The sequence below is a fragment of the Callorhinus ursinus genome, unplaced genomic scaffold, assembly GCF_003265705.2.
Source record: "Callorhinus ursinus isolate GAN/ISIS: 27379988/994484 unplaced genomic scaffold, GSC_fseal_2.0 scaffold201, whole genome shotgun sequence".
Taxonomy (NCBI): Eukaryota; Metazoa; Chordata; class Mammalia; order Carnivora; family Otariidae; genus Callorhinus; species Callorhinus ursinus.
Window position 1 is genome coordinate 9,291 of NW_027397263.1, and position 64,492 is coordinate 73,782.

The window sequence follows — 64,492 nt, forward strand, 5'->3', positions numbered from 1 at the left end:
GAGCTCATCACTGGTCCCCATGGAACAGCTAGGAATCACCTTCTCTCCCCCAACATAGAACCTTACTCTCTGTAGTAATCCTCTGGTCACTAAATGAAGAAGTGAATCCTCCCTGCTGAGATCACAGAATCGTTTGAAAATTAGATGTCATCCTGTACTTGAAAGTATCTGTCACACAGGAGGTGCTTGAAAAGTTCAAAGAATTCCAAGGCAAACTGACCTCAAAAACTCCTCCCCTGGGATGCCTGGGTGGCTCAGTCAGTTAAGCATCTGCCTTTGGCTCAGGTCATGATCCCAGGGTCCTGGGCTCGAGTCCCACATCAGGCTCCGTGCTCAATGGGGAGCCTGCTTCTCCCTCTGCCCGCTGCTCCCCCTGCTTGTGCAATCTCTTTCTCTCTCTCTCTCTCACTGACAAATAAATAAAATCTTAAAAAAAGAAACTCCTCCCACCAATAAAGTCAGTCATAACAAATTATAATAGTTGCATTTGGTTAAGCCCCTACTGTGTAACAATACATGGGAGAAACTTTAATGTTCATCCATAGTGTGTCTTGCTTTCCTTCCAGGATACAGGGGACATCACCTTGCCAGTCCCCTTGTAGTTAGGGAGGGTTGTGTGATGACCCTTTGCCATGGAGATGTGAGCAGAAGCATTGTTTCTCACGTCCAGGCGTTTGCGAACCAGTATGTCCACTCCATGCTGTCTCCCTTGATTCACCAGCAAACATGGTGACCCCGTGTTGAGATAGGGGAGCCACAAGATGAAAGCAACCTGGACCCAGGGTCTAGGAAAAGCAGAGGGCCCCTGCCAAACTGTATCAGAATTTGTGTGCACAAAGATGCACTTCTGTTGTGTTAGCCCTTCAAATGTCACAGTTTGTTGCATCAGTTAGCAGTTACTTTCATGCAGCCACTTTTTTTGTTAGGCTTATCTAGCAATTTTACTTAAGAAGGTAGTAGTGCATATCTTCCTATTGTAAAAAACTTCTAAAAATACAGATGAGTCACAATATCCCCTTTTCAAAGTTCCTCCACAATTCAGCCTCCTCCTCAGAAGTCACCATGACTAACAATCTAGTGTGTGTTATTTTTATTTTTTTAATTTAAAACATTTTCTTTTCTTTGAGAGAGAGAAAGAGTGTGTGAGTGGAGGGAGGGGCAAAGAGAGAAAGAGAGAGAGAGACTCTCAAGCAGGCTCCATGCAGAGCCCGACTCGGAGCTCGGTCTCAGGACCCCGAGATCATGACTTGAACCGAAATCAAGAGTCGGGCGCTTAACCAGCTGAGCCACCCAGGCGCCCCTAGTGTGTGTTATTCTAAAGGTGACTATGGCTTTTTCATAGATATGCTCTACAAATATATTGTTTTTATTCAACCTAACCCGTAATACTGTGTATATTGATCTGCCACTAGCTTTTGTCACTTAATAAAATGGATGCAGGATCTTCCCATAACAGCACATATAGACCTACCTCACTTTTGAAAGTATTCCCTGGAATGTTAAAGTTTGCATATACCATAATTAATCACATAAACAATTTTTTCCTGATGGAAACAAGTTGTTTTCCCTTTATCGTATGACTAATAAAATGAAAACAACATCTTTGACTATGAATCCTTGGGTAGATATGAATGTTTTCTAATAAGATATACATACTAACACAGACATTGGGTTAGAGTGGAGAGGGTGTGAATTATTTAACATTTCATAAATGCGTCTGAAATTTTATTCCACAAGTGCTATACCAGTTTGCATTCTCATAAAAATTAGAAATGATTTAAGATTCTGCAGTATCAACAAGACATTTCCCCCTCTACTTTGAGAAAGAGGGATTTGGCCAGAATGACCAGCAGCCAGGGGAGGAGACCAGCCAGGACACCCTCAGCTAGTGAGGGGCACTGAGAGCATCCTGGGGAAAGTGATGGCCAGAGTCCATGAGAGAAAATGAGTACGAAACCAAGTCTAGAGAGCCCCAGGCAAGCAGGCAGTCAGGGCTCTGAATCTAGAGTTCAGCTTAAGGGGAAAGGGGTCAAAAGGAGAGACGGTGGAGAGGCGGAGGGATTCAGGAGAAGGAACGTGGATGGGCTGGGAAGCCTCTGAATCATTATCACCAGCTGGAAGTTGCGGGGTGGTGTGACAGGGCAGGTCTGTTGGATGAATGGATCGGCAGCATGCCAGACACCCCACTACTGTAGAGTCCCCCTACCTCGGTCAGGAAGAGTACACTTGTCTCCCTGCCCCTGAATTCAGGTGAGCGACATCTCTTGACTACTCTAGTGGTCCAGGGCATCCTTGCCAGGGTCCCAGGGCTGGGAGCTGTCATGATGCCTGCTGGAGGCAGGGGGCTTTCCCCCTGGGTGGAGTGCAACCCCACATAGAGGGTGGGGCTATGTGAGTGAGGGGTGGGTGGCCGAGGAAGGACAGCTGAGGTAGGCCAGGAATACCCAGGAGCAGTGGAAGGGAGCAGTGCTGCTAGCTGCAGGGAGGGTGAAATTGGAAGGAGAAAGCCCTGGGGCCAATCACCTCAGACTCTGCAGATAAAGGGCAGGGCATGGACACGCTTGAAAGCTGTCCAAATGGTGTCCACGGCTCAGACTGCCTTCCCGGGCTCCTGAGGTCGTGGCATAGCAGGGGCGGGGGGTCCTGTCCTGTGGCTAGGACGGCTGGCCTGTGTTGCCACCAGTCTGCAGGGTGGGCGGAAAACCTGTGGAGATGGCTTTTTCTTATCCAACTGATAAGAAAGTGTGGGCGCCAGTGCAGGGCAAGGAGCATAAATGGGCTGGGGAAATCTGATAGACCATGTTTCCTAGGAAGGAAGCACCACGGACCATCCTGTTGAGAGCAACCCCACCTCCAAGATGGTGTTTGGACCTGGGGAGGAGACGTCCATGGTGACACCCTCAATAATAGTTTCCCATAGGAATTCTGCAGTTCCGTGAGCAGTTGGAGAACTGGGTTTCATCCATGGAGGTGGAAGGCCCAGGCAGGGGGCAGGCTCCACACTTTGAATAGGGAATGGCACCCTCCAGCAACTTGATTCATCCAGCAAACATTTATTGAACGTATGCTGAGAAAGAATATCAAGTAAACAAAACAAAATAACATGACAAAGCACTTAATTCAGCCTGAATGGGAGGATGGTGAGAGATGTGATGTACAAGAGTTTTAGGAAGTTAGGAACTTTGAGATGGCAGGTAAAGTCTATAATGACCCTGAATTCCGAGATTTCTCAATTGGCAGAAGCCTTTCCTCTCACCTGAGATTGAGTATCAGGGAGGAAGAAGTGGTAGTAAGTTAAAGAGCAAAGGTGTGGAGGATGCAGTCAGTGTGAGCCATGTAAGCAGTGAGCTTCCGCCAGCTGTCCAGGTGGGGCTGTGCAGTGGGTAGGAGGAAACATGGGTCTAACAGGAGGGGAGCTTGGGCTGGGCATTTTTAGGTTGCATCAGTAGGGGTAATTTGAGACCTTAGGTTTAGGTTTAAAAAAGTGTTGCATGGATAGTGGCCTACATGCTATAGTAGGCCATCTTCTCTCCAGCAAACACAGTTGGAAACTAAAGGCACATATTAAATTTAGGAAAGACTTTAATGGGAGAAAATATTCAACCAGAAAATCAATTACAGAAAATTTTTATAAAATATATATTCTGTGTATTTGTGGCTCCTATGTATAGTTTTACAATAATGACCTTTCAATTTCACATCTGCTGTGTCAGATCACTTTTAAGGAATTTACTCTTGACAGCCTTTGGCAAAACTGAGCTTACTCTCTGCCTCCCCCAATATCCAGACACTACCTTTTCAAGTCTGGTGTGTGAGTTTTAGGCAGTTGGCAGCTCTTCAGTAACAAAAGTTGCTCATAAAAAACAGATCAGCGGTCTGGAAGTACCCTTCGACTCAGATATCTAGAGGCTGGGATTCCATGATGTGTCATTTATCTAGTGGACAGTGGTCATCAAAATTTTAGGTGTAGGACCTCTTATTTCCTTCCACAGAAGAATTGCTTCCACAGAAATCCACTTCATGAACATGAGCAAGGTAGAGCACTCTTGTTGAATGGTTGAAGTGAGGACGATAATCCTAAAGTCCTTCCTAAACCCACAAAGAAGTGGACCCTGCCACCCAGACACAGAATGCTGGGGTCCTCCTGATCACAGATGGGAAATCTGTGTGCCAGAAGACGCTTCTTCAGACATGGACTCCCTCATGCTCCTGTAAAGACACCTATGTGTGTGGACTCCAATGCGCCCAATGCACTGACGGTACTTTTGCTGTCTCGGTTTCCAGCACTGCCAACAGCAAATGGTGCCCTAACCACTATGCTCTCAGCATAATTTATCCCATTTTCCAAACTCCTCATTGGCCACTGCTCTCCTACTCCCACTCCAATCCAGACACACACTGGCACACATTATCTTTCTACCCACTTGACTATTCTCTATTCTCAGCATGGAATTAGCTGCCCTCCCTCTAACTCACCAAACCTTCTTTCCAAAACTGCCTTAAATTCTCATTTGAAAAGAGGCCCTTACTAGTGCTTTACCTGGTAGCTCTCCACTCCAAGAAACACAGTGGGCCTTCTTTACCTTCTTTTTCATGCTTCCTTCTTTTAAACATATCCTCAGATCACACTCAAGCACCCTCAACAAGAGTATGGAACTTGGCTCATTTTATTTACACCTATTGCTTCTGCTTCCCCAGAACACTGCAAAGATGTTTTGTTTATTTCTGTCATTTACCCAGAGAGGACTGTTGAGTCTCCAAATGTAATTGTTGATGTGACTATTTCTTCTTTCAGCTCAATCAGATTCTGTTTCTTATATTTTGAAGCTCTGTTTTTAGGTGTACACACTTAAGATTGTTGTATTTTCTTGGTGAATTGACTTTTTTTTAAGATTTATTTATTTTGAGAGAGTGAGAATGAGAGAGAGAGAGAGTACATGAGAGTGGGGAGGGTTAGAGGGAGAAGCAGACTCCCCGCTGCACAGGGAGCCCAACGCGGGACTCGATCCCGGGACTCCAGGACCATGACCTGAGCTGAAAGCAGTCGCTCAAACAACTGAGCCACCCAGGCGCCCTGAATTGACTCTTTTATCATTATGTGATGTTCCTTTCTATCCATGGTAAATTTCCTTCTTATAAAGTCAACTTTTTCTGATATTTCATTTATACTCCTACTTTTCCCTGATACCTAACCTTGACAACCAGTCATGTGTTTTCTATCACTGTAGTTTTATCTTTTTCAAAAACGCTATAGAAATAGAAGAACAGAGCATGTAATTTATCGAGACTGGTTTCTTTCACTCAGGAAATTGCATTTGAGGCTCATCCAAGTTGTATATATCAATAGTTTATTACTTTTCTGTTGCTGAGTAGTAACCCATTGTACACGTGTACCACAGTTTATCCATTCATCCATAGAAGGACATTTGGGTAAAAACAAACAGATTTTAGCAAATACGAATAGCTGCTATAAACATTCACAGGTATGTTTTTGTGTGAACATAGGTTCTTATTTCTTCCAGGAGTGGCATTGGTGAGTCATATAGTGTCTATATGTTTAGAAGAAATGACCAAATTATTTTCCACAGAGGCTGTACCATTTTACATTCTGACCAGTAATATATGAGAGTTCAAGTTGCTCTTTATCCTTGTTAACATTTAGTAATGCTACCATTCGATCCAGCAATTGCACTACTGAAGGGGAGTAATGCAATTTTAAAAATTTCAGTCACTCTCAAGTGTGTGTTATGTTACCTCATCTTAATTTTAATTTGCATTTCTCTTCATTGATGTAGAATAATTTCCATGTGCATATTTGTCATCCATATGCCCACTTTGGTGATGTGTCTATCAAGATCATTTACCCATTTTTAAAAGCCAAATGTCCATTGACAAATGAATAAATAAAGAAGATGTAGTATATAAATATATAATGGAATATTACTGTCATCAGAAAGGATGAATACCTACCATTTACATCAGTGTGGATGGAACTGGAGGGTATTATGCTAAGTGGAATAAGTCAATCAGAGAAAGATAATTATAATATGGTTTCACTCATATGTGGAATATAAGAAACAGTGCAGAGGATCATAGGGGAAGGGAGGGAAAAACAGAATGGAAAGAAATCAGAGAGAGTGACAAACCATGAGAGACTCTTTACTATGGGAAACAAACTAAGGGTTGCTGGAGGGGAGGTGGGGGGCATGGGGTAATTGGGTGATGGGCATTAAGGAGGGCACACGATGTGATGAGCACTGGGTGTTATATGCAACTGATGAATTATTGAACTCTACATCTGAAACTAATGATGTACTGTGTGTTGGTTAATTGAATTTTTTAAAAAAGACAATTCAAAAGCCATGAAAAAAATTTAAAAATGGGTCATTTGTTTGCTAATACAATTAATTTTTGTTTATTATCTTGTATCCTGCAACCTTGCTGAACTTATCATTTCCTTGTGATATTCCCTAATTGCCTCCCAGGCTAACTGATATGAAAAGATCCACTGAGTGCCAATTCAGCAAATGTGCTCCATGCCTTCCTAAGCTGACTAGAGGTTCTTACTACTCACTACTAGCAGTTCTTCCAGGTGCCACAATGCCAAGTGCCTCACCCTCTGAAAAGACCATGGACTGGGACGTCTGGGTGGCTCAGTTGGTTAAGCGTCTGCCTTTGGCTTAGGTCATGATTCCAGGATCCTGGTATTGAGTCCCACATCGGACTCCCTGCTCCATGGCGATCCTGCTTCTCCCTCTGCCTGCTGCTCCGCCTGCTTGTGCACTCACTCATGCTTTCTCTCTCTCTCTGATAAATAAATTATAAAAAGACCATGGACTGGCCAGAGACCTACCTGCCCACTCAGCCTAAGCCCTTTGACCCCAGGAGGTAGAGGTGAGAGTCATGATACATTGTTTGCACCAGAGAGGTGACTTAGTGCAGCTGTGTCAAGTACCCACTGTGTGCTAAACTCTGGTGCCCAAGAAGGCTGCTAGAAGTTGGGGGGAGGCAGAGTCAAGCTTGCCCTTTCACTGAGGCAAAGTCCTGGGGTATTCCATTCCCACCCATTCTGGACCCACTGCAGCCACAGCCTCCACTTTAGTCAGCTTCCATGCAAAACAGTGGGAAGAGAAAAGTGGTAAAAGAAAAGAGGAAGGAAGAGTAGACCTGATCTCTAGGCTGCAGAAATAGACCAACCATACAGAAGCATTAGGGAAGGAAATGAAAAGCAATCCCTTTGTATGTAAGAGGGGAGCTGATAGTCTCTGCTGTGGTTGTATTTCAAATACAGAAAACTGATTTAATAGCATTCTGAAGGTGCTGCAAAGGTGAAAGTAAGGATCTCTGAAAATCAGAGAGACAGCAGGTAAGCCAGAACTGGACAGTTAGCCCAGACCTGGTTCTCTAAAAAGAACACACGCCCCCAAGTTGGGGAAAACATTACTGTTGGGGTAATATCATCCTTCAGGGCACCCACTTGCCTAAGGCCCCGTTTGCCTTCTTAGGGCTATCTGCAATGCAGCAAGACTTCAGGCATTAATGGATGAGTTTCTCCACACCCCCTACCAACATCACGTGCTCCTGAAGTTTTCTTCTCTCCCTTCATCCAACAGCTAGACACGAGTCACCCTCTAAATAATCAGAAACAAAGACTGCAAATACAAGATAGACTATTAAGGAGAAAAAACCAAACACACAAGCAGTGGTCTTTGATCCAAGCACCAGACAGAATGATTTAAATGCATACTTCCCACTTTGAATGTAAAGACACTCAACTCTGAGGAGAGGAGGAAATAAGATTTAGAAACCAAGACACTCAGTTAGAAGGTGCAGAGCCTCAGACCTGTGTGGAATAGTAATTGCCTAACCCTCTCCTACTCCCATTCTTGCCTTTCTCCTATCTCCTGCCAAGTCTGCAATCCTCACTGCCTATGATGCTTGTAAAGCAAACCCCAGAGGATGAACTTGAGACTTTGAGGAATGATGAGGATTAAAGGGAGAGTCAGGCCTTGATTACAGTAGACTATAAAGAACTGGTTGAAATCACTCCCTGAGAAAAACCTTGTTTTTTAAACAGGAAGGAAGGGAAGGGAGGAAAGAAGAAAGGGAGGTAAGGAGGAAGGAGAAAAGGGAGGAAAGAAGGGAGGGAAGGAAAAGCAATTACTTATAAATTCAAGAAGCAAATAATTGACAGGGCTTATTTGGGGGGGTTGTTGGTGCGCGAAAAGAACGGGAAGCAGAAGAAAGTAAGAAGGTTAATGTAAAACCATCCAGTGACAGAAGCCTTGGACAAGGGGTTAGGAAATTCAGATTCTAGTCACTGCTCTACCACTGACTTACTAAGTTACAAGTGCAATCCCTTCTCTGGGTCTCAGTCTCTTCACCTTTGCACTGGGGGTATGTGGAGACAGTGCTGCCACCAAGGTTCCTGCATGCTTTGCTGTCATGGGAGAAAGGCAGACCTGCTAACAGAGAATGAGGCTATCAGTGGGGATATATAACATTTACTCAAAGTAGTAATGGATTCAGTAAATACAAATGTCAGCTGTTTATGAGAGGTTTCTAATACTCCCAACCACCCACTACTTTACCTGAATCTCTTCATATTGTTCATATTATACTGCAACTTGCCCTTTTAAAAAACAGCTTTATTGAGATACAATTCACATACCATAAAATTCACATATTTAAAGTGTACAGTTCAGTGGTTTTTAGTACATTTACAGTTATGCAACCATCACCACAGTCAACTTTAGAACATTCCCATCAACCCAATAAGAAACCCTGTATCCATTAGTATTCAGTCCCCATTTCCTCCCAATCCCACCCCCCAGCCATAGATACTTACCTAGTCTACTTTCTGTTTCTACAAGTTTGTCTATTACAGACCCTCCAGATAAATGGAATCATACAATATGTGGCCTTTCATGTCTGTCTTCTTTCACTTAGCATGTTTTCAAGAGCTTCATCCATGTTATAGGCTGTATCATCACTTCACTTTGTATGGTCAAGTAATATTCCATTGTATGGATATGCCACACATAGTGTTTACCTATTCATCCACTGATGAGCATTTAGGTTGTTTCCAACTTCTGGGTATTGTAAATAATGCTACTGGAAGTATGCACACTCAACTTTTGTGTGAACATATATTTTCATTTCCCTTGATTATATACCCAGGAGTAGAATTGTTGGGTCAAACAATGACTCAATGTTTACCTTTTTGAACAACTGCCAAACCGTTTTCCACAGTGGATGCATCCTTACACATTCCCATCAGCAGGGCATGAGTGTCCCAATTTCTCCACGCCCTTGCCAACAATTATTATTACCTGCCTTTTAGATTCTAGCTAGCCTAATGGGTGTGAAGTGGTATCTAACTGTAGTTGCAGGCTCTAGACTTTATCTTCATTCCTATGTACTTTCCATCCTATGTACTTCCATCAAGATGGAAGCTCCAGGCTTCCAAGATTTTCCAGAAACCCCAGGGATGAAAGCTGACTTTGAAACTCTCTCACTTCCCAGGATTCCCACTACAATTTCATTTGTGGCTTCTGTCAATTCCATACTTGAATGCCAAAAAGTGATGCATTAAGAAGCTTTGATTTACGGGGGCACCTGGGTGGCTCAGTTGGTTAAGCATCTGACTCTTGATTTTGGCTCAGGTCATGATCTCAGGGTCCTGGGATCAAGCCCCGCATTGGTCTCCATGCTCAGCAGGGAGTCTGCTTGAGAATTATCTCTCTCACTCTCTCTCTGCCCCTTCCACCCCTCTCTCCTCCAAAAATAAATCTTTTTTATTTTATTTTTTATTTATAAAATATTATCCTTTATTTTTATTTTTTTAATTATGTTATGTTAGTCACCATACCATATATCTGTTTTTGATGTAGTGTTCCATGATTCATGGTTTGTGTGTAACACCCAGTGCTCTATGCAATATATGCCCCCCTTAATACCCATCACCAGGCTAACCCATCCCCCCACCTCCCCTCCCCTCAAGGAGAAGCTTTGATTTACTTACTTGACACTTTAGTTATTTTCATGAGGAAGGTATTCAGAATATTAAGAAAATGTATGTTGTAAAAAAATGGAAGTCTGCATTCACTTTTTGTTTTTTGTTTTTTATTTTGAGGTAATTATAGATTGAAGGAAGCTGCAAAGACAGTACAGAGAGGTCCTGTGTACCCTTTACCCAGTTTCACCCAGGGGTTACTACACCAAATCAAAACCAAGAAACTGACACCAATACAATGTATTAGTATAGTTCTATCAATGTAGCACAACTATAGATTTGTGCATCCATCACCACAATCATGATACAGAATTATTCCATCATTACAAAGACTTCCCTTGTGCTACCTCAATCTCTCCATAATCATACTCATCCCTCTCCCCTCACAATTCCTAGCCCATGAAAACCAACTGTCTGTTCTCCATTTCTATAGCTTTATTATTTCAAGAAAGCTTATCATGGAATGATACAGTATGAGACCTTTGGAGATTGGATGTTTTCATTATGAATAATACCCTTTAGATCATACAAATTGTTGCATATATCAAGACTTTGCTCATTTTTATTGCTGAGTAGTAGTCCATGATATGTAAGAAGCACAGTTTCTTTAACCATTTCTTTAGTAAAGGACATCTTGGTTGTTTGCAATTTTTTTACTATTACAAATAAAAGTACAGTGATCTTCTTGTTTACTTTCAATTTACTTATATCAGTATATTTGTAGTGAGTTCCTTATACATACCATATAGTTGGGTCATTTTTTAAATCTACTCTTTCACTATTTGTCATTTAATTGATGTATTTAGACCATTTGGTCTAATGTAATTATGGAAATGTTAGGGCTTAAGTCTGACATTTATTTTTTTAAATAGAATTTGTTTTTCAGAGCAGTTTTAAATTCACAGCAAAACTGAGTGGAAGGTACAGGGATTTCCCAAATACTTCCTGCCCTGACACATGGATAGTCTTCTGCTTTACCAATGTCCCCCACCAGAGTGGTACATTTATTACAATTGATTGACCTACATTGACACATCATTATCATCCAAAATTCATAATTTACATTAGAGTTGACTCCTGGTGTTGTACATTCTATGGGTTTGGACAAATGTATAATCACATGTATCTGCCATTATAATATCATTCAGAGTAGTTTCACTGCCCTAAAAACACTCTGTGCTCTGCTTATTCGTGCTTTCTTCCCACTAACCCCTGACAACAACTGACCCTTTTATGGTCTCCATAGTTTTACCTTTTCAGAACGTCATATAATTAGAATCATACAGTATGTAGCCTTTTCATATTGACTTCTTTGACTTAGCGATATGCATCGAAGTTCTTTTCATGGCTCAATAGCTTATTTATTTTCAGTGTTAAATTTTGGTGTACCATTTTCTGGATGTACCCATTTGTTTATCCGCTCACCTACTGAAGTATATCTTCGTTGCTTCCAAGTTTAATAAAGCTCCTATAAACATTCATGTGCAGGTATTTGTATGGACATGTTTTCAACTCCTTTGGGTAAATGCCAAAGAGTGTGATTGCTGTATTGTATGGTTAAGAGCATAGTTTTGTAAGAAACCTCTAAAGTGCATTCCAAAGCGGATGTACTATCTTGCATTCCCACTAAGAATGAATGAGAGTTCCTGTTGCTTCACATTCTCAACAGCACTTGGTGTGGTCAGTGTTTTCAATTTTGACTATTCTAATAGGTGTGCAGTAGTATCTCATTTTAATTTGCATTTCTCTGAGGACTTACGATGTGGAGTATCTTTTCATATGCTTGTTTGCCCTCCATACATCTTTGTTGCTGAGTGCTCTGTTTAGATCTTTGAAACATTTTTAATCAGGTTCTTTCTTTTCTTATCGTTGAATTTTAAGAGTTCTTTGTATATTTTGGATAACAGTATTTTATCAGGTAATGTCTTTGCAAAGATTTTCTTCCAATCTAAGGCTTGTCTTTCCATTCTCTTGGCAGTATCTTTTGTAGAGCATTTTTTTTTTATTTTAGTGAAGTCCAGCTTATCAATTCTTTCTTTCATGGATGGTGCCCTTGGTGTTGTATCTAAAGAGTCATCTCCAAACTTACGGTCATCTAGATTTTCTCCTGTATTATCTTCTAGAAGTTCTATGTTCTTGTGCTTTACATTTTGGTCTATGATCCACTTTGAGTTAATTATGGTGAAATGTGTAAGGTCTGTGTCTAGATTCATTTTTGTATGTGCATGTCCAATTTCCCATTACCATTTATTGAAAAGATTGCTTTTCTTCATTATATTGATTTTGATCCTGTGTCAAAAATCAGTTGACTATATTTATGTAGGGCTCTTCGTTGTGTGCCATTTATCTGTCTATTTTCTCACTAATACTAAACTGCTTTGATTATTGTACCTCTATAACTTTCCTTAAAAGATTTTATTTATTTGAGAGAGAGAGAGAGAGAGAGAGAGAGAGAGAGAGAGAGAGAGAGAGAGCACAAGGGGGGAGGGGCAGACAGAGAGGGAGAAGCAGACTCCCCTCTGAGCAGGGAGCCTGAGGTGAGAGGTTCCATCCCAGAATCCTGAGATCATGACCTGCGCAGAAGGCAAATACCTAATTGGCTGAGCCACCTAGGTGCCCCTGTAGCTCTATAACTTTGAAGTCCAGTAGTGTCAGGTCTCAGACTTTGCGCTTTTCCTTCAATATTGTGTTGACTATTCTAAGTCTTTTTTCTTTCGATTTAAACTTTTAAAATCAGTTTTTGTCATATCCACAAAATAACATTGTTGGATTTTGATTTGGATTGCACAAATCTATAGATCAAGTTGGGAAGACATCTTGACAATATTGAGTCTTCCTGTCCATGAACATGAAATATTTCTCCATTAATTTAGTTTTTCTTTAATTTTGTTCATCAGAGTTTTGTAGTTTTCCTCATATAAACTTTGTAAGCATTTTTTTTGACGTCTACCTGTTTCATTTTGTGTAGTACTAATGTGAATTGTATTGTTCTAAATTTCTAACTCCATTTTTTCACTGCTGGTATATAGGAAAGCAATTAACTTTTGTATACTAACTTGTATCCTGCAACCTTGCTAAAACTGCTTATTCCAGAATTGTTAATATTTTATACATAGAGATCATGTCATCCGTGAACAAAGACAGTTTTATTTCTTCTTTCCCAATCTGTATCTCTTTTACTTCCCCCTTTTTTGTCTTATTGCATTAACTGGAATTTCCAGTACAGTATTAAAAAGCAATGTTGAGAGGGTACCTCCTTGCCTTGTTCCTGATCTTAGTGGGAAAGCTTTGAGTTTCTCACCATTTTGTATGGCGTGAGCTCCAGGGATTTTGTACATTTTTTTTTATCAAGTTGAGGAAGGAAATTCCCCACTTTACTGAGAGTTTTTTTTTAAATCATGAATGGGTATTGGATTTTGTCAAATGGTTTTTCTGTATTTAGACATGATCATGTGATTATTCTTATTCTATTCTATTCTATATTGCATAGAACTAGATTGAGATGGATTGTTTCTTTCCATGTGACTTCCTTCGAGAGCAGTGCATTCACTAGTGCCAAAGGCCTATTGGACACTAAAGAGATGGAGGGGATCAGTCCCTGAGCTCATGGAGGTAGCATTCTGAAAGAAAGAACACAGCACAGTGAAGCAATGTCAGTGTCTCCTGGGACGAGTGTTTGAGCTCAGGGGATGGAGAGAAGGGCCTGGGCGATGGACTAGTTTGTAGAGGGAGATGTTCTCTGAGGAGTTCCTGCGGCAACCCTAAGTGGCAAGGCTCATGGAGCTTGGGAGCAGCACTCCAGGGGAGAGAGCTAGTGAAAGGGGGTGACATGCAGACGTGGGGAGCTAGACGGTGCGGTAGAACAAGGAACATGTGTCCACGGGAGGTCTCAGCAGGACCAGTGTGGGATACAGGGGATTGCTTAGTTTTCACTCAGTCCTCCACAGGGAGATCAGCTGAATGGGCAGAGAGGAGCAAAGCTGGGCACATGGGTGTTTACTGGAAGGGAGTCCAGGAAGGCATTTGGGTTTGGGCATGAGCGAGTAGGAGAGTGGGGCCATTTGTGAAGCTGAACTGGGCAGATCATCTCTGGATTTGTGTAGCATTGTCCCACAGGGTTTTCTTCATTTTCACAGTGGAAAGCAGAGGCCTGCAGAGGCTTCTACAAGTTGCAGCACCGCTATACAACCTTGAGGCTCATTGCATGTTCTGACACTCTGAGAACCCTGTTTCAGGCGAGTCTCCTTAGGAAATGGCTGCAGCTGCACCTGGAACAGCCCCTCCAGCTCACCACCCTGCAGTCAGGTCCTTCCACTGCTGCCACACTGAGGGGCGCAGTATGAGCAAATTAAAACTGTCTTCAGTTTTCCCCTGTGGAATTGAAATGCCTGAATTTGGGAATGTGGTTTAAGGACCTCACTTCCATTTCAGGAAACCCACACCTTGAAGGAAATGTTCAGGGTAAATTTTGGCAACAGAGTTTCCCAAAGAGATGTGTTAACTTGCCCTGAATGAATGGGCTCCCCCATCTGTGGGGTCAGTCATGATGGACTGTAGAGAGAGCTGTTCTGGAAGAAACAGTTGGTTTGAAATGCCTGATCAGTACTTTGGGGGGTTCAAGGATATTCTCTTCATCCTGTCTTATTGCGGTGGTCTGAAAAGTCACCATATTCCAGCAGTTCTGTGTGATGTGTGTTCCCCAGTGCAAGAGGAGAGGCTCGCTTTGGCTAAACAGAGCGAGAGGTTGCAAGTCAGGAAGCAAGCACCTGGGGACTGCAGCCCAGAGGAGGCTGGACACGGCTGGGAATGGTCCTGGGGCTATGCCTGAAGGGAGAACCCTTCATGAGAACCCTGGCCCTGTGGTCAGTGGTGAGTGGTCTGCCTCGCCTAGGGAGTGCCAGGGTGGATGTGAGAGGACCCACACCTGCCCCAGGCTGATGCAGAGAGAGGGAGAGACTGGCCATTGGGGCTTGCAGGTGAGCTGACTACCAGGCTATGCTCCCTTTGTGACTCCACTGTGACGGTTTGGAAGAGGGTAAAGTTCATTCCCAAGCTGGCATTTGCAAAAATGAGTAGGGAGGGGAACTTGTGTCTAATTTCACACTAGTCAGCCCACCAGCTCGGGACTCACCTTTTCTATGTGGCCTGGGCTCCCTCAGCAGGTCCTGGGAGGATGATATCTAGGGTGAGGACACTAGTAGAAGGGGTCACCTTGACTTGAGTTTTGAGCAAGCCCAACAGCAGTGCCAGCTATCTCAGTAAGCCCACCCTTCTTCCACCAACATAAACAAAAGTTCTCAAATGATGTCCATTTACACAGAACACACTTTTCCTAAAATATTCCCCTCCCAACTAGACTTCTGGCCCTTACAAAGGCCTCATCCATGCACAGAAATAAATTCAGCACACATGTTTTTAGCTGTCATGTGCCCTCATCTCTGGCTTCTGGTAAGAATGACAGGAAGATGTGACATTCCCCACAGGTGCACTGGAACCTCACGGCTGTGTTGGCCAGACTTCAGTTTGCTTCTTCTAGTTTGGGCACATAACTGGGGTTTCTCGTACTAGCCACGCTCTTGTAGACCCACCACCCGCTCATACACCAGAATGACGACGATCCAGAGTCACATTATAAGACCCCAAATAGGCAAGATGGATAATCAAGAACATTCACCATGCCAAAGTCCAGAAAAATGTCATCTTGACCATGCCACACAATCCAAAGATCGCTAAGATCAATGATGACCTAGATGTTGGGATTTCCAATGGGTTTGAAAGGAACCATTATAAAAATGCTTCCACAAGCTATTGCAGTTGTGATGGAATCAAATGAAAGTAAGTCTCAGGACAGAAAGATATAAAAAAGAATGTAATTAACAATTAGAACTGAAAAAATATAACTAAATTTTTTTCAATGCAGTAAATTGGCTCAGTAGGACAATGTAGATAACAGACGAAAGAGTCAGTACCTTGAAGGTAGAACAACAGAAAGTATCTCATATGAACAATGGAGAGAAAGATAATCTAGAAAAACAAAAATCTATTTATGTCACAAGAATCCCAGAATGAGAAAAAAAGGAAAGTAGGGATTAAAACGTATTTGAAAGAAATGTAAAGGAAAAAAAGAAGAATATTTTGAGAAAACATGGCTGATCATCTCCCAAAGTTGACAAAAGACATGGGCCTAAAATTTAAGAAAATGAACAAAACCCAAACAGAGGGAACCCAAGACAATCATCAAGACACATGGTATAGACTAAATTCGGTCCCCCATCCCATTCACATGTTTCAGTTCTAACCCCTATGAAACTGGACCTGGCACCTTGGGAGGAACATAGGTTGAGTTAGGTCACAAGGTTAGGACTCTCATGATGGGGTTAGCATGCTTATGAGAAGAGACACAGAGAGCTTGCACTCTCCATGCACACCTACAAAGAAAGGTTATGTGACCACAAAGCCAGAAGGTGGTTATCAACAAACCTCCAGGAGGATGGGCTTCCTCAGAACCTGACCACATTGGTGTCTTATGTTGGACTTCTACCCAGCAGAATTGTGAGAAAATACATTACGGATGTTTAGCCATTTTCTAAACTTAGCATTTGGTGCATTTTTACACAAGACAAGAAAGGAGGATTCATAAGGTATAACACTGGACTTTATCAAGATTAAAACCTTCTGTTGTTGTAAAGATCTTGTTAGGAGGATGAAAAGAGAAGCTATAGACTAGGTGAATATATTTTCAAACCAATTATCTGACAAAGAACTTCTATCTATAATATATAAAAAATTAAAACACAACCGGGGGAGAGGAAAAAAAACCTATCCAAATAGCAAATGGGCAAAGGTCATGAACAGACATTTCAGCAAAGAAAACATGCAGATGGCAAATAAGCACAAGAAAAACTACACATTAGTTGCCATGAGGGAAATGTAAAGGAAAACCTAATTGAGTAATCACTACTACCTACCTGTTAGGAAAGCTCGTTAATATAAAACAGAGTAAAAACATCAAATGTTGGAAAAGCCAGATCTCCTACATTGCTGGTGGGAATGTAAATGGAACAGTCACTCTGGTAAGACAGTTTGACTGGTTATGCAAAAGCAAAACATAAATGCGACAACCCAGGAATCACTGTCCTGGACCTTTATCCTCGAGAATGAATATTTAAGATCCCACAAAACAATATGCCAAATACTCACTGTGGGATTATTTGTAGTCTCTAAATCCTGGAAACAAAAATATCCCTCAAAAGGGGAGCAGATGAACAAACTGTGGCATTTCCAAACTAGGGAGCCCAAATCAGTGATAAAAAGTCATAAAGTTAGGATAACACAAAACGTGAATGGATTCCAGGCATATTATCCCGAATGAAATCAAACAACATCTCCGGTCACAGCTGTAGGAGTTCCCTCATGTAACAAAATGCCAATATAACCAAAATGTAAAACACAGGGGTGAATGCCATGGGCAGGGATGGGTAGCATGAAGGAGATCTTTGTGCTGACAGAGTAGTTCCATACCTGGATTGTGCTGTTGAATATATAAATGTCCATGACAAAGTGACAGACCTAGACATGTCCATCATACCACACTGTCAGTGTCCTGGTGCGAATAGTGTTCTGCAGTGATGTAGGATGTTACCTTGGGGCAAAATGAGCGAAGAGTGCCTCTGCGATGGGACATTTCTGTACTATCTGAATCTCTAAATGGACCTAAATCCCTCCCTACCTATAGGATCGCTCTACCTGTCAACACACCTCAGCATAGTTCCCTAAAGCTATCAGTCCCACCCTGGCTCCTGGAAGCTCCAAGCTTCCCCAGGACCCTAATGTGTGGGTGTCAAGCAGCAGTGTAGGAGGCCTGAGGAACCTGGTGCTGGTCTGTGACTGGGCAGGTGCTGGGCTGTGATGTGCTGTACCTAAGGGGCAGAGAAGGCCAGGTGTGGGACAGGACAGGGGCAGGACACAGACTGCTCTCCTGAATCTGCTGTTCTGAGTTTGGGAAGGAACTGACGGGGCAAGGACCTGGCTCACAGCCTGCCCTCCCTCCTCTGGACAGCATCCATCCCCTGGCCTTAGAGATCCCCTCCCCAACCCTGCCGTCTCCTGCATCCGGCTCACACAGCCACCCCTCAAAGTTGCCGGCATTTTACAGGTGAAGGAATGGTGGCTCAAGGAGGGAATTGCTCTGCTACACACCCCCAAAGTGGGGTCCCAGCACCTCCAAGATCCTGCTGTGTCCAGAAACATGTGTCTGGTAAGTGGGGTCTGAGCAGGTGGCCACTAGAGGTCAGCAGCTCTGGGATCACACTGTGATCCACTTCCCCCTCAAATCCAAGTGAACTGGACTACACCAGCCTCCCCACTGGCTCCTGAAAGCAGCAGCCCTCCTATAAGTTCAGACACCATCCATCTTAGAGATACTAACCTCTTTCATCCCAAGTCCCCCTCATTTTGACCTTCCCTAAGAGACAGCTTTTTCATGGCTCTAATCAGGTTACGCCCTGGTGCTATGAGCAGAGTGCCTTGAGCTCCCCAAGGAACCATGGCTCTAGGCTCTCTTCCACCTCCACGACAGCCACAGGCAGACCCCAGCTCATTGATATCCACAAGGCACTTGAGCTCCCACATCCTACCTTGAGGTAAGGGGACAATCTCTATGGAGAAGATAAACCTGGAACCTTACTCTCCTCCTTCCTTCTGTCCAATGCATGGCAGAATCTCAGCTCTGCATATTAGAGGTAGACACCTTCATCCATATCTACAGACACCCGAGTATTCCATATGCACCTCTTCCTACCCGTCTCCTTATCTTCTTTACTCTGTCCATCCACCCCTCCACATGGAGCAGCAAGTAGTAATCTCTGTCTCCCCCAACTTCTGCAGTGCTTCTGTCGCTCAGAGCAGAGAGCCCACACTCCAGGCTCCTTACTCTAGTGTATACCTACCTCACCCACAGGAGGAAATCATCCAGAGGCAGGGAATGGTCCCCTGCTTCTGGCCTCCCTCCAGCCTGGTTCCCTCATCTTGTCACATTTACTCTTCAGAGGTCTGCATCACAAAGGAACATGCAGTCAGGAAATAGTAGTTCTGGTGACCAGAGTTTGGAACCTTTATGCCAGTGTCCAAACACAAATCTGCCACAGCATGTGTGATGGGGTTAGGGACAAAAATCATTTTTGCAGAAATACCTACAAATGGACATTACAGCTTATTTTTTCCTTCCTTCAGAATGTGGATGACCTCAGCAGCTGACCTTGATTTCCAGAAACCAGGATGTCTAAAAGTGTTGATGGGGATAGGAAGGATGTGTTCAGGGTCAGCTCTGCATAATTCACTGACACTTTCTCAGAGTTGTGGAGACCACTGCCCACCAACTGGAGAATGTGATGACTTATAAGGCACAGTAGTGAGAGTAACCCAGGCTATACATCACAGTCACCCAGGGGTTGTTTCCTGTACTTATTCTGAAATAATGTTTTTAAGTTATTTAGGCCTCTGAAAAATATTAAAACTCTCACTCCTGGAGATAACCAAACTTTTCCAAGCTCCGCACTTATGGCATCTTGGATGGGAGTGTGCAGGGACATCACCACTTGGATGCCGTTGCCTGGGAGGCAAAGCTTCCAGCAAGTCCTTGATGTACCCAAAAAATGTCTCTACCTCATAGACCTGAGCCTGCTTCTCACCCCACGACTTGATTTGTTTTTCTATGGTCTCCACCACTCCTTCTAGGATGGAGCACCTCTCCTTCATCTGGAGGACCTTTGCCAATGAGTCCTCTGTATTCAGGGCCTGGGGTCTCTTCTAGAATTTCCTCCACTCTCCATCTCGTCTCCTGATATGAGTTCTGTTTCAACCCCCCACCTCATCTCCTGCTATGAGTTCTATTTCAAACTCTCCAAACTTTTGGTTTGACTCCGCTTTTTGGCTTGGTAACCTTTCCTCTTGAGGAATATTCCCAAAAAGACGAGGGCTACCCAGGTGACAAGCCACAATGACCTTAAGCTGAAGTCTATCCTAGGGCACTGGTGACTCACTTGTCCTGGGGTTGCCTTAGTTAAAGGGCTTCCAGTCAGTTTAGTGTTCTAGGGACTTTTTGGCCCAGTGCAGAGCTGAGATGGAGGAGTCATGACCACAGGGCTCCCAGCCAACCTGTGTTCTGGGGACCCAATTGTCCTGTGCTCTATGGGGTGGAGGGTTTTGGGTCAGAGGTCTCCTGCTCAGCCTGATGTCTAAGAGACTCGGCCCAGTGTCAAGCTCAATCAGAAAGCTTGGCGACCCAGATCTCCCAGTTGGCCTGGTGTTCTAGCGACTCAGTTGCCAGCTGTCTCCTCAGCTGAAGGGCCCCCACTTGGAGGGAGTCCAGTCATCCTGTTGTCCAAGTGAGTCCTTTGCCCACTGCCAACCTGAGTTGGAGTATGTGAAGGTTCCTGTTTGGCCCAGTGTTGTGAGGACTCAATTGCCCTCTGCTTTGTTGGGCTGAAGAGCTCCCAGAGAGAGGACTCCCACTCAGCCCAGTGTCCAGGGCACTCCTTTGCCCAGTGTGCAACTAGCTTGGTGGTGTCATAGTCTCAGGGCATCTATTGGGCCTGGTGTTCTGGGGAATTCGTTGCCATTTTCTCAACAGCAGAAGACTCCCCTTCTTTGTCCTAGGTTCCAGGTGGCTCCTTTCTCTGGTGCTGAGTTGGGTAGGGGGGCTTTTGGACTTAAGGCTCCTGCTGGGTCCACTGCCCAGATAATATATTTGTCCACCTCCAGGTCTGGTTGGAGGGGTTTTGGTCAGAGGGCTCACAAAATCCTGTGTTTGAGAACCTGATTGCCTTATGCTTTTCTGGGTTGGAGAACTTTTCTTCTGAGGGCTCCTTTGCAGTCTAGAGTCCAGGTGATTCATTTGCCTGTGCCAGACTGTGTTGGAGAGCTCCTAGCCTAAGTGCTCCTGGTGTTCTGGGGATCTGATAACTCTGTGCTTGGCAAGGATGGTGTCCTCATGATCTCAGGGTGCTCGTGTTCAGCCTGGTGTCCAAGTGATTCTTGTGCCCAGTGCTTGGCTATGTTGGAGGGCTCCTCTTCAGAGGACTCTCCCTCAGCCTGGTGTCAAGGGTCCTCATTTGGGCAGTGCAGAGCTTGGTTGGAGGTTTCATATTCTCGAGACTCCCAGGAGGCCTGATTTTCTGAGGATTCAATTGCTCTGTTCTTTGTTGCATTGGTGGGCATGCACTTGGCCCGGGGTCTTGGTGATTCCTTTGCCTTGTACAAAGTTGAGATGGAGGGCCCATGGTCCTAAGGCTCCTGGTCACCCTTCTGTGCAGATGACTTGATGGCCTTGTGCCAAGCTTGGTTGGAGGGGGTTTGGTCCTGGCAAGTCTGGTTTTCTGGGGACTTGACTGCCCTATGTCTCTCCCACAAGTAGACAACAAAAAGAAATAAAAGACATCCAAATGAGGAAGAAGTAAAATTTTCACTGTTTGCAGATGACATGGTACTCTATACAGAAAACCCTGATGATCCCAGCAAATGACTACTAGAACTGATCAAGGAATTCAGGAAAGTCCCAGGGTACAATATCAAGGTGCAGAAATCTGTTGCATTTGTATACACTACAAATGATGCAGGTGAAAGAAAAAATAACAAAACAATGCTATTTGCGATTGCACTCAAAATAATAAGATACCTAAGAATAAACCTAACCAAAGAAGTGAAAGACTTGTACTCTGAGATTTGATGAGCGCCCACATCCACCCTCTATTAGCTGTTGCCCTTTGGCTTTGTAGTTCAGCCTCTCTGAGCTTCAATCTGCTCATTAACAGGAATAATGCATGGCCCACTTACCTCAGAGCACCATATGGGTTCACGTTAAAGACGCATGTGTAGATGCTTCCTGAAAGGTAACCCAGCTCATCATTCAGTTCAAGGCTCCTACATTGAAGGCTTCTTCTGTCCTGAGAGCTGGTATACCTTTCCAGGTGTTTCTGGGCACCTCAGTTCACACCTGGGCCCAAGTTCTCAGCTTTCAGATACTGTCTGACCTTACAAAATTTTCCCCAACATTGAGAAAATCAGATTGTGCAAAAGCTACTTTGTAGTAAATTTCTTTACATGACCTTAAAACATCTTACGTTTCTAAGACCTGAGACAGGGATTAAATCTAATACCTTCAGCAGTTTGGGACATGAATTAAGTTTAAATTCTGAAGTAGGGTTGTTCAGGTCAGCAGGTATGTGCACTTCCTCCAAAGAAACATCACCTGTGTGCAGCTCCCAGACCCAGAGACCCCCAAAGCTGGTAGGCATCACCCTCGGAAAGCTCCCTTGGTCATCCTGCCTACACCCCCGCCACAGCCATACACCCCCAGCCCCTTTCCTGCTTGGCTTTGCCATAGGAGGGCCTCCATGGGAGAGTCTGAGCTAACATCATCTTGTGCCTGATCTTTATTGACTGCCTGTCTCTGTTATTTCCCTGTTTTCCCATGCATCATAATGCAGGGCATAAAGTAGGTGCTCAACAAATATTTGTCACATGGTGGTCACCCTCCCCTCTCATAAAGCACATTTTTATTCCCCTGCCTAGCCCAGCCTTCTGTGGGCCACACAGATGCAGTACCTGCCCTGTGGGATGCCTGTCTATGGCTTCCCACCTGACCCAAGCTAAGAGCACTGCCTGTGACTTTCAAGAATAAAAACAACATCCTCAGAAGGGAGCAGCTGGATTACAGCTGAGTCTGGGAAACCTTGTTTGTCTCAGTGTGAAATAGTCCAAGCAGGTCCAAGACAGCTCTAGAGAAAGACTTGATAAGACCCTGTGTGAACTAATGAATGTGCTCTGTGTATGTGTTTTGGGGTGGGGACAATGGTGCACAGAGCACAAGAGAAGAAATGCCTGAATTCTAAATGAATGGGAAGGACAGTCAGAAGAAGGGTGACCCGTCCCTTTACTGTCAAATGGAGGAACAGTGGTTTGGTAGACAGCTTTGACCCAGGCCATGCACGGCTGCAGGCCATAAGGTGCGTTCGCCTGCAGAGTGAAGAGTCTCTTCGGCTCTGTCCCTTGCTAGGATGAGACGCAGGGCAGGGTGGCACCGTGTGGTTGGGGATGCATGCTGTGCACCCAGAGTTCTAACCCTGGTTTCCCCACTGAGTGAGTGGGCAGACAAGCCCGTCAAGCTTACCATCTTTAGAATGGGGGTGATCATAGCATTATAATGTGCTTAAACAGTGTCTGGTAGGGGCACATGGGTGGCTCCGTTGGTTAAGCGTCTGCCTTTGGCCCAGGTCATAATCCCAGGATTCTGGGATCGAGTCACACATCGGGCTCGAGTCTGCTTCTCCCTCTGCCTCTGCCCCTCCCCCCACCCCCGCTCATGCACTTGTGCACTCTCTCTCTCAAGTAAATGAAGTCTTAAAAAAAAAAAAGCATCTGGTATATAGTAAGTGCTCAATAAATGTTAGCTATTATTCTGTGATTCTATGACAGAGAGAGAGGGATTTTCCTACAAGTAAGAGATAGAAAGTATTGAGTTTTAATTTTTTTGAAATCATTTAAGGAAAAATATCCAATGAAGTTATCTTCAGGGTACTTTGGCACTCAAAAGATATCACCAGGAAGAAGAATTACAATTATAATTCTGTACTATTTTAACAGTATAATTGTGTATTTTTTTTGAAGAAATGTTTTGTGGAAGTGCCAAGTCAATAGGCCATGAACTCAACTTGAGTTCAAGGGTCCCCTAGCTTTCCTTATGGGTTCCTCAGAAAAACTACAGAAAACGTCATTGGGGTTCAGTCCCCTAGGGCACCATTCTGGGTAATAGAGTGAGCATTTAGTTCTCAAACTGGTATTCGTGTGTCCAGAGACTGCGATCTCCTGAGACCCTGGCCCAGAGGGTCTTGGTGGCCAGCGATGTGGGCAGAATACAACCTCTCCCCAATGCACAATGTTTAAGTAAGCGTTGGTGGGGTGGGGCAACGGCAACGAACAAGGGAAACAGATACTAGCAGAGTTTCTGAAAAGCTCTGGAACTTTTTATTTAAGAGTTATTCTTTTGAGAGAGAGAGAGTGTGTAAGAGCTCAAGCAGAGGGAGGGACAGACAGAGAGAATCTCCAGCAGACCCTCCCTGGGGCACGAGCTCCACGCGGGGCTTGGCTCTATCCCACAACCCCAAGAACGTGACCTAAGCCGAAACCAAGAGTTGGACGCTCAGCCAACTGAGCCACCCAGGAGCCCCTGGAACTAATTTTTTAAAATAATATTTTGAGGCGAAATTCACATACAATAAACCGTTTCAGAGCAAACAATTCAGTGGCATTTAGTACAATTCCCAGTGTTGTGCAACCACCAGCTCTGCGTAGTTCCAGAACCTGTCTGTGCCCCACAGTAAAATCCCACACCCATGTAACAGCTTCTCCCCATTCCACCCCCTCTCAGCCCCTGGAACCGCCAGTCTGCTGTCTTTATGGGTTTATGTGCTCTGAATATTCCACGTAAGTGGAACCACACGGTGTGTGACTGTTTTATTGTGCTGAAATACATACAACACACAGTTTATACGCTCAAACCATTCATCCTTACAGCCCCTTCCCTCCTGTGACTCTGAAACTCTGTCACTATTACACAGTGACTCCGACTCTCCCCGCAGCCCCTGACTGCCAACACTTTATGTCCTGTCCTCATGGGTGTGACTACACCAAGGGCCTCATATAGTTAGAATCACACAGTATTTGTCTTTTTGGGATTGGTTTATTTAACTTACCATAAAGTCCTCAAGATTTTATCCATGTTGTAGTATGTGTCAAAAATTTCTTCCTTTTTAAGGCCAAATATTATTCCATTGCATGGATATACCACCATTTGTGTATCTATTTTCTGTTGATGGACATTTGTACTGTTTCCATCTTTTGGCTTTTGCAAATAGTGCTGCTTTGAGCATGTGTTTGCAAGTTTTTGTGTGTGCAATATTTTCATTTCTTTGAGTATATACCTAAGAGTAGAATTTCAGGTTCATATGGTAATTCTATGTTTAACTTTTTAATGAGCCACCAAACTGTTTTCCACAGTAGCTGAACCATTTCACATTCCCACTGGTAATGTATGAGGGTTCCAATTTTTCCACACCCTTACCAACAGTTGTTATTTTCTTTTTTTAAATTATTATCGTCATTCTAATGAGTATGAAGTGATATTTCATTGTAGTTTTGGTGTGCATTTCCCTAATGACTACTGATGTTGAGAATCGTTTTGCATATTTGTTGAAAAAAAAGTCTATTCAAGTTCTTTGCCCATTTTTAAATTGGGCTGTTTATATTTTTGTTGTTGTGTCCTAAGAGTTCTTTATATATTCTGGATATTAGACTCCTCAGATATATGATTTGCAAATATTTTGTTCCTTTTGCTTTCTTGATAGTGTCCTTTGATGCACAAAATTTTTATTTTTAATGACGTTAAATTTATATATTTTTTGTTGTTCATGCTTTTGGTATCATATCTAAGAAATTGTTGCCATCTGCAAATTCGTGAAGGTTTATCTTTATGTTTTCTTCTATGAGTTTTTTTATTTTAGTACTTATACTCATATCATTGATCCATTGTAGTTAATTTTTGTGTATGATGTGAGATAGGGAGCCAACTTTCTTCTTTTGTATGGGGATATCCACTTTTCCCAGCACCATTTGTTGAAGAAATCATTTTATCCTTATTGAATAGTCTTGGAACCCAGGTTGAAAGCCAATTGGCTGTAGTTGTATAGGTTTATTTCCGGATCTTCAATCCTTTTCTGTTGGTCTGTATGTCTGTCTTTATGCTAGAATCACACGGTTTTAATTACTGTAGTTTTGTAGTGGGTTTTAAAATCAGGAAGTGTGAGTCCTCCAACTTTGTTCTTCTTTAAATTTTTTTATTGTTATGTTAGTCACCACACATTACATCATTAGTTTTTTTACTTTAAATTTTTTTGATACGTTAATCACCATACATCATTAATTGGATGTAGTGTTCCATGATTCATTGTTTGTGCATAACACCCAGTGCTCCACGCAGAACGTGCCCTCTTTAATACCCATCACCAGGCTAACCCATCCCCCCACCCCTCCCCTCTAGAACCCTCAGTTTGTTTTTCAGAGTCCATCGTCTCTCATGGTTTATCTCCCCCTCTGATTTACACCATCGTCTCTCATGGGTCATCTCCCCCTCTGATTTACACCCCTTCATTCTTCCCCTCCTGCTATCTTCTTCTTTTTTTTTTTCCTTAACATATATAGCATTATTTGTTTCAGAGGTACAGATCTGTTGATTGCTTTGGGAATTATGGACATTTTCACAGTATTAATTATTCCAGTCTATGAGCATAGTATGTATTTCCGTTTGCTTGTGTCATCTTTAGTTTGTTTGTTTGTTTGTTTTTAATCAAGGTCTGATAGTTTTCAGAGTACAAGTATTTCATTTCCTTGGTTAAATTTATCCCTAAATCATTTTATTATTTTTGGTACATTCGTAAATGGGATTTTTTTTCTAAATTTCTCTTGCTGCCACTTTGTTATGGGTGTTCATATTCTTAAACTACTTCTTGTTTCAGTTTTGGAAGGTTGGGTGTTTTGAGTATTTTGTCTATTTCATATAAGTTGTCCAATTTATTGGTGTAAATTTGGGTATGACATCCCCTAGAAGGCTTTCCAGGGCTAAAAGGATCTATGGTGATGCCTCCCTTTTTATTCCTGATATTGGTAATGTGCATTTTCTTTGCTTTATTCTTTTCTTTTAAGATTTTATTTATTTATTTGACAGAGAGCGAGAGAGCACAAGCAGGGGGAGCAGCAGAGGGAGAGGGAGAAGCAGCCTCCCCACAGAGCAGGGAGCCTGATGCGGGGCATCCCAGGACCGTGGGATCATGACCTGAGCCAAAGGCAGACGCTTAACCGACTGAACCACCCAGGCACCCCTCTTTGTTTTATTCTTGTTCATGTCTTGTAAGGGTTTAATATTTAAAAATTACTTCAGAGAACCAACTTTTGGCTTTGTTAATATTTTCTTTTTTTCTGTTTTCAGTTTCACTGATTTCTGCTTTTCCGTTCTTCTACTCTGGGTTTAATTTATAACTTTTCACAACAGAAGCTTAAATCACTGATTATAAACCTTTCTGAGAAGTTTTCAAATACATGCATTGAGAACTATAAATTTTCCTCGTGACTGCTCTATTTGCATCCTGCCATTTCCTGCATATTGTTTTGTTTTATTCACTTCAGATATTGTCCAATTCCCTTTATTTAGAATTGTTCTTTAGAATTGTGCTTATTCTCCAAATATTTGAGGACTTTCTATTAGTCTTTTGTCATTAATTTCAGATTTCATTTATTTGGGGACAGATGGTATACTTGAAATTTATTCAGACGTGTTATACTCTTTTCTTAAAGTTCTGAATATACTTTAAAAGAGTGTGCATTCAGCGGTTGGATGATGTTTCCATAAATATCAGTCAGGCTGAGTGGATTAAATAGTGTTTATATTCTTACTCATCATTTTTGTCTTCTTGCTGTGTTAATTATGGAGAGAAATTTGTTGAAATCTACAACTGTGATTGTCTATTTCTCCTTTTAGTTTTGTTAATTTTTGCTTAATGAATTTTGAAATTGTGTTAGATATACATGTTTAGTATTAAGTCTTTTTGTCAAACTGACTCTCTTATTATTATGTATTGTCTGTCTTTATCCCTGGTAACACTCCCTGTCTTAGAGTTTATTTTCGGCACAATATGTCTTTTTTCCAGTCCCTTTGCTTTTGATGTTTCTGTGTCCTTATATTTCAGTGTCTCTTATAAACAAGACATAATTGTGTCTTGGTGGTTATTTCTTTAATCCAGGCTGACAGTCTGCCTTTAAATTAGAGGATTTAGTCTATTTACATTTAGTATAATTACTAATATGGTTGAGTCTAACTCCACCATCTTGATATTTATTTTCTTTTTTTTTAAAGATTTTATTTATTTATTAGAGAGAGAGAATGAGAGATAGAAAGCACGGGAGGAAAGAGGGTCAGAGGGAGAAACAGACTCCCTGCTGAGCAGGAAGCCCGATGTGGAACTCGATCCCGGGACTCCAGGATCATGACCTGAGCCGAAGGCAGTTGCTTAACCAACTGAGCCACCCAGGCGCCCTTGATATTATTTTCTGTTGATACCATTTGATCTTTGTTCCTTTGCTTTTCTTTTCCTGCTTCCTTTTTTTTTTTTTTTTTTTGCTACAAGGTAGATCTCTTTGTATTCGTGGGTATTTTACAGTGGTGCCATCCACTGTGGTAGCCACTAGTCACATGTATTTAAATTGAAAATTCAGTCCCTCATTATATCAGCCACACTCTGGATGCCCAGTAGCCAGATATGCTTGTTACCACATTGGAAAGGAGAGATTACTGCAGAAAGTTCCAGACTGAGGTCAGGATTTATTTGGAGTCAGAATTACCCAGGGTCCAATGTGAAAAGGGCAACGTTCTAGTCAGAAGACATGTGTTCATGTTTTGTGTTTACTACTGATGGGCTTTGTGTCCATAGGCCTACGAGATCCTGCTCTTAGCCTCAGTTTTCTTTTCTAAAACACACGGATAGTAATTCCTGCTCTTCTGCTTCACGGAGTGCTTGTGGAAAAGAATACTACAAAAAGGTTAACAGTTTTCAGGAAAACGTTAAAACTCAGTTGACTGTATTTCTGTGTTTTCTTTGGTCTTTTAGGTTGCTGATGGAGCTGGAGTCCCCTTCTTGGTGGCCCTTTAGCTCCAAGCTTTGGAAGATGCCAGCAGAAACAAAGCCCAAGGGGGCACCTCAATGGCTAGTCCCAAAGCTCTTGGAAAAGAAGGGGTAGTGGTCCGAATTCCTGCTGTTATCTCCCAGGGAACGGCATCTCATGTTAAAGCAGGAAGTCTTACCATCCTTGTGTCCGAGTTGGAAATCCATGACTCGAGTTCTTTGCTCATGCACAGATTTGAAAGAGAAGATATAGATGACATTACGGTTCACACACCTTATGAATTTAGAATCCAGAAACAGCCTCACAGAAGTAGGGCCAACTGATTTTTAACAAAGGTGCAAAAGCAATTCAATGGAGGAATGACAGCCTTTTCAACAAATGATGCCAGTGGAATATCTTTAAGGAAAAAAATAAGCCTTTACTCTACACCCTCACACCTTAAACAAAAGTTAGTTCAAAACTGATCACAGACTTAAGTATAAAATTTAAAAATGTAAAAGTTTTAGAAGAAAACAGGAAAAAGATGTTTTGGAGCCAGGGCTTGGCGAAGACCAGAGTCCATGATTTTGGTAACACCAAAAGCATGATCCGTAAAAGAAACAAGTGGCAAACTGGACTTCGTGGAAAGTAAAACCTTCTGCTTTATGAGAAAGGCTGTTATGACAGTGGGAAGACAACTCTAGATGGGAAGAACATGTCTGCAAATAGCACATCGAACAAAGACCAGTTCCTGGGAAAGTAAAGAATTACCAAAACTCTACAGTTAAAAAAAAGCTCATTTAGAAAATGCGCAAAAGACACGAAGAGACATTTAACCAAAGAGGAATGTACACGTGGCAAATAAGCCCAGGAGAAGGTGTTCCACACCACCAAGCACCAGGGAAATAGAAACTGAGACCACGATGAGCTATGATTACACGCCTGTCACAACGGCTAGGAAAAAAATAGCAACAACACTAAATGTTGGCAGGGGTGTAGGAAAACCGTCTTTCATACATTGCTGGTGGGAAAACAGACATTCTGGACAAAAATCTGAGTTTCTTAACAAATGAAACATATACTCACTGTATGATTAAGCCATGAAATGAAAACTCATGTCCATACAAAAATCTACACACGTGTTCGCAGCAGTTTCATTGTAATAGCCAAGACCCAGAATCAACCGAACTGTCACTTAACAGGTGACTGGAACAGTCTAGAAAACCATACTGTGGCCGTCTACACCATGGACTACTACTCAGCAACAAAAAGGAACAAAGTATTGATAGTGCAACAACCTGGATGGGTCTTAAGGGTATTATTCTGTGGAGTTTTGTATAATTCCATTTATGCAATGTTGCCAAGATGACATGATTATAGAGATGCCGAACAGATTGGTGGTTACAGGGGTCAGTGGTGATGGGAAGTGAGGTGGGGTGGGTGTGACTAGAAGCAGGTAGCATGACCAAAGTTTTGTATCTTGATTCCAACGATGGTTACAGAAACCTGCACATGTGATAAAATGACACAGAATTATACATGCACTAAGCCAATGCCAATGTCCTGATTTTGATGTTCTACAGTTACCTAAGATATTATCACTGGGGCAGCTCGTGAAGGGTGCACAAGCCCTCTGTACTCTCTTTGCAACATCCTGTGAATATCTATTATTTCAAAATGAAAAGTTAAGAAAAAAAAAGCAAAGAAAAACCACACAGACAGGGAGAAGATATATGCAATGCCGACAACTGACAAGAATTAATATACAAAAAATATAAATGGCTCTGAGAAGAGAACACACAAACAACCTGTGTACTAAGAATATGAACAGATGAATGGATAACAAATATATAAAAAGATGCTCAATGTTTTAATGTAACGATTTAATCATTTTATTACAAATTAAAACAGAATGAAGTAGCATTCACAGCCCTATAGACTGGCAAAATTCAGAAAGTCACATGACATCAAACGTTGGGGATTTTATGGAGCAACAGAAACTCTTATACCATCCTGGCAGGAGTGCACATGTAACATAACCATTTTGGAGAGCAATATGGGTATCTTAAAGTTTGAGCTAACCCTAAACTAGGCAATTTCCCCGCAGGCCTAAGTGTGTACCCAACATGGTAGGCACAAAAATATTCACTGTGGTATTGTGTTTAATATCATAAAAATAACATCATAAATGTTCTTCAGAAGCATAGACAAGTCATTTTAGTATAAACTAGTTAACTTTACTGAGCTCTTACCACGTGCCAGACACTATGCTAGGTGCCATGACATAACACTGAACTAAACAGATGAAGATCCCTATCTTCATGGAACTTACATTGTAGCAGATGAAGACAGACACTAAATAAGCCCTTAAAATATATGCAACCACACGTGTGGTCATGGCATTTAGAACAAAGGCATCGCTATGATTCAATGGGGTCGAGAACTGTTTCATCAATTAATGGTGTCCAAGCAACTGAATATGCTTGGGAAAAAAATGAACCTTGAGACCGTTAACCAAATGGTGGAGTAGGAAGTTCTAGGAGGTCAACCCCCAACTGATATAGCCAGTAAACCAGAAAAATTGATCAGAATCAACTGGTTCTGCACTCTGACTGGACACACAGCAAGCAGGAGAGCACTACGTGAAAGTGGAGAGCTGGTCCCAGGTGGAAGAGTGACACAGGCCAAGCAGCTGCCACCACCCATCCCTCGGGCCTGCTGCACTGACCTCGTGACCTGGGCTCGAAGAACCAGGCTAGGGCCAGGGGTGGTGGTAGAAAGACTGCCCTCAAAAAGTCTGGGTTGCATATTTTGCACATTTAGGTCTCAGCTCTCTCAGGCTTCAGAGTTCCCTTGCTGGCATCTGTCAGAGATTTCAAGAGCTAGGAACACCTTTGCTTTTCCTTCCTTTTTTGGAGCCAGAAACTTAAGGAAATCTTTGTCAGGTCACTGTGGTCTGACCACAGATAACAGAACAGAAACATCAGAGACCACACACAACAAGGGATACGCACTTTGCAAAAATAGTTTGGAAAAGTTACAAACAGATGACTCTAGCCCCAAACAAGCACAAACCAGCAATCCCTGAGGAGTGGGAGAACCTGATTTCTAAAGTTACCACATTAAGATACTCAGAATGCCTAATTCTCATTAAAAAAAAAAAAAAAGCCAAAGCAAACAAAGAAATGAGAAGATATGGCCCATTCTCATGAAACAAAGAATTGGACAGAAACAATCCCAGAAGAAATACAGACATTGGAATTATCTTAAATGTGCTCAAAGAGCTAAAGGAATTTATGGACAAATAATTAAAGGAAATCAGGAAATTATATATGAACAAAATGAGATTAATAAAAAGACAGAAATTATGAAAAGGAACCCACAAAACTTCTGGAGATGAAAAAAATTAAAAAAAAAACCTCACTAGAGGGTTCCAACAACATACTTGAGCAGGCAGAAGACAGGATCAACAAACTTCAGATAAGGCAATTGAAATTACCCAGTTGGAGAGGGGGAAAAAAAAGAGAATGAAAATGAACAGGGCTGGGGCACCTGGGTGGCTCAGTCATTAAGCATCTGCCTTCGGCTCAGGTCATGATCCCAGGGTCCTGGGATGGAGCCCCGCATCGGACTCCCTCCTCCGTGGGAAGACTGTTTCTCCCTATCCCACTCCCCCTGCTTGTGTTCCCTCCTTGACTGTGTCTCTGTCAACCAAATAAATAAAATCTTAAAAAAAAAAAAAAAGAAAAACTTAAAAAAGAAAAAAAGAAATGAACAGGGCCTAAGAAACGTGTGGGACAACATAAAGCATACCGACATATGCATCGTAAAGAGAAGAGAGAGATTTGAAAAACTAATGCCTAAAAACTTCCCAAACCTGCGGTATCTGGATGGCTCAGTCGATTGGGCATCCAACTCTTGATTTCAGCTCAGGTCATGATCTCAGTGTTATGAGATCCAGCCCCACATCAGGCTCTGTGCTCAGCACTGAGTCTGCTATCCCTCTCCCCATGCACACACACAAACACACATGCTTGCACATGCTCTCTCAAATAAATCTTTAAAAACAAAAAAAATAAACAAACCCAAAAAAACTTCCCAAACTTGATGCAAGACGTGAGTACACACACCTAGCAAGCTTAATAAACTCCAAGCAGGATAAAACCAGCGGTCAACCAACACTGAGACAGATTATAGGCAAACTGGTGAAACTTAAAGATAAAATCCTTGATAAGACAAACAGCCACTTTCTCATCAGACACCACTAAAGTCAGAAGGCAGTGGGATGACATATTTAAAAGCTGTCAACCAGGATTTCTACATCCAGCAAATGATCCTTCAAGAATGAAGTTAAGACTCCTCCTTCTCTGTAACTTCAAAACGGATGGGAGGCACGCGGGGAGGACTCATCTGCCCAGCTCCAGCAGATCCTGTCCAGACTGAGCTGAGGGGTTTAACGGGGGATAAAAAGCAATGAGGGTGACTTAGAGCCATACTGTGGGGAAATGAAATGTGTGTCCTGGATTTGAGTGTAGAGAGGAAAACCTTGGTCCAAATCCAAGACACACCACATCCCTACTGGGATGTTTGGGCAAGTGGTGCTTCAAGCTCTTGATTGGAGGCAAGGTGAGTCACAGCGCTCAACACAGGGGGTCACTGTGGGGTGTAAATGAGGTGACACATCCTGGCTGTAGCTGTGAATAATCATCTGGCATCAACACACATTCCTGCAGCCACATCTGCTCATCCTCCATGCACTGCCCCTCCTCTTCACCTGCATATGCCTTCAACACCCCACATCCTTCACAAGTGTCTGAGGAGAGGCCAGGGGCATTGACTTTCATGGATTTTAGGTTGAAGTAGAGCATTTCAGGATGATGGGGGTTCTGTGGAGGGAGGAGGCAGGGCTTTCCCAAAACGTGTCTTCTGTGATCGATGACCACCGAGCCGCCTGGCTGTAGCCTACAGGATCGCACCTACACTGCAGGAGGCCCGTGTGAACCTCATTGACCTCGACTTTGTAACTCCACCCAGTGTTACAACGGGTGCATTCATTCAATGTGTGTACAGGGTACCCTGAAGGCAAGATCGACACCTGCCAGGTAACTTCCCTTCGGGTGCCCCTTTCCCTGCCAACACCTCTTTTGTGAATCCCTGAACTCCACTCCCTCCAGGGCCCTGCTTCAGTGACCCTTTCCCTGGTCCCATCTTGTAGCAGTGCGGATGGGAGGTGACACCTGGGGCCCCTACAAAGAACCAGTCACCACACAGAGCTTTATCCCACCATGACACAGAGATCATACCACCCGAACACCACCCTTGAAGAGAATGCTTACCTCTCCTCACCAGAATACAAAACCTTCCAATCCACTAGTACACACATGCCCATGCATGCATACAGCCTCATACATGGACACATGAGTCGCTTATCTTCCCTCCTCACTGCAAGGAGACCCGTGACAATCCATCCCCTTCTCACATCCACCTGAACCTGTTGATACCAACTCAAAGCTTACCACCACCACTTGTGTTCATGGCAGCAAGAAGTCATGGGACAGAAGAAACTGTCCTTCCAGAGCCTATGGCCCTTCTGGGCAGGGGAAAAGTGGCTCAGAGAGTGACTTCTGTGTCCTTCTGGGCAGGGGGACAGCAGCGGGCCTCTCATGTGCAGAGACAATGTGGCAAACACCTATGTGGTCGTGGGAGTCACAAGCTGGGGTGTAGGCTGTGCCCGAACTAAGCGCCCCGGAGTCTACATGGCCACCTGGCCCTGTCTGAACTGGACTGCTTCCAAGATCGGTTCTAATGCCTTGCACATGGCTCAACTGCCCACCCCTCCCCATCCGACTTCTCAAGCAATCCCGGCTAGACAACCCTCTGCCCGCCCTTCTGCTCACCCTCCTTGGTATTTCCAATGCCCTCCTCGACCTCCTCCCAGCCCCCCTGCATCTCGACCTCGACCCAAACCCCTGGCCCCAAACCCACCCCCTCCCCCACCTATCACTAAAGCTCCCCAAGTACTTTCTTTTGCCAAGCGACTAAAGCAACTCACAGAGATCTTGAAGGGGAAGACCTTTTCTAATGCAAAGGGGTATTACGAAATGGAGACCGCAGATCTTCCAGAACTGACTGCTGCCTCCTGATCCAACCCCACTCCCAACAGACCCAGTGAGCCCTTTACTCCCAAGAAAACAAAGATGAAATAAATAAATATAAATATAGATATATATTATATATCTATATTTATATTTGCTTTCTGGACTTCTTCCTACCTGCCCTCCCCGACTCAATCCAAACCCTCCCCCAGCAAATCTGTCCTCCCTCTGTCACCCTCCAACAGGGTGGAATTGCTTGTGTGTCAGGGGTCATTGTGGTTTCCTAAATCTTGATTTTTGAAGTTGGAACAAGGCGATCTGGGGTGACAGGCCAGGTATGGTCTGCATCTCACACTCAGAATCTCTGCTTATTAAATCAGTGCAGGTGGGCCCTGGAACACTTCTGTGAGGTGAGCTGACTCAGAAGGAGGGGTGTGGGTCTGAGTCCATTGGAAGAATGACCCCAGTCTGAAGTTTTGTAGCGTGGCCATCTGATGCTCAGTCCACATGGCCAACCCCAGGCAGGAGTCTGCCCTCAATCAGAATTGCTTATGTCCATCTGTGAATTCCTGAGAAAGAGATCTCGATGGTCTCAGGTCAACTGCCCACTCTGGTCAGGGCCCAGATCAAGCCTAAATGCTGGATTAGCCACTTGAGAATTAAAGATGGCAGGCTCCAGAAAGAAACCCCTGGGCTCCTGGCTGGGCAGTTGCTGCAACAAGCAACAGTCTCATACCTGTTCACCTGTTCACTGTGTGCACATGTTTCAAGTGCAAGATGGTCCTATATTCTGGTTGCAAAGACAGATGGCAGAGGGTACAGGAGCATGAGGGAGGAACTTTGGGTGAGGAAGACCAAGGACCCTGTCTTTTCCTGCTGGGGCTGCAACAGGGAATGATGAAGCAGGCATGAGTATTTTCAGGATTCGTCAGTCTGTCTGGGTTCAAACAAACCCCCTGCTTTACCCCTCATCAGCTATGTGGCCTTGGGAATATGGCCAGAGGGTTGTGTGACAATGAAATTAGGACAGATGTGAAGCTTTCTGAGCAGAGCGTGACACGCCATACATGCTTATAGATGTGGGCTCTAGAGCCAGCTGGTGATGAGATGCTGGGTAACCTTATACTTATGCAAGGGCACTTGGGTGTATATCGTCTGTGCACTTATGAGCCACTTATGACTCTATGTCATCTCCTTACGGCAGCTATGTTCACGGCGACACCTCCCACTCCCACCTGGAAAGACTATTTGACAAGTTGTATATAGGCAAGCTTTCTCAGCAGTAAAACAGGACAAAAAAACAATCAATGTGAGACAGAGACAGTGGTCTGTAGGACTAAGCTCTTATCGCTGAATGACAGACCACACAGCCAAAGACATCTAATGTGCATTCCTGATCACCTGCCTCATGCCTTCCCCTTCCCCTTCACTTTTTACCCTGCTGCAGTCAGTAGCTGCCTCTTTCTCTCTCAATGTGGGCATTCTCCAGACCCTCTTCTCTAGGGTTATTTAAATCTCTAGTAGTTTCAAGTATCTCCTAAATAGTGATGACGCCAAATCTGCACCTCCACCAACATTGCTTCCCTTGGCAGCAGACTCGGGTAATGGCCTACCAGATTTGGACTAGTAGGTTCTGCCACACAGGGACAAATAACATATGAAAAGCAAATACTTAATTCTTGCCCACCCCAAACATCAGTTGGTGCCAACACCTAGGTGTGACATCATCTCTAGCTGTTTCTTTTCTCCTCACTGCCAAATACAACTTTTCAAACTGTACTAAGAACGCACAACAGCACCGATTCTGAGCCAATGGGGCACACAGAAATGATGCCTTCAGGCTCGATTCCCCATGAGCAGACCTTGTCCTCGGCTCAGAGGAAAGGAGACACAATGTTGGCAGAGTCTCCTGTGGCAAGAGCTAGGACGGGTGTGCACCCCGTCGGGGTGGAAAATGCCCACAGGACCCAGAGTTCCCTGACTGTACCGCTGCTCAGGTAGGGGCTGAGCCTTGTTTACCCAGGTACCCTCATCTCATGACCCGTGTATGGCAAGTGGTAGGTGGTTGGTGAGCATAGCGAGGGGCTGCCCCTTCCATCCCCCCCTGGAGCAGAGGGACCTGTTCCAAAGCCAAACCCAGACCTAAACTCCAGGCTGGAAGACCTTCAACAGCTGGCGCTCCGCCATCCACTTCGCAAGGTTTCTTTCATTCAACCAACATCTTTTGGGCACACCCAACACATCTGGGAAACAACCTTCCCTGTCAGGCTGCACTGCCCTCGCCCCCACACCGCGGAATGAACCCAAAGATCCGTGCTTCTCCCGCCTGGGCCTGCCACCTGAGGGAAACGAGGTAGGACCCCGGACTCCCCCGGTGGGCCCGCCGGTGGCCAGCCATGTCCCAGTCGGCGCCCGTCCCCCGCCCCGCCCCGGTCCCTGTTCTGCACCGGGCCTCGTTCCGCCCCGTCCCCCGGTCCCTGTTCCGCCCCGTCCCCCGGTCCCCGTCTCGCCCCGCCCCAGTCCCCGTTCCGCCCCGTCCCACCCCGTTCCCCGGTCCCCAGTCCGCCCCATTCCGCCCCGGTTCCCATCTCGCCCCGCTGCGCCCCGCCCCCGCCCCACCCCGTCCCCCAGTCCCCGCCCCGCCCCACTCTGCCCCGTCCCCCAGTCCCCGTTCCGCCCCGTCCCCCGTCCTGCCCCGCCCCGGTCCCGCCTCAGAGCCCTCGGGCCAGCCGGGTTCTCTCGGCGCCGCACTCCGCTTCCGGCTCCATTGGCGTCCTCGCAGCTGCTAGGCAACCGCACAAGGACCCGCAGGAGGGCTGCCCGGCCTGAGGCCTGAAGGACCCCTCTGGGGTACAGGCTGGCTAGCGCGGTGCCGGGAGGGAGGACGGGAGGTGCCCGGCATAGCCGGGCGTGGGTAGGCCTGGTTGGCCGCAGGGTCGGCGGGCGGCGGGAGGGCCTCCTGCGGTGCTGAGGGGCGGGGACACGGGTAAATGCAGCTGGGTCGTGTTTCCCTCTTTGGTGTAGGCATTTGTAGTTTGTGGCCTTTTCGTGTCTTCTTTAGTAAAATACTTAGAAATCCCAGGGCGCCTGGGTGGCTCAGTCTGTTAAGCCTCGGCCTTCAGCTCAGATCAGGATCTCCGGGTCCAGGGCGGGAGCCCCGCTGGGCTCCCAGCTCAGTGGATGAGCCTGCTTCTCCCTCTCCCCCGCCCCTCCCCCTGCTCACTCTCTATTTCAAATACACAAAAATCTTTAAAAAATATTTAGACATCCCGCACTTGAAAGTTTCCTCAATTACCAGTGGCTGTATGAAGCAAAGACTAAAAGTACACATGAAAAGTGTAAAAACAAATTTGCATTTGGTTTGTTTGAATAACTTGCTCCTGATTATGTCCTCATCAAAGACGCGCAAGTCCTGTGCTGCATTATTTGGTTGTCACTTTCGGTTTTGTTAAATAGCTGAGGCCTTTGTAACTCTTACCACGTGCTGTTGGGCTGGGTCACTGTGTCTATGTCTGAAAATCTCTATATGAAGCATTAAAGTAGGATAAGAAATTACAGCAGCACCATTTTGATGAGTCCAGATGTTTTCAAGGTTGGAAATAAATCTTAACTCAGTGAAAAGAAGCTGAAGACATACAGAAAACACATAGGAAATGACTGAAGTGAGTCCTTCCTGCTCATTTACATTAGAAGTAATGAGCGGATGTCTCCAGTTAAAGGCAGAGCTCAAGTTAGGATTAGGTTTAAAAGACAAGATCCAGCTGCATGCTGTCTCCAGGAGGTTCACCTGGGACCCAGTGACACAAAGAGGGTTAAAGTGGGAGGGTGGAAAAGATCCTCCATACAGACATTAACCAGTGGAGATGTGGTGTGCCATCCCCATATCAGACAAGATGGACCCTAAGTCAAGGCCCTTGGAAGAGGCAGGTGAGAGTGAGGGATTGTCTGGGCCATGTTTAAGAAGAGAGACCCGGAGCCCCTTCAGGAAGCCGGTCCAAACGGGGTCTGACTGCTGGCAGTCTAAAGGTGCTGCTGAGAGAGATTTTCAGGGGTGTAACCCTTTCCCCGGGAGGTATGCAGAAGGATTCCACAGACCTGTGGGGCTCAGGCTGTGCTCTGCAGGCTGAAGGATGTGTGGTGTGCCTGCACAAGCTGGGCAGATCTGGGGAGCCAGGGAGCTGGAATAGGGCAGCTCTAGGGAGAGGCCCTGCCCTAGGAGCGGGCTGCTTGGAGCATCGGATATCTGCCTACTTCCAAATGCACATATTCCCCCTAACAGCCCAGCTGGAGGAAGCTGCACATCCTTGCCATTATGGGGCTCCACAGACTTGCTGGGTTACCCTTCAATGAAACAGCTGCGAGCACTGATTGCTGTGCAAGTCAGCATCCCCAGTGTGCAATCAGTCCAAACGTGGAAATCTGCCACCATGCAACGATTTTCAGGGGTGTGCCCCTCCTTTAAGAAGGTCACTATGTTGAGGAGGTCAGAACTCCACTGGCTTGTAGGGTCCTGGACACACAAAACTGGTTGATCACTGCATACTGCACACACATGTCCCACACAGGGACATACCCAGGGATCTGTACAGTGAGAAGTTCAGGAGAAGCCTGGTTTCAGGAGCGGGCTGTTGGGGGTATGTGGAATCTATCCATTTCCAAGCCTGTACTAACTCAAATGTACCTATTTTCTTTGAAGGCTGAGCTGGAGGAGAGTGGACTTCCTTGGCCGGTGCAGCGGATTAAATGTTAGATAACGTGTTATCTCCGTATAATAGACACCTGTGAGGACTGACGAAGCTGGGGATTGAACAGGCAGACGGTCCTGGGGCTGATAGTCACCACATTAAAACTGCTGCCAAAGAAATAGTTGTGGGGCTTTGATCCCAACAGCCAGGTGGCCAGCAGATGGGTTGGGACTAGGTTGTCCTCCACAGGCCTGAGAGACCCCAGCTGACAGTGGCAGGCTGGGGAGGTACCTACTGCTTATGCACAAGATGTGGAGGTCCAGATAGGCAGGAACCTGGAACAGGGCAAGAATCTTGAAAGGCTGGGTCTTGGGAGGGGGCTCTTGGGCCCACAAGAACTTACCCTATCCAACAAAAATGTGCTTTGAGACTGAAGGAGAATGGACTGCCTTTCCAGGACCGAGACGACTTGGGCTGCAGGAGTAATCCTCATGGGTACACCTGGGAGCTTTAAATACAGGTAAGCCCTAGAACCTAAGGCAACCATTCGGAATGGGACTGAGCTGTGCAGATTTAAAACTGAGACTCAGAAATATTTTAGGGGGATGAACTTTCCATGGAACGGAGACTATGCACATGGTTGGGAACAAGGAAACTCCAGGCCAGGGAAAAATAAGAAAGGGGTTAAAGTTCAGGGTTTTGGTTACAGTTTTGGATAGCACCAGGGATAGGATTTATGGTTTGGGGGTAGGATTTAATGTTAGGGTACAGGTTAGGGTATGGGTTAGGGTACGGTTTAGGGTTAGGCTACAGGCTAGTGTACGGGTTAGGATTAGGGTATGGGTTAGGTTTAAAGTACGGGTTAGGGTACGGGTTGGGGTATGGGTAAGGGGTTAGGGTTTAGGTGCTGGGTACAGATTAGTGTTACAGTATGGGTTAGGGTTAGGGTACAGGTTAGTCTCTAGACCAAGACTTGTGGGAATAAGGCAGTCAGGAGCCCCCCTAGGGTTGGGGTTAGGGCCTAGGGGCATGGCAGGTAGAGCTCTCCTGCTCTCAATGCTTTCAGAAGTGTCAAATGGTGCATTTTGCTGTGTGGTTTCAGTCTGTGTCCTCCTGTAATGCTCAGGTGGCCCAAATCCCTGGGGCATGGAGCCAGGGACCTAGGGAGAGACCTCTCAGAAGCCACGTGATGGTTAGGTTTAGGGCCCATGTGCACGGCACCCCTGTTCTGCGGGAACTGTGGCGAGCTTGGGTTGGGCGGTGTGTCTTGAGGGCAGGAGTCAGGTTGAATGTCAGGCTCAGGGTTTGCTGCCAGGCGGTGCAGAAAGTTCAGTTTCACCGGGATTGGAATTCAGAGTTCTGCCTGAGCGTTTCCCAGAGTTCCCAGTGGTGTGGTTTCCTTCTGGGTGGCAGCCCGAATCCCTTGATAATGCCCGGCTGTCCCGAATACCTGCTGCTTTGGAGCAAGGCTCTGGGGAGAGACGCTCAGAAGCCAACCTAGGGTTAGGCTTGGGGCTGAGGGGCACGCCAGGCCTGATGTGCCGGCGCTGTGATGAGCTTCCTGGGGACTGAGTTGAGGCCGTGGGTCTGGGAGGAGTGTCAGGCTCAGGGACTGCGGCCTGGGAACATTGACATCGGGGTTCGTTGGGATGGACCGGCACAGTTCTCCTGCTCCGAATGCTTATCGGACTTTCCAATGGCATGTTTTCCTTTTTAGTGGCAGGTTGAGTCCTTTGGCACTGGTCGGGTGTCCCCAGTCCCTAGGGCTTTGGAGCCAGGCCCCTGGGGGGACAGACCCTTCAGAAACCTCCATAGGGTCACCATTAGGGCCTAGGGGATGGCAGGTCTGACGTGCAAGTTTGTAGCCAGCTCTGGGAGGTTTGTTTTGAGGGCGAGGGTCAGGTTGAGCGTCAGATTCAGGGTTCGCCGCGAGAGGGCGCCAAATTTGTGCATTGGCTGGGTTGGGCATTCAGATTTCTCGGGTTCTGAACGCTTTCCGGAATTGAAAGTAGTGTGTTTGAGTTCTTTTTGACATTTGAGTCCTCTAGTGTTGCTCAGTTACAGCCACCCCTGGGACTCTGTAGCCAGGCTCCGAGGACAGTCCACTCAGATGCCAAGCTAGGGTGAGGCTTAGGGTCCAGGGGCGTGACAGGCCTGATGTGCCAGTGCTGTGATGAGCTTCCTGGGGTCTGAGTTGAGGCGGTGGGTCATTGGGGAGTGTCAGGCTCAGAGATTGCGGCGTGGGCACGTTGAACTCGGGGTTCGTTGGGATGGACCGGCACAGTTCTCCTGCTCCGAATGCTTACCGGAGTTCCGAAATGGCACGTTTTACTTTTTAGTGGCAGGCAGAATCTTCTGGTACTGGTCAGGTGTCCCAAAGCCCTGGGGCTTTGGAGTCAGGCTCTAGGGACAGAGCGCTCAGAAGCCAACCTAGGGTTAGGCTTAGGGCTTAGGGGCATGAGAAGGCTGATGTGCCGGCGCTGTGATGAGACTCCTGGGGTCAGAGTTGAAGCCATGGGTGAGGGCGGAATGTCAGGCTCAGGGATTGCAGCCTGGGCATATTGAACTTGGGGTCCGTTGGGATGGATGGGCACAGTTCTCCTGCTTGGAATGCGTACCGGAGTTCCCAATGGCACGTTTTCCTTTTTAGTGGCAGGCTGAGTCCTCTGGCACTGGTTAGGTGTCCCAGATCCCTGGGTCTTTGAAACCAGTCTCTGGGGACAGAGCACTCAGAAGCCAACCTAGGGTTAGGCTTACGGCTTAGGGGCATGACAGGCGCTTCCCTGGGGCTGAGTTGAGGCCATGGGTCAGGTTGAGTGTCAGGCTCAGGGTTGGCCGCCAGAGGGCGCCAAATTTGTGCGTTGGCTAAGATGGGCATTCAGAGTTCTTGAGTTCTGAACGCTCTCCGGAGTTCCAAGTAGTGTTTTTGAATTCTTTTTGGCAAGCTGAGTCCTCTGGTGTCGCTTAGCTATTGCCATCCCTGGGGCTTTGAAGCCAGGCTTCTTGGAACAGAATCTCAGAAGCTAACCTAGGGATAGGCTTACAGCCTAGGGCCATTTCAGCCCTGATCTGCCCACGCTGGGGCAAGCTTTGGGGGGCAGGGGATCTGAGTTGGGGCGTGGGTGAGGGTGAGAGTCTGGTCAGGGTTTGCAGGCAGGGGGCCGTTGAAAGTGGCATTTCGCTGGGATGGCCATGCAGAGTGCTCCCACTCCGAAATGTTTGCCACAGGTTCCCAATGTTGCAGTTTGCTTCTGGGAGACAGGCTGAATCCTCTGGTATTGCTCAGGTACCCCCGGTCCCTGTGGCTTTAGAGCCAGGCCTCTGGGGCCAGAGCCCTCAGAAGCCAGCGAGGGATAGGGTGAGGGCCTAGGGGCACGGCAGGTCCAACGTGCCAGCACTGTGGACTGCTTCCCACGGGTTTGTCTTGAGGGCCTGGGTGAGGTGGGATGTCAGGCTCAGGGTTTGCCGCCAGAGGGCGCAAAATTTGTGCATTCCTTGGGATGGGCATTCAGAGTCCTCCTGCTCTGATATCTTTCAGGAGTGCAAATGGTGGGTTTACTTTCTGGGTGGCAGCCTGAGTCCCTTGATACTGCTCGGGTGTCCCAAATCTGTGGGGCTTTGTAGCCAGGTTCTGGGAACTGACCCCTCAGAAGCCAACCTAGGCTGATTCTTAGGACATAGGGACACGGGAGGCCTGATGTGCCAGCCCTGTGTCGAGGTTCCCGGCAGTGGGGGTCAAGGGCGTGGGTCAGCATGAGTGTCTTGCTCTTCTTTTCGGCCAGGGGACTCCTGAAAGTGTGGGTTCGCTGGGATGGGCATGCCACGTTCTCCTGCTGTGAATCCTTTCTGGAGTTCCCAACGGTGGGCATTCTTTCTGGGTGGAAGGTGAGTCCTCTGGTCTTGCTCTGGAGCGAGCCCTAGGGAACAAAGCACTCAGGAGCTAACCTAGGGTTGGGTTTAGGGTCTAGGGGTTAGATCATAGGGGTTAGGGCGTAGGGGTTATGCTGTAGGGCCTAGGGTTAAGGTTAGGGTTAGGGCCTAAGGTAGGGCCAGGGTTAGGGTTAGGGCCTAGGGTTAGGGCATAGGGTTAGGGTTAGGGGTTTGGGGTAAGGGTACGGGTTAGGGTTAGGGTATGGGTTAGGGTACAGATTAGGGTTAGGGTACGGGTTAGGTTACGGGTTAGGTTACGGGTTAGGGGTATGGGTTTGGGTACGGATTAGGGTACAGATTAGGGGGTGTGTGCTCTGGGTTCTGCTGACACTGTTCACAGTGTCCACAGGAGAAGGGCAGCCCATGTGAGTGCTCACTGGCTCATTGTAGCAGATCACGCTAGAGCAGAGGGGAAGCTTCGGCAGGGAGTCTCAAACTCTGCATCCGTTTGTGTTCTAGTCTTCCAGCAAATACACCATATGCTCTTGCACCCACCAGGTAAGACATGACTCTGCCTTCTAGGAGTGGGCAACCTGGAAAGAGGACGAGATTAAGACAAAGTACACAGCATAGTGATCTCCTGAAAATCGTTTTTGAGTGGCTGAAGGCCTGAGGGAGAATGGGTCTATTTGGTGACTCCCTGTGCTACCCTTCTGGCCTCATTTAAGGGTAGACAGAGGGATGTATGTATTCAGTGCCACACTGGATGACTGGGGACTTCCTTTGGGGCTGGGAGGACCACCGCTCAGAAGGTAGGGTCAATGCTGTTCCAGAAGCCCAGAACTTTCTAAAGGCAGGTGAAGCTGGGTATGAACTGGTGAGCTGGACCTGAGCAGGTGTGAGCCGGGAGTAAGCAGGGCAGGGCAGAACTCCTGGGCCTCCAACTGTCCTGGGGTTAGGACCTCTGGTCCCTGGAGACCTCCCCTTGATGGCCCTCCAACAGCCCTGAGAACAAGCCCTATAGGGAAGGTAGTCTACCTCAGGAGACTGCGGTCCTGGGGAGCGGCCTGGGGCCCACAGTGTTGAGCATCCCCTTCCTCTTACCATCTCTGGGCTCAGATATGCAAGCCTCACCTGTGATACAGGTCTTGATTTTCCCATGGCTCTTTCCTCAGGGGTCCCCCTGACACTTGGTGTTTGCCCTTGGTACAGGGTCCTGAAACACTGTGTGGACTCCACCTATGAGGAGCAGGGCCCAAGCCCTGGGTACCGCATGGAGCTGTCCATCTTCTACGTGGTCTACTTCATGGTCTTCCCCTTCTTCTTCGTCAACATCTTTGTGGCCTTGATCATCATCACCTTCCAGGAGCAGGGGGACAAGGTGATGTCTGAATGCAGCCTGGAGAAGAACGAGGTGGGTGGCTCCCTCTTCTGCCCCATGTGCACGTGTGCATTGGATGCTCTGCTGGGCTCCCCTGATGGGCAGCATGGGCTGAACCACTGGAGTTCCCTTCTGCATGGGACTCGCTCATCACCGCATAGCTGGTGGCCAGCACAGAGGCAGGGAGAGACCGAGTGTGGCTGGTCAGGGCTGCCTGCGAGGATGAGAGAGACAGGTGTGGGGTGCAGTGGGTGCTGCAGTGTGGGGTTCCTCCCAACCCCACCATGTTCTCAGTGCTCCTTTGTCCCCGGGCAGAGGGCTTGCATCGACTTCGCCATCAGCACCAAGCCCCTGATGCGGTACATGCCCCAGGACAAACAGTCATTCCAGTACAAGACATGGACATTTGTGGTCTCGCCTCCCTTCGAGTACTTCATCATGGCCATGATCGCCCTCAACACAGTGGTGCTAATGATGAAGGTATGTTGGCCCAGCACAGGGGACAGTGGGTGCCAGCTGGGGTGTGGGAGAGAGAGAAAGAGAGCCATAGTTGCAGCTGATCACGTCCTGGTCAGCATGGGATGCCTATAGAAGCCCAGTGCCCTGGGTTCTCTGTGGGCTGAGATGGTGAGTGTGTCCTGGGAGAAAACGGGGAGAGCAGGGACGGGTATCCCTACCCTGGGCAGGCGTGCAGTTCTCTCTGCTCTGGCAGGAGGTCTAGGCTGGGGTGTCTTGGGGCAGCCGAACCTGTAGCCAATGGCACTTATTCCCCGTGCAGTTCTATGACGCACCATATGAATATGAGCTAATGTTGAAGTGCCTGAACATTGTGTTCACATCCATGTTCTCCATGGAATGCGTGCTGAAGATCATCGCTTTTGGGGTGCTGGTAGGTGCCTTGGCTCCCTCTTGGCGTTTTGGTGGTCTGTATTCTGGCTCCCTCTCTGTAGGGGGGTCTTCAGGGACTTGTAGCTTAGAGCTGGGAATTCCCCAAGCCCCCAGAGCAAATGTGACATTGCAGGGGCTCCTGAGGAAGGGGCTTCTCCAATAACCTGAGCTGCCTGAGCTCTGCCCCAGCCCAGTTGCTGGAGACAGGTGGGGCCAGGCTCCTCCTCTTTGGACATACAGCTCTCAGTTCTGCACCTGCCCAGACCCACAGGTGTTTGCTTACCCAGCTGTGGTGTCCCCCCTGGGTGGCCCATCTGTCCCTTTGCTCCTTTCTTGATTAAGGGTACTTCCTGCAACTCCTTGCCTGGCAGAACCCTTACCAGCCTCTAGCAGTAACTGCTCTTTTTTCTCTCCAGAACTATTTCAGAGATGCCTGGAATGTCTTTGACTTTGTCACTGTGTTGGGAAGTATTACTGATATTTTAGTAACAGAGATTGCGGTAAGTAGTGTTTCCTGTCCTTCCTGCAGGGCCCCAGAATGGTTTCCTTCTAGGCAGTGCTCCTCAGTGCGCCTCCAGGTCCTGAGTGTTAGCCCCTTCTCTCTTGCCAGAGTTCCCCAGGAGCCCCTGGAGAGAAGGAGGCTCCTCTCCAGAGGTGGAGTTGGGGATTGGGTATTGGCTTGGGAAATGCTTTCTCTTGGATAAGAAAGTGGTTTCCAAAAGGTCTTCTAGGCTGGTGGTCTGAGAGTCACCTGGGAGCTTCATTGTAACAACTGACCAGGAAGACAAGAATCTTTTAAATCTGTGTGTGTCTGACAAATCTAACAACTTGGCACCAAAGTACATGAACTAAAACCAACAAGAATTTAGAATATTTTAGAATATTAGGTTTCTTTTACGTGTGTGTGTGTGTGTAAATAAAATGGGATACTCATTCATATCAAACATACACAGATTATATGTCAAAAACTGACCAAGTCCTAAAATATGAAATTGTCTCGACAAATTTCAAGGAATCTGAATCATAAAGCAGTATTCTTTGAGTACAATGCATTATGTCAGAATTAAATGGCAAAAAATCTCATCTCAGTCCTAAGGTGACTTCTCCAGGAGCAGACACTTAAGGTGGGGTTCTTGTACAAGTCATTTCTTAGGAAGCACTCCCGGGCAAGACCATGAGAGGGAAGTTTGGGGAAATGGACGGCTAAGAGAAGGGGGATCAGAAATGGATCTGGAGCCAAGTGCCGGGGTGCATCTGGGTCATCCCCGACGGGGTCTTGGAGACAGGGTGGTCACCCCTCAGAGCTGCAGAGCTCATGCCTCTGTACGGATTAGTCCACCACTAAGGGCTGCACCTGGGGGCTGCAGTTGTCAGATGCCTCCAGCCCTTCTGAGTGCATCCCACGTGCAGGCAAAGCAGGCTCTGGCACCACTGGGGGGAAGGAATATCACACTCCTTGGTAACAGGATTGCACTGGAGCGCACGAGTGTCTGCTGTTACCCTGGCCCCACTCAGCTCTGCCCACGACTCACACTGGGTTCACTTCCCTCCTTCTTCAGGATGATGCTGGTCACGATGTGTGGGAGAAGAGGGTTGGTGACCAGCTAGAGCTAGTCTGAGTTAAGTTGATGTTCATTAACTTATTCTTCCTAACCCCTTTTGGGGTCCCCTGACTGGTGGCCAGCCTTCTGCCACTCTAGTTGCTGGGCAGGATGAGGCAGCCCACACTGTCACCCTATGAAGCCCAAGTCCCTGCTTGTCACACTGTTGTGTGGTTCTGGCTTCCATAGTAGTCCAGTCATAATTAAGACTGGTCATAGAGCACTAGAAAGGCCCTAATGAACCACCTGATTTCCAGATAGACTTCTTCCTACCCTATGTAATGGTAGCTCTGCCCTTCTCCATTCCCAGCATCCAGTACCCTGGCCAGCCTGGAAACTCTGCTCTGCCTCCTGATCTTACAGCATGAGGAGCACAAGTGACAGGGGCCCACTATGACTTTGGTGTTCCACAGTGGAAGCCTTCCCTACCCCTTGAGCCAGGACCTCTAGATTTGCCAAACCTAAACTTATGGAGATGATGAGAACAAAGTCTGACCTGGGTTGCTAGAGGATAGTGAGAGGGGCCACCCCTACTTCCACCCCTTGCTTTCTGGATCTGTGCGACAGTTGGACACCCAGTACCATCTCTTGTTTTTCAGTTCATCTTGAAGGACAATATCCCAACCCTGTGAGGTACATCACCAAACCAGCATTAATCTGTGTCTTTAAGAGGCTTTTTCAGGGTTTTATGAGGTTTCCACCTCCTGAATGATATTAAATATTATATGCCAGTGGATCCCGAGTCACCTGCTCCTTTTGTACCTGCTTCTGCTTGCTCAGTTTGGAGTCGATGTTATGTGGAATCCAATATGGGTAAATCCCTGGTATTGGTGTGGGCCAGGGTATTCCATGGGCAAAGACAAACCCACACCCAGAGTATGAGTGATCCCAGTAGAGACAAATCACTGCCATTTCCAGGTGAAAGGATTCTCATGTAAGCAAATTACCACCAAGTGGCTGGCTGACAGCCTAAAGCATGGTGCATTGTAGAGGCCTCGTTGACTTCTCATAGTGGGCTGGGTGTTTAGTAGTGGTCATAGCTGGATCAGCCCACCTGTTGGGCTCAGGCACAGCCTTCATCTCAGCCATCATGGTCACTCCATTCATGGATCTACTCTGTGAACACTGGGGCTGGTGAGAATAGAGGCTGGCTGTCATCTGTTGGGTAAACCATCTCAAGGCCTGGTTTTTAGTGCCCCTACAGCTGTGGATGCTCTGTGGTGGACACTGATGTGTAATACAAGGACCTGCATGTCGCCTCCATTCCCTAGGCACATCTGGATGCCTTTCCCAAACCTTTGTTCCCTCCGGAGCCCTGGCCAAGCTTTAGCTCTTGCCTAAGGTCCTGTAATCCATACCACAGGCAACTTCTTTCTCCATCCGCACCATGGCTGCTCAGGTTCACCACCTAGAATTCTGCCTCACCACTGTCTTCCAGCTTGTCTCTGTGTGGGGTTCTAGTGACACCAATGTATTCAGCCAACGGCTTCATGTAACAGGCTTGAGTTTTTCCTCCTGGCTTTAGTGATCATCCCATGATATGTTGGGGTAGGAGTGAGCTAAGGAAGACAGGTGCAGCAAAGGTGCAAGGCCTGGGGCACTGGGCCACCTGCCATGAGACTGTGCCCTCTATTTTGAGTGAGGTAGGAAAAGGAGTGATATAATCTGGCTTTTCAGACCAAACCTCTGGCTGAGAATATAGTGCAGGGCACAGGCAGAAGCAGCTAGGCAAGTTAGGGCTTAGTTGGGTTATCCCAGAAACAGACCCCAAGACAGGAGTTCAATGCAAGTCATTTATTTGGGAGGTGATCCCTGGAATACTAGGGGAACAAGGAAGTGGGCCAGGGAAGGGGGGCAGCCAATACATGGTACTATGAAGCCAGGTACCACTGTGGGTCCTCATTGGGAGCCCTGAGCCTCCATTATCCCAGCAAGTGGCGGGGTGACTGGGGTATTTTTTTTAAAGATTTTATTTATTTATTTGAGAGATAGCACGAGAGGGAAGAGGGTCAGAGGGAGAAGCAGACTCCCCGCTGAGCAGGGAGCCCAATGCGGGACTCAATCCCGGGACTCCAGGATCATGACCTGAGCCGAAGGCAGTCGCTCAACCAACTGAGCCACCCAGGCACCCGACTGGGGTATTTTTCAGCAAGTGCTCTTAGCTACTAGTTGAAGGCTGCTGGGGTGAGGGGGCCAGAGAATGTTAATTCTCATGTCCTGGCCTGGGAAAATTCTCAGGGAAAAGAGATGTGGATGCTGACAATTGAGTATTGAGCCTGTGAGTATGTGAGTGCCACTGAATGCCATAGCAGGGAGCTCAGCCGAGGGTCTAAGGTGAGAGACCGTCATTCTGGATGTGTTTTCCAGTAGAGCTGCAGATGGACGACATGTCTCTGAAAGTTGAGCAAGAATGGCATCAAAGTCTGAGCACTTGGGAACGTCGATTATCATTAATTGAAATGGGAAAGACTGTGGGTGGAACAGGTTTGTTGTGGACTGTTTGTACATGTGGACTGGATGCAATTTGTACATGTTAGATTTGAGTTGCCTGTTGGCCTCCCTGAAGGAATCATCCAACAGTCCGTTGGACAGATGGGCCTGGAGTTTAGAGAAAAGATTCATGCCAGTGTCATAGGATTGGGAACCATGAGCATATGAGATGATATCAGATCCATGAGACTGAATGAGATCAGTAAAGGCGAGAAAAGAATGAGCTACTGAGTTCTAAGATGCACCAACATTTAGTGACAAAGGCGTGGCCGGAGGGCAGAGAGGTTTCCCAAACCATTAGCAAAGGTTCGTGTGCAGAATGTGCAAGGCTCTTCTGTGAATCATTAAGACAAACAAAAGCAACCGAATGGAAAAATGAACTGAAGGCATAATTGGGCATTTTACTAAAAGAATAAGAAACAGAAATGACCAATTAACATAGGAAAAGCTGCTCACCCTTATTTGTAATTAAAGAAATGTAAAGTGAAATGACATTGAGATGCCATTTCACACCCTCCGGTTTGTCAAACGTCAAAGAGGAATTCCAGCCATGCCAATGGTTAGCAAGTGGGACAGCCAGAACCTCCACGCTACTGCTGGGGGTTTTCATTGGACAACCTTTTCGGAAGAGTGTGGCAGTCCCTGGAAAGCTGGACATATGCATGCCTGCAGGGACTTAGGCACATAAGCCAGAGGGTGTCCGGGCAGGTGGCCTGGAGACACTTTCACACATAGGGTCGTGGCTACCTTGTTCGCAGTAGCAGCGGAACGCACTGATTGTTAGGGGACGTGAACATAGTGAAGTGCCGCACGCACTGGAGGGTGGTGTTCTCAGATCAAGAGGGATGCTTTTCAGAAGCAGAGTTTGCTTGCCGTCAGCGCAAGTTTGCCCAAGTCCGCGAAGGCTGCATACGGTAGCGTCCCATTAAAAGGCTAAGAAAAGTCAAGTATAACGCATTTTAAGAGTTTGTCATAAGACAGTAAAGAAAAACAATTATTAACAAGAATTAAGGGTAGCTACTACATCTGGGGAGGAGAAAGGGAGACAGGACGGGCTTCAAAAGTAATGGTAACATTCTGTTTTCTTTAAGCTGGGTGATGAATATATGGACATTTTATGATTTTTCTTTGAAAATGTGCATCCGTACACATATTTATACATATGCTTTTGTGTATGTGGTATGTTTTATGGTTTTAAAAAATTAATAATCCAAATAATGCGGGGAAAGTTCTGAGCTGCCATTTTCACACAAAAACCAAGGATGTTCTGTCACACCAACCATTGGCATTGTGGCATTGCCCAAGTGCTTCTCATCCAGAAATAGTTCGTACCAGTGTGGTTTCTGGGAGGAGCAAGCTGGCTGCTGATCCTTAAGGGCCCCGTCCTTGGACACAGGCATCTTTGACCCTGGATAAAGGGATCCAGACAGTGCACTCCTCTCTGCAAAGGCACAGCTCTGGGGGTTTCTTCACGTGTGTGCCTCCTCGCCCAAGAGGGCGGACTGATGAGCAGGCATCAAGGGTGGGTGTTGCCAGACATGCAGAGAGCACGATGCCCAGCTGTTTTGCAGGGAAACCTCCACCTCCAAAGAGGCCCGCACACAAGGCAGAGACCTTCTGTAGTGCAGGTGGCTGGAGTAGCCCAGTGTCTGTCCCTCAGCTGTTGGACACGCAAGGCCAAGGGGGCTTGTGGTTGTATCAGACCTTGCTTCAAATAAGCCCTCCATGGCCGCTGCCATCGGCCCCCGATGCCTAGCAGGGCCGGTGGGAGGGCTCAGGAGCCGCTTGTCTTGGAAACCCTGCTGTGTCCTGGCCGCTGGTGCTCTCGGAGCTCAGTCCTTCACCCAGTTCTGCCGAGAGGGGAAAAGATGAAAGGAAGTCGTCATGTGGATTAGTGGTGTCTTTATTTTTGTCCATTTGTAGTCACTTCAGATGTTACTTTGTGATGTACTTTTTTTTCCTTAGGCAAAAAGATAAGTGTCAGTTCCCACTACCAACTTAATCAAAATAGAGTAATAGTCTTAACCAGGGTCATGTAGAGACAGCATTCCCAAGCAAGCATAAAACTGACATTGATTTCTTTGCCTGGAAATAAAAAAATAAGTGTCTGTGAGTCCTCTTTGGATTTGTATTACAAACAGGAATGCAAATGAATGCCACCCTGTCTGCATAACCTACAGATTTCAAAAATATGTTTTGATTTGATGCATTTTAAGCCAAATATGCAAAGTTTACTAAAATCCTAAAATTTTCCAGTGAAGTATTCAAAGTTTGAGTTTTTGCTTGTGTTGATGACTCATTTTCTCTTTTGTTTTCTGTTTTTGTTCTTGATTTCCCTTAACCTACCTGCTGACTCACGCCATCCAACCAACAGACAACGCGAAAACCATGTCTCCATCTGTATGTTGCGCACCTGCTGCTCAAACATCCCAATTTGTGAATAATATGCAAATATCCATCCATGAAAACGTCACATATAGGAAACGGTTGGTTTCATGACTTTCAACAGTTCTTAAAACTCCTTGCTTTGCTTGCTCTCCCCCTGTTCTTCCTTCCATTTCCTGAGACCCCTCACCACTGCCTTCCTGAAGGGTGTGGTCAGAGTCTGGCAGTACACCCATCGCCTCTGGCCTCTTCTCGGCTCCTGGGCTCCAGCAGGGGCTTCTGAAGGCCCTCCCAGGAGCCACTGGATTCAGGAGCTGGCCTTGGGTCTAGAGAGGAGGTGTAGGGTCTTCTGAGTGAAGCGGCTAAGTGCCCAGTGTTTCTTGTCGGGATCGGGCTCAGAATTGGGGAGATTTTTGTAGGACATGAGTTTGGACCTGATCCTACAGAGTCCATGGTTTCTCTTGCACCGTCCCCCTTCTGCTCCCTTCCCCACCGTACCAACATACAAGGCTGGTTCTCCCCGGTGGCCTCTGACGATGTCTCCTGTAACATTCTCCCTGGACATGCCCTTCCATAGGGAACCCTCTCTGGGTCTCAAGCCTGGAGGGGATTGGAGATTTTGTCTTCATGATTCAAAAAGGGGTGGTGTAAGACCTGATGGAGTGGGAAGAGGGTCTGCCCCCAGAGACAGTGAAGCTCAGGGCTCTTGCACCCAGGCATCATTGATGCACTTGTGCAGCCTTGCTCAGTGAGCTCGTGTGGAGTGCAGGTAGCATGAACTGGGGCTTCCTTCCAGGCCTTCAGGGATGTTTGCAAGGAGAGCAAAGATTCCAGGAGCAGATTAAACTAAAGCTGTGACTAGAAATTCACATAAAGTAGCAAATATTTGAGATTCCTCTTACAAAACGAACATTAATGATAAAGTGTTTCACAAGTGGAACAGAAGATCTTGAGTTGTGAGAAAAATGTCATTTGATGCCACAGAAATTTTCAACTCATTCAGGCCTTTTCCCGTCCACTTGGGAAGAGCACCCCCCCGTGCCCTTCCTCATCCTCCAGAGCACACATCATCACCTGACATGCTTTGCATGTTGGGGTATACAGAGCTTTTCTTTTCTTCATCATTGTCCCATGAGAACAAAGCTGATTAGGAGAGCAGTTTGTTGCAGCATAGACTGTGGCCCCCAGCAGATGTGCACAGGTCACTCTGCTTGACCCTGACTGGAAATAGTGATGTACTTCGATGCAGGAGATGCTGATCCGGGTCTGAGGCCTGTTGATCCCCTTTGTGGGGGCCATGTTTCACAATGCCCGGTGTACCTTTAAATCCCTTAAATCTTGGACTCCTCACTGTCTGGGCACAATGTCCTAATGTCTCCATCTTGTGGATGAGGAAGCAAGGGGCTCAAAGGAGCCAGGGACCAGTGTACCCTCAAGGTGAATCAGCTACCACATTGAGAGGTGCGATGATGCATCTTTGGGGTGCTCTAGACCTTTCCTGATGCAGAGGCAGATGGCAATAAGGAAGGCCTGGCTTTGAAGTAGTAGGGGAAGTAGTAGGTGCTCTCTGGTGTGACAGAAACCACGGACTCTGGGAGGATGGGGCAAGCTATGTCCATCTCCAAGGGGTTGGCCGAGGCCAGAGGCAACTATGCATAGCCGTGGGAGGCTGCCTTGTGCTTGCTGCCTCCTGCTCTCCTGCATGCACTCGCATGGTGTTGCCTGGCAGCTCCTGCCCTGGGCACAGCCACGGAGTGCTCTGCCCGCCACACTGTGCTTGGAGTATCTGTGGCTGCTGTCGCCATCTGTCCTCATGGCTCTCTGGGGCTGTCTGTCTGTTGCCACCCCATCCCTCTCCCTAATGCCCACTGGAGCCCCGAGAAAAGACATCTGGGAGGAGGAGTGAGAACTTGAGTCTCAACAAAACGTAGCAGGTGACTTGTTGAGCTTTGCGTTTATGCACTATGTGGATGGACAATGCCTTCCCCTGCCTTGTCTTCCATCCCTTCTTTCTCACCCAGAGCCTAGATTTTCCCCAATATCTCCAGGAAATCTTCTCGTCTGTGCCAGTGGACTGAGCAGAGCGCTTTGGGCTGGGCAAATGATAACTGTGTTATCACAGTCTTGGCCCCTCCAGACCCAAGTGAGCAGGTGCTTTAGAGGCCGGGCCCTTGGAAGCTCCCTCCCGTTCCTCTGCTTTATTGTCTTGTACAAAGGATTTCCCAGCACTGTAGACAAAGTCTCCCTTCCATCTCTGTGCCCATCCTCCCGAGGTGACTGGCTCATTTGAGAACCTGGGGCCCATGGGGCAGGGGTGGATGTCTCTTGGCCATCCTGTACCACTGAGATTCTCTTTCCCCAGCACAAGCAGGTGAGGGAGCTCTAGGCAAACTGTGTGCCCTCCAGGGTCACACCTCAAGGTCCACTCCTGCCTTCTTGCTGATCTGGACCACAGTCAGCACCTCCTTGTGACTACCAGACCTCCCAACCCATGGCTCCGACATCTAGCCCTCCAGCAGAGACAGTCTAGTCTCCAGCCACCCCGGTGGGAACTAAAGAGGCAGACAAGGGCTGGGTTGGGGCCACTGTCCTTAGAAGTAAGAGTGAGACCTGCCTCTCCACCAAAGGCCTCAGCCCAGGCTAAAGCAAATGGGCAGCCCGGGAGGGAGGGCGGCCAGCTCTCCCCAGGCTCCCCATGCCTCCTGAATGTGCTCTCCTACTGCTGCTCTCATTCAACCTGTCATGTTCTTTTCTCTTCATCTGACCACTGAATCTGGCAATATGATATGTCTAGGCCTGAGCTCCTTGCATATGTTAAAACACCAAAGTGGCAGGAAGCTGCTGTCAGGCTGATTACGGGCACCTGGTCTCCAAGCAGACAGAGGGTGGGAGACTGCCCAGGGCCACAAGCACCCCCACGTCATGGACACCGTCCAGAGCCGTGTTCCCTGAAAGGGATGTGCCAATAACTCAAGGCGCCCCTGGGCCAGGGTGGAAGCCTCCCTCCCAGGTAATCTGTGGAGTCCAGAGTTTATTGCTTCTTTTTGTGCTTGATTTTGAACCTCCTGGATGAGGGAGCAGTGCTAGATACACTGAGATCTCTGGAGTTGAGACCATTTGCGGATTTCATAAGTGGCTTCCGTGGTGTGGGCAGCAGGATCACCAACACTTACCCTTCCTATGGTGACTTGTCTGCAGGCACCAGGAGCAGCCCCAGAAGAGATGTTTGCCCCTCTGCCAGGTCCCACGCAGCAGGGGCTTTGCTAGGCGTATGGAGAAGCGATTGGCCCTTCAGAGGCTCTCGGTGAAGAAGCAGCCCTGCCCAGCACTTGGACGGATTGGCTGTGTCTTGCAAGAGGTGGTCAGTGTTAGAGGCCCATCCACAGTTGGTCTCCTGGCTCCACCTGGCAGCAAGGAGCTGCTTCTGAGAATTTTTCTCTCTCTCCCTCCCTTTTGGGTGCAGGGGAGCCTAAAGTGGAGGGGTTTCTTTGATTTGCTGCATGAGAAGTGATTTGCAATGACAAGCTTTACTTTTGGAAGGTTTTCTGGTGGCTGATTGCTACTTATACCGTAGAGCAGTGACGTTTTGTTCGATTTCTCTTTGTATGCACTTTTCTTCGGGACCACAGCACCCCAAGGAGAGGTGGGTGGGGAGCAGCACCTGCAGTTGCAGGAGGCTGGTCTCCGCAGGTTAGAGAACAGCCTCTCTTTCCTACAGAACAATTTCATCAACCTCAGCTTTCTCCGCCTCTTGGGTGCTGCCCGGCTCATCAAGCTGCTGCACCAAGGCTAAACCATCTGCATCCTGCTGTGGACCTTCATCCAGTCGTTCAAGGTGAAGCCCAGGCATGGCCCTCGTGCCCTGACCCTCCCCTGTGTGATGCACAGTGCTGTGGCCACCAGCTCCTCCTTGCCACCAGAGCAGCCCCTCCTCGTGGAGGCTCCTTGTTGGCACCCGTTATCCTACTGTAGTTTACAAAGACATTTTAAGTGATCCAGAGAGCAACTTGGTAATGCTCACTGACTCTGAGGTGGGTTCTATGACTGATTATAGACGAAGGAACAGAGGCGGTCTCTTGGTGGATGGGTTTCATGGTCAGTGGGGGTGGATTTGCGGTCGCTGGGGTCTGGGTGGCCCCAGAGACCCAGCCACCATCCACTCTGCAGACGAGGCCCGAGCAGGGGAGCTGGGCATCCCTCCCTGGAGCTGCCCTGTCCTCTGCATGTCTGCACAGGCCATGCCCTACATGTGTCTGCTCATCGCCATGCTGTTCTTCTACGCCATCATCGGCATGCAGGTGGGTGCGCCTGATGGGACAGGGAGCAGAAGGGGCCCCTGTGCCCTGGGGCAGAAGGGCACTAATCATGGTCATCAAATAGCATCGATGACAGATTGGCACTTGGGGAACATTTCTATGTTTGAAGCACTTTATGAACTTAATTCTCAGAAAGGCTGTTCTACCAATAAGGACATGGAGGCTGGGCACCACGGGTTTGGGCCTGTCACCCAGAGTCCACTTGTGAGGCGTAGCTCCACCGTCTGTGGGAAAATGCTCTGCTGCGCTCCTGAGTGGAACCCCATTGGGCTGTTAGGGTGTTGATGGGCATGTTTGATTGGGTGCCGGGCCCCCATGGTGGTGGAGCTTTTGAGCACCTCTGCCTGGTGCTGAGTGGCCTGCAAAGCACCAGCTGGTCATTCTGTTAGTCCAGAGAGTTGACCTGATCCTTTACAGGAAATTATATATTACAGAAGAAAAAATTCAACAGGATCACACCAGATCACTATACTGTCAAGTTCAGCTTGAATAAGTTAGATTGCCTTTATTTTGCCAAAGAACCCTTTGTCAGCTACTTGGAAAAACATTTAAAAGACAAAGCAGTGTTCCAGTTTTAAAACTTTGGCATATGGCCACTTTTCAACAGTAGGATGGGAGATGGATCAAAATGTTAAATTATAGCGGGAGAAGCCATTGTCTTAAAGGTTAGCTGAAAAGTGATTTTTAAACTCTACTTCAGGGATTGAAAGGTTCTCTTCCTTTAAAATTTGCTGAGATCTGATGCTATTTAAAAAATATATATATTTGTGCCTGCTTTGGTTTGGGAATTTATAAGACCAGAAGGGTCACTGATCTTTGTTTTTGGTGAATATGTGATAGTTCATAAATCTTTCAGCCAGATTCCAGATTTTAAGCCAAGTACAGTTACTGACTTGTTTGCATTCCTAACCCTAAAAATAAATCAATTAAAATGGATAGAAAGCCCATTGTGATATTTGCACAGAAATTTAGAAAGAAACTTTCAAGTTGACCTCATAGCTATTACCAATAAAATTACTGCTTCGGAGTCATTGATGACAGGGTGAAATTTCAAATGCTTCCTGTCTTATATATAGCGCAGCCCATGTAAACTTAGCTCCGGGTGGCATTTTTACTTGGCATGCAGACTCGCAGGTGTAGACATGCGGAGCTGGGGCGGGGGGGGCAGTGACGTGTTTGGCTGGAAGTGCTGGCCCCTCCAGCCCCTGCCGCAGTGGTGGTGGCCAAGGGCAGTGTCCTGTGCCTTGTGGGTCCTCATGTGCACACATCCTCTTCTGCCTGGCCACAGCTCCTGAGGGCCCAACAGTACCAGCCTGCAGCCTTCTTTTTTATTGCAGGTTTTTGGAAATATTGCCCTGGATGATGACACCAGCATCAACCGGCACAACAACTTCAGGATGTTTTTGCAAGCCTTGATGCTGTTGTTCAGGTGTGTTGTTTGGGGAGTCAGCGCAGGCTCAGAGGCTCCTCCGTTCAGGAGGGACATGGCATGTGCCGACCCAGAGGGCCACCCCCTCCGACCCCCAGCTCGTGCTGGCTTCCCCTCAGTGGGCCTTCCCAGCTTCTTCTCCCCTCTTCCTCCTTCCTTCCCTAAGGGTTCCTGGGCCTTGGGACAGATGGAAGGGAAATCCATGAGGGAGGTCAACCTGAGAGCCCCAGGTGAGCCTGGCCTTGACCACCTCAGCTCAGATCTCTAGGGGTGGCCAGAAGGCCTCTGGTGAAGCTGCAGCCAAGGGTCTGGGAGGACAGAAGGTGTCCAGCAGGGCCTTTTTTGGTGTGCTGGCCATAGGCTTTGCATCTGCTCACCTTGGTGACTGCAGGGTCTGTGGGATCGGGGCCGGGGGCGGGGGCAGGGCAGGGGGACACAGAGTGTGCTACTGAGGGACCCAAGGAACTCAACTGGCCAGAGTGAGAGCCTCCACCTGCCCCATGGCTCACAGGACTGCAATCCCCTAGGCTCCAGGCTCCAAGGCAGGCAGAGTAGCTTGTTTCTGGGTCAGGCACCTCCCTGTGTGCTCGACAGGGCTGCATGTCAGCTTTTGTTCCAAGACGTGACACACTCTCTGTGGCCTACCCTGGTTTGGGGGCTGTGGGGAGGGGGTGAAAATGTCTCACTGCCTCCAGGGTCCCCTTCATTAAGGCAAGCCCACCACATGACCCTAGGAGGGAAGAAAGGAGCTCTTCATAGGGACTTGTGGAGGAGGGGTGCTGACATAAAGCCCTGCCTGGGTCTCCTTCTTGAGGTGCCCACATGTGTGTTTGTTTATGCAGATGCAGCAGGATGCAGTAAGGCCTGTGCTGGGAGATGCCCAGCACGGTTAATCCCAGGCAGATGCATTCCAGGGCCCGTGGAGGTTCTTCTTTTTATGGAGGGAGATCAGACCAATCTGCTTAGGTAAGCTTCCTGGAGAGAGTTTTCTGACTCTTGTTTTTTTTAATCAGATGGACAAGTATCCTTAGGCCTACACTTTCTCCAAATGACATCATTTCTCTGGACTTTAGCTATTACATTCATTTCATCTCTTCATTAATTAATGTCCTGCCTCGTGCTGCAATAGTTGAGGCAGGCCTATGAAACCAGCCTTAGTTTTAAGTCTTTGTTCTCAAAGATCTCTTTTCCTCCCTGGTCTCTGTGTCACGTGTGAGCACCGGTATCAGTCAGGCCTGGCATTGGACAGCTGCCCTGCAGGAAAAGCCCCCTACTCCTAGCCATTGTTAATCGGAAATGGGCTCCACTTGGCCCGAGAGCTGGCCATGCAGGCACACCCAGTGTCGGGGGGGGGGCCAGGCCCCTGGTCTGCCTGCAAGTCTAGTGCACATCTGGCCCTCGTGCTGGCCACACTCCAAGGGACAAAAGTCCATGAAGAAAGGTCCTCCAGGGTGGCCACTCAGGTTGGTGGGGCTGTTCTTGGTGTGTTCAGGAAACAGCAGATGCTGGTGTGGCTGGAGTAGACTGAGCAGTGACCATGAGGAAAGAGCAGGCTGGGAGTTTCACAGAGCTATGGGCAGTTGTGTGAACTTTGGCTTTTGCAGTGAGTGAGGGGTCATTGAGAGGAAAAGTGACCTGATCTCACCTGTGTTTAGTGGACCCACTTGGCTCTTGGGTGGGGCAGAGCAGGAAGATCCGTGAGGAAGCTATTGCAGCAGCTCAGGGGAGGTGGTTGTTGCTTAGCCCAGGGTGCTGAGAAGTGGTAAGAGTCTAGCTGGTTTTTGAAGGTAGATGAGCTGATGAAGCTGGTGAGAAGAAATGGAGGCAGGGATGCCTGCAGTATATTTGGCCTAAGAAATGGGATGGAGCCCCCATTTCTTGAATCAGGGAAGGCTGGGATGGCACATGCTGGGTGAGGGAGGCCAGGAAGGGCTGTGTTGGCTTCGAGGTGCCAGAGGTCCATGAAGGGGTGCTCACCATAGTGCTGACTTTTGGTGCAGTGCCTTGTTTTCCGTAACTAGTTCTTTCCGAGTTAATGATCAATTTGAAAACCTAATGCCAGAGGATTCTTTTTAAGAAGCAGGCGTCTCTTACCTAGACCTTACATATGAGTGGGTTCTCTGTGGGAGGGAGCCCAGGGAGGGTATGCACTTGAGCCAGGTCTTCTGAGATTTCTTCTCAGGCTGGCCTGGGCCTTCCTTTGTGGGTCTCATGGCTCTGCCCTTCTTCTCAGGAGTGCCACTGGGGAGGCCTGGCATGAGATCATGCTGTCTTGTCTCAGCAACCAGGCCTGTGATGAGCACGCCAATGCCAGTGAGTGTGGGAGCAACTTTGTCTACTTCTACTTCGTCTCCTTCATCTTCCTTGCTCCTTTCTGGTAAGTCCTGGTCACTGTGCCCATGTGTCCACCTGTCTCAATCCATCCCAGGCCCCCCCTCCATCTCTCACTGATCCCTGATACTGATTCATGTCACATTACAAGCGGATTCTGTGTTGATGGTCCTGTTTCCCCAGAGACAATGACCTCTAAAAGGACCCACTCTGTCATGAGCTCCTATGGGCCTTGCCTTTCCTTCTCAGAAAGGGTTTTAAGTTTCCACGGGACAACCGTCCTTTAGTCTTTAGCCTCTGCCATGGTGATGAGTTACAAAGAAGCAGCACTCCAGCTGGTGTGCCTGGGGCAGATGAGCCTCAGGAAACTGGTTGTTGGGGCGGTAAGTGGACTAGGTCCAAGTCAGCAGACACCTCTGGGAAACTTTGAGCAGGAGCATGACACAATCTGGTTGATACATTAAAACCTTGCTCTGGCCTCTGGTCAGGAGAGGCTGAAGAGTGGTCAGGAGATGGCTGGAGGTGACAGTGCCTAGAGAAGGGTGGGGATGAAAGGAGTTGAGCTGCACTTTAAAGACAGAGCCAACATGACCGATGAGTAAGCACAGGCATGAGAGAAAAAGAGAAAGAAAGCCGCACCTGCTGTTTGCTGGGGTGCTGGAGAAACAGGCCCTCGATCACGCCAGTGAGAATGTGACGAGGTGCAGCAGCTGTGGAAGACAGTCTGGTAGCTCCTCAGTAAACTGAAAATAGAATGGCAGTATAATCCAGCAACTCCACTTCTGGGCATATGCCAGAATTAAAGACAGGGACTTGAATAAATATTTGTACACATACATTCATAGCAGCATTATTCACAATGGCCAGGAGGTTAAAGCAAACATAGTGCCCACCAACAAGTGATTGGTACACAAAATGAGACATGAACATACAAGGGACTATCATTCGGCCTTAACAAGGGAGGCAGGTCTGGCCCATGCTTCAATATGAATGAATCGTGAAGTCATTATGCCAAGTGAAATAAACCAGTGACAAAAGGAAAAATAACTGTATGGTTTCACCTATCTGAGGCCCTCGAGTGAAGTTCACAGAGACAGAGAGTAGGATGTAGGATGGCGGGTGCCAGGGACTGGGGGAGGGGTGGGAGTTAGGGTTTAATGTGGTCAGGGTTTCAGTTGAGGAGGATGGAAGAATTCTGGAGATGGACAGTGGGGATGATTGCACAACAGTGTCAGTGTGCTTGATGCCGCTGCACTGTGCACCTAAAAGTGGTTAAATTGGTAAGCTTTTTGCTATGTATGTTTTACCACAATTTGGAAAATGGTATTAAAAAGGAATTAACATAAATCATATCCAAACTCTTTTTATTTTTTTAGAGGGGGGAGGGAGAGAGGGAGAGAGAGAATCTCAAGCAGACTCCATGCTGATTGCGGAGCCTGACGTAGGACTCCATCTCACGACCCTGAGATCATGACCTGAGCTGAAATCAAGACTCGAACGCTTAACTGACTGAGCCAACCAAGTGCCCCCTATTCAGATTCTTTCAAAATGTAGAAGAGCAAACACCTCCTGTGATGCTGCCATTGTCCTAATACCAAAGGCAGGCAAAGATGCCACAAAAAAAGAAAACTACAACCAATGTCCCTGATAAATATATAGTAAGAATCCTGAACAAGATACTAACAGACTAGTTCCAATAACACATTAAAAGGATTATACACCATGATCAAATGGGATTTATTCCAGGAATACACAGACGCATTTTCAACATACAAAGATTAACCAATGTGATGAGGAAAAACCCACATGATTATCTCATTGGTGCAGAAAAGCATTTGACAAAATTCAACACCCTTTCATGACAAAAACACTTAGCAAACTCGGAGTAGAAGGGAACGTCCAAAACATGATGAAGGACATTTATGAAAAACCTACAGTTAACATTATACTCAGTGGTGAAAGACTACAAACTTTTCCCCCAAACAGCAGGAATTAGACAAGGATGCCCACTTTTTTTTTAATTATGTTAATCACCATACATTACATCATTAGTTTTTTAAAAAAATATTTTTATTGTTATGTTAATCACCATATATTACATAATTTGTTTTGGTGTAGAGTTCCATGATTCATTGTTTGTTCATAACACCCAGTGCTCCATGCAGAATGTGCCCTCCTCAATACCCATCACCAGGCTAACCCATCCCCCCACCCGCCTCCCCTCCAGAAACCTCAGTTTGTTTTTCAGAGTCCATCATCTCTCCTGGTTCGTCTCCCCCTCTGACTTACTCCCCTTCATTCTTCCTCTCCTGCTATCTTTTTCTTTTTCTTTTTTCTTAAAATATGTTGCGTTATTTGTTTCAGAAGTACAGATCTGTGATTCAACAGTCTTACACAATTCACAGTGCTCACCGTAGCACACATGTTCCCCAATGTCCATCACCCAGCCACCCCATCCCTCCCACCCCCGACCACTCCAGCAACCCTCAGTTTGTTCCTGAGATTAAGAATTCCTCATATCAGTGAGGTCATATGATACATGTCTTTCTCTGATTGACTTATTTCACTCAGCATAACACCCTCCAGTTCCATCCACGTCGTTGTAAATGGCAAGATCTCATTCCTTTTGATGGCTGCATAATATTCCATTGTGTATATATACCACATCTTCTTTATCCATGCATCTGTCGATGGACATCTTGGCTCTTTCCACAGTTTGGCTATTGTGGACATTGCTGCTGTAAACATTGGGGTGCACGTACCCCTTCGGGTCCCTACATTTGTATCTTTGGGGTAAATACCCAGTAGTGCAATTGCTGGATCGAATGGTAGCTCTAATTTCAACTGTTTGAGGAACCTCCATACTGTTTTCCAGAGGGGTTGCACCAGCTTGCATTCCCACCAACAGTGTAGGAGGGTTCCCCTTTCTCCACATCCCCGCCAACATCTGTCGTTCCCTGACTTGTTAATTTTAGCCATTCTGACTGGTGTGAGGTGGTATCTCATTGAGGTTTTGATTTGGATTTCCCTGATGCCGAGCGATGTTGAGCACTTTTTCATGTGCCTGTTGGCCATTTGGATGTCTTCTTTGGAAAAATGTCTGTTCATGTCTTCTGCCCGTTTCTTGATTGGATTATTTGTTCTTTGGGTGTTGAGTTTGATAAGTTCTTTATAGATTTTGGATACTAGCCCTTTATCTGATATGTCATTTGCAAATATCTTCTCCCATTCTGTCGGTTGTCTTTTGGTTTTGTGGACTGTTTCTTTTGCTGTGCAAAAGCTTTTTATCTTGATGAAATCCCAATAGTTCATTTTTGCCCTGGCTTCCTGTGCCTTTGGTGATGTTTCTAGGAAGAAGTTGCTGCGGCTGAGGTCGAAGAGGTTGCTACCTGTGTTCTCCTTTAGGATTTGGATGGACTACTGTCTCACGTGTAGGTCTTTCAACCATTTGGAGTCTATTTTTGTGTGTGGTGTAAGGAAATGGTCCAGTTTCATTCTTCTGCATGTGGCTGTCCAATTTTCCCAACACCATTTGTTGAAGAGACTGTCTTTTTTCCACTGGACATTCTTTCCTGCTTTGTCAAAGATAAGTTGACCATAGAGTTGAGGGTCCATTTCTGGGCTCTCCATTCTGTTCCATTGATCTATGGGTCTGTTTTTGTGCCAGTACCATACTGTCTTGATGATGACAGCTTTGTAATAGAGCTGGAAGTCCGGAATTGTGATGCCGCCAGCTTTGCTTTTCTTTTTCAAGATTCCTCTGGCTATTCGGGGTCTCTTCTGGTTCCATACAAATTTTACGATTATTTGTTCCATTTCTTTGAAAAAAGTGGATGGTATTTTGATGGGGATTGCATTGAATGTGTAGATTGCTCTAGGTAGCATTGACATCTTCACAATGTTGGTTCTCCCAATCCATGAGCATGGAACGTTTTTCCATTTCTTTGTGTCTTCTTCAATTTCTTTCATGAGTATTTTATAGTTTTCTGAGTACAGATCCTTTGCCTCTTTGGTTAGATTTATTCCTAGGTATCTAATGGTTTTGGGTGCAATTGTAAATGGGATAGACTCCTTGATTTGTCTCTCTTCTGTCTTGTTGTTGGTGTATAGGAATGCCACTGATTTCTGTGCATTGATTTTATATCCTGCTACTTTACTGAATTCCTGTATGAGTTCTAGCAGTTTTGGGGTGGAGTCTTTTGGGTTTTCCACGTACAGTATCATATCATCTGCAAAGAGTGAGAGTTTGACTTCCTCTTTGCCGATCTGGATGCCTTTGATTTCTTTTTGTTGTCTGA

The 64,492-nt window shown here is 46.7% G+C and overlaps 2 protein-coding genes and 1 pseudogene across 2 annotated transcripts; all 3 read left to right on the forward strand.

The window, feature by feature from the left end:
- Positions 1-33,306: 33,306 nt before the first annotated feature.
- On the forward strand, positions 33,307-34,866 carry LOC141371991 (acrosin-like; annotated as a pseudogene).
- Positions 34,867-43,310: 8,444 nt separating this feature from the next.
- On the forward strand, positions 43,311-55,911 carry LOC112818718 (voltage-dependent N-type calcium channel subunit alpha-1B-like). The gene is made up of 6 exons (XM_073890455.1): positions 43,311-43,388; positions 44,586-44,787; positions 45,070-45,234; positions 45,533-45,643; positions 46,059-46,142; positions 55,837-55,911. Exons 1-6 carry the CDS (start codon positions 43,315-43,317, stop codon positions 55,909-55,911), a joined length of 711 nt encoding a protein of 236 aa, XP_073746556.1. The 5' UTR covers positions 43,311-43,314.
- A 445-nt stretch (positions 55,912-56,356) lies between these two features.
- On the forward strand, positions 56,357-60,240 carry LOC141371992 (voltage-dependent N-type calcium channel subunit alpha-1B-like; the record flags this gene model as incomplete). The annotated part of the gene is made up of 3 exons (XM_073890456.1): positions 56,357-56,416; positions 57,772-57,863; positions 60,097-60,240. Coding segments are annotated over exons 1-3 (296 nt in total), but the record flags the coding sequence as incomplete, so codon positions are not given.
- Between the last annotated feature and the right edge of the window lie 4,252 nt (positions 60,241-64,492).

What these genes read in the sequence shown, in the direction of transcription:
- LOC112818718 (XM_073890455.1), top strand. Translation starts at nt 43,315, where the DNA reads ATGGGCATGCCACGTTCTCCTGCTGTGAATCCTTTCTGGAGTTCCCAA. An exon ending in GCATTCTTTCTGGGTGGAAG is followed by an intron (nt 43,389 to 44,585) that starts GTGAGTCCTCTG and finishes CCCTTGGTACAG; the next exon opens with GGTCCTGAAACACTGTGTGG. An exon ending in TTTTAGTAACAGAGATTGCG is followed by an intron (nt 46,143 to 55,836) that starts GTAAGTAGTGTT and finishes TCTTTCCTACAG; the next exon opens with AACAATTTCATCAACCTCAG.